At 34.5% G+C, this 72,089-nt stretch overlaps 3 protein-coding genes and 1 long non-coding RNA gene across 7 annotated transcripts; 2 read left to right on the top strand and 2 right to left on the bottom strand.

The window, feature by feature from the left end:
• The first annotated feature begins 879 nt into the window (after positions 1 to 879).
• On the top strand, positions 880 to 3,937 carry LOC131640705 (protein neprosin-like). The gene is made up of 7 exons (XM_058911091.1): positions 880 to 1,292; positions 1,411 to 1,497; positions 1,593 to 1,805; positions 2,306 to 2,470; positions 2,774 to 2,827; positions 2,911 to 3,057; positions 3,442 to 3,937. The coding sequence occupies exons 1-7, from the start codon at positions 963 to 965 to the stop codon at positions 3,817 to 3,819; spliced, it is 1,374 nt and encodes a 457-aa protein (XP_058767074.1). The 5' UTR covers positions 880 to 962; the 3' UTR covers positions 3,820 to 3,937.
• Positions 3,938 to 31,261: 27,324 nt separating this feature from the next.
• LOC131640704 (uncharacterized) lies at positions 31,262 to 32,263 on the top strand. The gene is made up of 3 exons (XR_009295317.1): positions 31,262 to 31,542; positions 31,617 to 31,719; positions 31,830 to 32,263. It is a non-coding gene; the product is annotated as an uncharacterized LOC131640704 (long non-coding RNA).
• Positions 32,264 to 41,642: 9,379 nt separating this feature from the next.
• On the bottom strand, positions 41,643 to 49,323 carry LOC131640703 (arginine-specific demethylase JMJ20-like). Of its 3 annotated transcripts, none has more exons than XM_058911089.1 (9): positions 48,988 to 49,125; positions 48,641 to 48,846; positions 47,443 to 47,605; positions 47,206 to 47,323; positions 46,813 to 46,882; positions 46,642 to 46,722; positions 43,794 to 43,850; positions 43,578 to 43,689; positions 41,643 to 43,287 (listed from the first exon to the last, which is right to left on the bottom strand). In XM_058911089.1, the coding sequence occupies exons 2-9, from the start codon at positions 48,770 to 48,772 to the stop codon at positions 42,812 to 42,814; spliced, it is 1,209 nt and encodes a 402-aa protein (XP_058767072.1). In that variant the 5' UTR covers positions 48,773 to 48,846; positions 48,988 to 49,125; the 3' UTR covers positions 41,643 to 42,811. The 3 variants fall into 3 exon arrangements, with proteins under 3 accessions (XP_058767072.1, XP_058767073.1, XP_058767071.1); XM_058911090.1 differs by having other exon boundaries at positions 48,641 to 48,813; positions 48,988 to 49,119; XM_058911088.1 differs by having other exon boundaries at positions 41,648 to 43,287; positions 48,641 to 48,820; positions 48,988 to 49,323.
• Positions 49,324 to 64,491: 15,168 nt separating this feature from the next.
• LOC131640706 (short-chain dehydrogenase TIC 32 B, chloroplastic-like) lies at positions 64,492 to 66,581 on the bottom strand. Of its 2 annotated transcripts, none has more exons than XM_058911093.1 (7): positions 66,150 to 66,581; positions 65,787 to 66,018; positions 65,616 to 65,695; positions 65,359 to 65,518; positions 65,195 to 65,273; positions 64,950 to 65,031; positions 64,492 to 64,860 (listed from the first exon to the last, which is right to left on the bottom strand). In XM_058911093.1, exons 1-7 carry the CDS (start codon positions 66,277 to 66,279, stop codon positions 64,631 to 64,633), a joined length of 993 nt encoding a protein of 330 aa, XP_058767076.1. In that variant the 5' UTR covers positions 66,280 to 66,581; the 3' UTR covers positions 64,492 to 64,630. The 2 variants fall into 2 exon arrangements, with proteins under 2 accessions (XP_058767076.1, XP_058767077.1); XM_058911094.1 differs by having other exon boundaries at positions 65,365 to 65,518; positions 66,150 to 66,578.
• Positions 66,582 to 72,089: the final 5,508 nt, after the last annotated feature.

Raw genomic sequence — 72,089 nt, 5'->3', positions numbered from 1 at the left:
AATCATGCAAGAAAAACATACAAAACAAATTGAAATTGATTAAACTACAAGATATTTACAAGAATAAGCTAAAAGTTAAATATCCATACTAAAGTTAGGGTTGTCATAAAACTTCACTAAAACCAAGTGAAAAGGACCACAAAATATTATTAAATATAAACACAATTTGGCCCTTAACACGTGTGACATACATGTAGAGGCGCGGATGGGCTCACACGTTGGATTAAAAGCGACTTGTGAAGGCGCATGCAATGATTTGTGGTGGTGAAGTTTTTGAGTGTGGCCGATCTAGGGCGCCAATCACTTATGTGAGGGAATAGACATTGATAAAGGTTAAACGATGACTAGAAACAAAATAAAGAATGTCAAATAGTGATGATTTGAGATTGATTGTTGAAAAAAGTAACAATAAACAAGTCTAAAAAAAACAAGAGCTTTATAATACTATGTTGTAAAACAAGATTTTGATATATTAAAAATTGTCATCTAAGAGATTTAACACTACTGCGTGTCCCTGACTGAATTCGAACCCATAACCTCTACTGCGTGCCTAAGGCCTCTATTGCGTGCCTAGGGCTGGATTCAAACCTAGAATCTCTGGTCAAGCTGAAAAAGACCCCACCATGTTATCCAAATGGTCTTGGGTAAATGCTTGGTTTTTGTAGTTGGAAGAATAGTCATTTTAGACTTCAATTAGAAACATATGTGCTTAATCCATAAAGTTTATTTACAGCGATACTATTTATTAACATTTAACTTTATTTATGTTTAATCTATAATATTGACATGTAAAAGTAAAACACAAGTTAAAGACAGCAAGAAACAAGAAAGTACAATCCCACACTTTACTCTATTTTATATATGTTGAGTAGGATCATAAAATTCAAACCACTATTCTTTCTTTCTCTCTCAATCACTCACTTCTTTTCTTGGTAATTGTTCTGTTTAGAATCATAATCGACATGAAGGAATACTCAGTTTCCTGCAAAAGACATAGCAAACACCACACTAAAAGACAACACCATGTTGTCTCAAAACAACCATCTGCACAAAACCATTCTCTCATATTGTCCACTTCCCAAAACATTCCACCTATGCTACCTGCTTTTGTTTCTTTGCTACTTCTTCTTACTTCAATTACACCATCACTTTCTCATCACACCATTGTCTCACATTCTACTCACCACTCAAAGACTAACCAAACTTTCAAACCAGGTCAAGAGTTTCTCAAGTTAAGCAGAATCAGAACTCACCTCAAGAAAATCAATAAGCCTCCTGTCAAAACAATTCAGGCATGCATTTTTCTTTTATGTATATACCGATATACCGATATAAGTACAACGACTTATGATATGTCTGTAAGTTGTTTTCAGCCTATTTCTATAAACTTGCTTTCTCATTTTGCTGCAGAGTCCAGATGGTGATTTGATAGATTGTGTTTTATCTCATCAACAACTAGCTTTTGATCATCCTAAGCTTAAAGGGCATAGACCATTGGTAATAGTTTAATAACTATGTACTTAGAAAAACACAAAATGAACTTGCATTAGTTTGAGATAACATGAAGTAATTGAGAGGTTTAAGGTTTACAGAATCCACCAGAAAGGCCAAAGGGATACACCAACAATGGAGAAAATGTTAGTGAGATGTTTCAGCTTTGGGCTGATTCCGGTGAAGCGTGTCCCGAAGGAACGGTTCCGATCAGAAGAACAACAGAAGAGGATATTCTTAGAGCAAGTTCTATCCAAAGATTTGGAAGAAAGCCAAAACCTGTAAAGAAAGATTCAACTAGTAGTGATCATGAGGTAATTCATTTTCAAAGTTTAAGGCATTTAGAAAATAATATTAGAGAACCGTTGAGGCGAGGCCCTGTGCTGTAGCCCATGTTGTACGTCTGCAAAGATGACCCTGAACGCAGTTTAAATATATGGTTAATTACGTTTTAATTGTGTTTAGATGATTAATAATTTGCAAAACCTACATTAATCATCCACAAAATGTAATTAACCATATAGTCTATCTTTATTTCATTCCCCACCTACATTTTCCTTGACAGAAAGAAAAGAACAGCACTGGCTTAAGAGACAGTGAAAGGACACCACCACTTGTGTTTGTTTGTACCAAAAAGTAATATCAAAGATTTAAAATCATGATTTTGATGAGAAAGCTCTTCTTGTACCTACATTGGTTATTAGATGCCAATCATTTAGAATTTTTCAAGCAAAACTCCTAAAAAAAGGCCTATGTATGTTTATTGCAAATTTGCAACATATCTATTGTTGACAAGTTGTTTATCTTATTGCAGCATGCAATTCTTTTTGTAAATGGAAACCAATACTTTGGAGCAAAGGCAAACATAAATGTGTGGACACCACAAGTAACAAGTGAATATGAATTTAGTTTGTCACAAATATGGGTTATTGCTGGCTCTTTTGGTAATGATCTCAATACCATAGAAGCTGGTTGGCAGGCATGTCCTTACACTTTTTTTCCTAAATTATTCCTTTTCATGTTCATTTAATAAGTCTCACATTCAAATCCCCCCAGATGCCAACAATTTCTGTGTTGGACCAGTCCATACAAAACTTTACTCTGACTTGCAATTGGGCCTCATATTAGTTGATCTTTAGGTCAGATACCGAGTTTTCAAAAACAAACACTTAATTAAGTGCTCATAGCATATATATACTTATCATATAAGTGCTTATACTAGATAATCTAGTTGCTAGGAATGAATTTTTTCATTCTCATTATAGGTTATATCTTTCTTCAGGTAAGTCCAGAACTATATGGAGACAAATATCCAAGGTTCTTCACTTATTGGACTGTAAGTATTAGTAATAGTAATTAACTTATGCAACTTTTTTTTCTTGTGCATTGATTTGAAAGACATGTGCTATTTAACAACAGACAGATGCATATCAAACAACTGGATGCTACAACTTACTATGTTCAGGTTTTATCCAAACAAACAACAAAATAGCAATAGGAGCAGCAATCTCTCCCATTTCAGCTTATAACAATAAGCAGTTTGATATTGGCATAATGATTTGGAAGGTGAGCATTAAGATTATATGAACTAATGTATTTTCTTATGTTATATCAATGTTATTGCTTTATTTTTTGTATGACTTTATTGAATTTCTCAGTAGTGGACCTTAATGGAGTCTACTTTAATTATGTTCTTTTCTATTACTTTATTAAAGCAATAATTCACGCTTTACTTTTATTCTGGTCTTACTGTAAACAGCTTCTAAATACTCAAAAGCTGAATTTTTCACCTATAGATCTATGATGTTCAATAATCAAAATATTCAAAATAATCTCTTTTGGTCAATGTGTCACTAGTGGTCCTTTCTATGACCAAATTGAATAGTACTATAAGTGTTTATATTATAACTTACAATGGAAAGCATGCTGAGAAATGATTGTGAACAACAGGATCCAAAGCATGGACACTGGTGGTTGGAATATGGTTCAGGACTGTTAGTTGGATATTGGCCAGCAAGCATGTTTAGTCACTTGAGGAATCATGCAAGCATGGTACAATTTGGTGGAGAGATTGTGAATACACGTTCTAAGGGTTATCACACTGGGACTCAAATGGGGAGTGGACACTTTGCAGAAGAAGGGTTTAGAAAAGCTGCTTATTTTAGAAACTTGCAAGTGATTGATTGGGATAATAACTTGCTTCCTCTAGCTAATATTCATGAGTTGGCTGATCATTCAAGTTGTTATGATATTAGGCAGGGGAATAGTAATGCTTGGGGGACTTATTTTTATTATGGAGGTCCTGGAAGGAATGTAAAATGCCCATGAAAAAAAGTCACACTTGTTGTATGATATATTATAGCCTTCTTTGTTACATATTGTATTCCTCATCATTGTACTCCTTCTAATTATAATTACATGAGCATTAACAATAATTAATTTCAAATATTCTCTATTTGATTTTTTAGTCTATTTTAGGAATATAAGAATATACAATTAAGAGAATCAAACCATATGAAATCATTCCATATTAACGTCCCCTCAAATTGATGCGGGTAGTCAATGAACATCAATTTGTTAACAAGAAACTGATGACGTGGACGAGGAATCGCCTTTGTAAAAATATCTGCAACATGAAATTGAGTGCTAACACGAGGAAGTGATATTAGTTGATCATCATAGGCATCACATATTGAATGACAATCGATTTCGATATGTTTGGTGCGTTCGTGAAAAAACTGGATTTGCAACAATTTGGATGACACTTGTATTGTCAGGATAACGTGAAGTTAGCCTTGCTTGAAGAAATCCAAGTTTATTTAAAAGACCACGAAGCCAAAGTATTTCTGAACAAGCAGCAGACATGGCTCAAATATTCAGATTTAATAGAAGATTTAGAAACTTTTGCTTGCTTCTTACTTTTCCAAGAGATCAATGAAAAAATAAGAAACAAGCATCAACTAGTGATATATCGAGGAGTATCGTGACACCCTGCTCAAGTAGCAACACTATAAGCACTCAATTGAAGAGAAATTTTGACGTGAAAGAATAATTTGTGGTGAGAGGTTTCATTCAAGTAGAGAATTATACGTTGAACCCCATGCAAATGAAGATGACGAGGAGAATGCATGAATTGACTTACTTGCTTAACATAAAAATAAGTCAAAGCGAGAAATAGTTAAGTAATTAAGGCTACCCACAAGTTGTCGATACAATAAGGGATCAAGCAAAAGATCACCATCGTCACTATGATATTTAATACTAACCTCAAGGGGAGTATCTACCGGATTAGTTGATTGGAGACCAACCATAGAAATCAAATTTGTAGAATACTTGTGTTGATGGAGAGAGATACTCTTGGATGTAGAATAAACTTCAAGACGAAGAAAATAATGCAGTTTACCAATATCTTTCATATGAAATGACACTTGTAACTCCTGTTGAAGCTTCTGAATGGAAGCATTATCAAAACCAATAATAACCATATCATCAACATACAAAATAAGTAAGACAATTCTCATAGATGTGCTATGAATAAATAGATAAGAATCATACTGACTCTGAGTAGAGGAGACATTTAAGTTTGTAGGTGCATGAAATGTCCGCATCGAACATTGTGTTTGTCGTGGAGGACGTATGCGACAATTATATATAATATGACCTTGTTGCTTGCAATAATTACAGAACTTTTTTGCTGCAATAACGAGAAATATGTCCAAATTATTTGCAAGAGAAACGTTGAATTTATCTCATATCACGATCTTTACCTCTACTCTGAGCAGCATATGCAACCGCAACAGACTTAGAAACGATAGCTTCAGTAGACATGTCTCCTTGAGTAATGAGACATTGTTCCTCCCTTAAGAGTTCTCCAACACATATATCCAACGAAGGAACAATATTTCTATTAAGCAAAGCACCTCTGACAACTTCGAATTATGGGCGAAGTTTCATGAAAACTGATCTTGGCTACTTGTTTTGTAGACCTCTTGGACAGTCGCGAGAAAAATCTTGGGAACATCAGCATGAATAATACCATAGTCTTCTTTCTACAGATTCAAAAAACCAGAATGATATTCTTAAATAGATAAGTTACCTTGTTTGTAATTGGCTATCTCTAGCACCTATTGAAAATGTTTGGGTGCATTGTCTTAGTTGTAAATACGCTTCAAATAATTCCACATTTCTTGAGTAGTTGAAAATGATCACAAATTAATGATCATTTGAGGATTAATAGTGCTGAGGATCCAAGTGATTATTTGAGCATCTTTGGTTTCCCACACATCTAATGAAACTTTCTCTGTAGGTACCTTTGACACATCGTCTAGGTGACTCCATAAGCCCTTTTGCTTCACATAATTTTTGAATTGAAATTTTCAAGTAGAATATTTCTTATCGGTAAAACGGACACAAAAATAATTTCTTTCGCTTTCCATAGTCAAGATACAAATAACAACATGTTTTAACTAAAGCTCTTGATCACGTGCAACAATATCTCTCTCTTTAAAATAAAGGGTCAAATATGTTTGTGGTCCTCCTAAATTTTTCAAATTTCATTTTTAGTCCCTTAAAATATTTCCTTCAAATAATGGCCCTCCTAAAAATTTTCATCCACACTTTTGGTCCATAATACTAAAATCGTCGCTAATTCAGTCGCTAAGTAATATATTGTCGCTAAAATCGTCACTAATTCTATCGCTAAGTTGCAGGAGAGACCAAAAGTGTGGACGGAATTTTTTAGGAGGACTATTCTTTAAAGGAAATATTTTGAGCGACTATAGGATATTTAGGAGGACCATAAACATAATTAACCCAAAAAAACATGTAACAAATATATAATTCCAGTAATACCTCACCAAACCATTTGCCGAATCACGAGCAATTGCTGAACACAATTACGCACAAAACAGTTGCTAAACCAATCCACAAACTTTATTGAGAAATCACCAAGCAAAAAGAAACCCCAAAACAAACTGCAAAGCACAAGCAAACACGGAATGCGATCGCAAAGCAAAATCAATCGCAAAACCAAAGCATGATTACAAAGCAACATCGAATCACAAATCAAAGAATGATCATAAAGCAACACTAGATCACGAATCAACAAAGAATTCTCGATCACAAATCAACGAAGAAATCACGATCACAAGGCAACATCAAAAATAAAATGGCACGAAACCGCAAACAGCTACAATCAAGGTTTTAAAAATATTTTTGGGGAACATATGAAGATAAAAAGCTTACTTGGTTGGTAGAGAATTTCTCTAGAGGGAGAATAGTGAAAACTAAGAGAGAAACCTGGGAAAAACTATAACGGAGAAAACCCAATTTGAGGTGGAGTTTCCTATTATGGATACTAGTAGTAGTGAGGGAACACTTACAGAGATCTCTGATTATTGACTCATGATAAGGTAAGGAGGGTTATTGTAGCATATCAAAGGAACGGTTATGCTAACCTTGGATATTATGTTTTAATGTGGCTGAAGAACTGCAAAATAAAAGAAGAAAACCCTTCAGGGAGGCATTTGAAAACAGGTGGAGTCAAGGGTGGTTGAAAAATCATACTTGGAGGCTTGTTAAATTACCTAGGCACAACAAGGTAATTAGAAACAAGTGGATGCAACACGGTTCAAAGTCAAGGTGGAGATTATTGTAAATGTGCCTTACAACCTTTGTTGATGAAAAGCAGGAAAACATGTTTCGAGATTGCCAAAATCAAGAAGCCAAAAAACAACAAGAATGTCCGGTTTGGACAGTTCCCGGATTTCGAGTTTGACCAGTTCGAATTTCGGATCCGTTATTTAATGTTAAAATATTTGATATATATATATTAATTTAGAAATAGTCTAAATTAATATAAAATATATTATAAGATATTTATAATATTTTATTCTAATAATTAATGAGTTATGTTTTTGGGCTTGGGTTTTTGCTATTATAAATATGTATCTCCTTGTTATGTTTAAAGGGTGACAATCTTAGAGCTTATAACAACAAGGGAGAGCAAATGTTTAAATACATAGCATATGATTTTGGCTATTCTCATGGGAAACCTTAGAAAGACAAGGATTTTCTGGGAAAGCTTTGGAGTTATCTAAGAGAATTAGGGAATTGGGAAACACTTGTTTACACCTTGGGTTTGGGTTATTCATATATTGAAGGTTGAAGAGGTTGGGAAATACTTGGGGTAGAAATAAGGTTAATTTTTAGGGTTGTTCTTGGGAACATGAAGGCAAATGTTATTTTCTTGTAACTCATCTGTAATCTCTTGTAACAACTTTTTGAGTATAGTGAATTGGAGAGCTGCTCTCTCCCCTAGAGTAGATCGTTTGATTGAACTAGGTAAATAAACTTTGGTCTTTTAATTTGGTCTTTTTCTCTCCTTGTTATGTTATATTGTCTGTGTACGAATTATTATTGTTATAGACTATTTATTTTGGTTGCTACTATTTTTTGCCTCACAAATTGATATTGAATTTTGTCGTAATTCACAACAAGATAACAAACACATGAATGGAAGGAAAAATTCCAAGAGAGACCCAGCGTGGGTTCGTTTAACAAGATCAAGCTAACACAGTTTCACATGTTTAATTTGATTGAACCTTCTGATACCATGTTACGAATTCTGACTTCTTGTCATTCCTCATTGTATTCCTTCAATTTATAATTGCATGAGCATTTACAACAATTAATTATAAATATTCTCTATTTGATTTTCTAGTCTATTTTAGAAATATCAGAATATACAATTAAGAGAATCAAATCATATGAAATCATTCTATATGGAGAAATGATAAAAACAAAATTAACTAAAACGGGTCACACATATTACAATGGTCCACATTATAGAGAATTATCATAGTGAATCCTAACTACTGTTATAAACCCATTATAGAGAATTATCATAGTGAATCCTAACTACTGTTATAAACCCATTGTGTCTCTTCCCGCCATTTCACAAAGAAGAGTGTATTTTTTTGGTGTGTGGATCATCTCCTATTTTTTTTCCCGAAAGAAGAGTGTGTTATTTTTTGGTGTGTGGATCATCTCTTATTTTCTCTCATCGACTTTCAATGCCTCCAAATCCAATGTCCAATAAAAGATTATTAATCTAGCATTTAAATAGATATAAAATATAGTCTAAAGGTTAACAATAGTGCCACATCTGAACCGAAGCAGTAGACAAAGAGCTGTAACAACCCTTCCCGACGACGTGACCGTCGTTGTAGTGTAAATTAACCCTAATTTATTCTTAACATAAAAACGTTGTCGCGGTATCTTTGGTTTTGGTTACATGATTATAAGTAATTTTGCCATATTGATTTTAGTGTAGTTTTGCCTTATTGGTATTATTTTTAATTTTGGGTCATGTACCATATATATATATATATATATATATATATATATATATATATATATATATATATATATATATATATATATATATATATATATGAGGGGGGATATTCTTACTCCAGGAGTAAGTTATCAAGACTTACTCCTCATCATGACCATTGATTATTTTCAATCTTATGGTTAAAATTAATAAGTAATTAAATGTGGAGAGAGAAAAATAATACTCATTATGCTTACTCCTGGAGTAAGAATATCCCTCCTCTATATATATATATATATATATATATATATATATATATATATATATATATATATATATGAGGAGGGATCAAATTACACCCGAAGAGTTACACCACGAGTTACACTCGTTCAATAACTACATCTCGAATTAATATTTTTTAAATTCAACCGTTGGATTGAAACATAATATCATATAGATCATACCTATAAAGTTTGAGCTTAATCTATAATGATTTACTATATCGTCAAGATATCCAAAGATTAACGTCAAAATAAGCTTTCATATAACGTTAATTTTGATGTAATTCAATGACATAGTAAATCATTATAGATTAAGCTCAAACTTTATAGATATGATCTATATGATATTATGTTTCAATCCAACGGTTGAATTTAAAAAATATTAATTCGAGATGTAGTTATTGAACGAGTGTAACTCGTGGTGTAACTCTTCGGGTGTAATTTGATCCCTCCTCTATATATATATATATATATATATATATATATATATATATATATATATATATAGTAGGGAGGTGTTGTTTCTTTCTATTTATTTATTGAGAACTTAATTACTATTTCATGCACTCAATAATGGTTGAGATTTTAAGTTATTAATTTTTTATTTTTAATGAAATTAAAATTTATATTAAATTTAAATTATTTTGATTTGGATACAATAAATACAATTAACCCAGATACATCAAACTTTTCCTAGGAGTGAATGAATTAATATTGCTTTATCTTATCACAACCTTTTTTTAATACAAATCTATCCAACAGATATGCAAATGTTTTAATTTAAAACTCCAACAAATATGCAAAATGTTTTAATATAAAACTAAAACAACTTAATTTTTTTTAGAAAGTCAGAGAATCTTGGTTTTTCTGTCAGCATCATTTCATTTAAGGATGTGATGGTTTGATTTTTAATATTAAACATTTATTTAATTGAATATAGAAATCAAATCACATTTATCTTTTAAATTTAGCTACAGTTTTAAAATTATATTTGGTCCAAATTCAAATTAAATTTTTTTATAAAAAAACTTCCTAAAATAGATATTTATCTCACAAATTTCCATTATCATAAATCTATATTATATCATAAAATATTTTAAATTAAAAATCAAAACAAATAGAATATTTATTTTTTCACTAATATTTTATTGTTGGAGTAATTTGCATGAATTTGGATATTCAAGTTTGTTTTATTTTTCAATTGAAGTTGTTAGAGTTGAATATTCTTTTGTTTAATCTTAATTATATTATGACTATTTCACTTAAGGTAAATAATACAATTAATTTTTTTGTAAAAAAATTATAAATATTTTTTTATCAATAATATATATAAAGTTTTCCAAATTATAAAATAACTATTATATTTTAACTATTTCACATAAAGTAAAGAATTTAATTATATTGTCGATAATAAAACAAATGTTAATATTTTATTCAAATTATAAAGTAATTTATAATTAAAATAAGTTATTTTTTAGAAATTAAATAGCATAAAAAGTCGTATTCTTCTTCACAACTAAACTAAATTATTATAATGAAAATAAATTTTTAAGTTTTGATTGCGAGTTTCGAATGGAGGGAAAATGAGGACTTTAATGAAGGAGATTCTTACATTTATTTATTTATTTTTTAATTTTTATAAAAATTGCGTTTTTGTTTAAAATGATAAATGAATGTATATTATTATTATATTTTAATTTTTAGAATATTATAACAACATAAAATATATTAGAAGAATTGATTCAAGACTCCAAAATCCAATTCCAATATAATTTCTTTTTTTTTTGAAAAGATTCCAATATAAAATTTGATTACTCCCATATTAAAAGGATTTTGTATTATGAATAGAAACAAACCTTCATTTGGGTTTGGCCCTCTTCTCTACAAAATAAAAAACAAATTTTCCAAAATTCTCCAAATCAAAATTTTTCAATTCTTTTCAATATATCATTTCCTATTTTTTTTTCTTCAAAGTCTTTCCCCCCTTCTCTTATAAACTCCTAAACAAAACTTTTATATTTATGATTAAAATTAGTTGTTGAGTATAAAAATGAAAACATTATGCATAAAGATTGTAGATAATGATTATAGGGTGACTCACCTATAACATTATCTACCTTATTTATGGTTCACCCATAATATTTTTATTTTTTTACTCAACTACTCTTTTTAGTCATTTAATTTTTTAGATTTTTTTTAAACCAATTAATAAGTTTGATTATAGAGTTTTAATCATATTAATGATTTATTTACAAATATGTGTCTATATATATATATATATATATATATATATATATATATTAAAAGAAGTTGAATTATTTATTAAAATCCAAATTAAACATGAATATTATGCTTTTTATTTTTAAATTATGAAATTGTTTAGTATTCATGAAGTTGTGTCAAACATTTGGAATATTTTGTATTTTTAACTAATAATTAGATTATAAATGAATCCCAAAATAAAATATGAATTGATAACCAATCATTTTTTAAAATATTCAAATATTTTAAATAAATTTGAATTTGATTATGAATTTGAACCTTATATCAGATATTTTACACACTCATACTCTATTCTAAGATCATCCCAAATTCCCAACCCAGACACAAATAAAAGGAGACATAATTATTTTTTGACTCATTCATTAACCTATAATTGACACTTGGTATTTGCCTGCCATGTGCAACACAAAATTAACCAGTCAATTATTATAAGGGATTGTTTTTCCTACCTTTAGTGTTGCTCATCCAATACAGTGAAATTTCATTAATGCCCTTAAAATTTGGATTTTAAATTCCGAACACACTCAAAAATGAAAAAATACACTAAATGGAAGATGTGAAGGCCAACAAATATCTGGAGATTGGACTATGGACCCTCCCGTCACCATACCACACCCATTTCTCAGAGTGAGACCAATGTAACATTTAATTAATTCGGATTCCAATATCTAAATTTTTACGAATTCCAATCTTTGGACGCATTTGATTAATAACCTCACGCTACAACTTTTCCTCTTCATTCTTCAATTCACAGACTTCCTTAGAAACAAAAATATAGCTCGTGAGCTAACTTCATTTCCATCATTTCAAGTTTTCTTGTTATTTCTATTGCATTATATTCAAGTCTAAAACATAAATCAACCTATACTCAACTCCATTTAATAGAGGTTTCTCATTTTTCTCCCAATTTAGTAAAATTTTCATGTTCATTTTTTGTTATTGTATTTTTTATGAATGCATTATCTATGTAGGTTGGTTATTGTAACACCCCTCTAATAACCCGCGGCAATTAACAAAATTAAATCAGAGTAACATGCAGAAAGGATGTCACAATTCATAATAAAATAAACCTCGTTTGATCATATGTCATGCATTCACCAAGAACATTTAAACATAACTCATAATTCAAATTATCATGTTTACACAGCAAAAATAAATCATCGAATCAACATCACATCATTAATGTATCAGACTTCAAAATAAATTAAACAAATAGAGTTATCATCTAGAACTCAAAACATCGCGTTCCCAATGTTACATCTACCAGAGCATGACACCTGACACAACTACTAAACCGACTTATGAGCTAATCCTCACCAAGTCAAGCCGATGTCCTTAATCTGAAAAATGACAACAAGTAAGGGTGAGTCTCATCACAGTTAACCAATGTTATTGCATCATAAATAACAATATATCCAAGTTATATTATTCACCCAATCGTTTCATATTCATACATTCCGTTATACACATCATCAATTATCAAGTCATAACGCAGAATACATCATTCAAGTTATAAAAGTTATGCATATGTATGAAACTGACACTATGCATGTGGTACCAAACATCATCAATGTGAATCACCCACCGACCGATCTAACATCATCCAGATACGACCCTGCCAGCACAGATTCCACACAGTGGGAATCTTGCCCTTCACTGAATCCTCTCATCATTAGGATTCAGCCCTCATCAAATGGTTATGAATGCATGCAAACATATAAACGACATACTTTCATCATCATCATACTATGAGTAACATCATCTTATACTCGCTTCATCATCATCATCATTAACAAGCATGTTCATATATATATATATATACATTAACATCATTCAATAAAGCATATATCACTAATTCATACAGATTTATTAGTTCAAAAGTTACACGTCGTCAAACTTTCAAAATTCACAAAACAGCAAAAATCTGCATTTCACGCTGGCCATACGCGTACTAACAGGGACAAAAAATCCACAACACACGCACCATACGCGTATGAGCAGAACCTGTTTTCCACACAAAGCACACACGTACGTGTACCAGCTAGCCATACGCGTACCAGCCAGTCACCATACGCGTATCATACGCGTACCAGCAGGAGGTGCATTCTGATGCACAATTGGGGAGCGTGCCATACGCGTACCACCCCCATACGCGTACCACCCCCCATACGCGTACCATACGCGAATGGACAACAGTTATAAAAACCTACAACTTAACCATTCGTCTTCTTCGTGAATCCATTCGTTTCAGCCTGCGATTTGAGTCTAAAACCATAAATTCCACATTCTAAACAACATAGGATTCATCCAACATCAATAGTATATGACTTTATATTCGATTTTACTCATCACAACCTAAATCTACTCAGTTTTCAAGGATTAACAGTCATAGATTTCAACCCAAATGATGAACACAAACAGTAAAATCATAACAAAGAACCTATTGATCTAAACAATACTCCTAATCAACATCATCATCCACAAGACAATAATAGAGATTAAATGGAGAGTCCCCCTTACCTTAGTCAAGAATTCTTGATTGGTCTCTCCCTCTTCAATTCTCTTTCGGTTCTTCGTGTTCCAACCTTCAGACTCTCTTTTCCATGTTCTGTCCTTTCTTTCCCCAATTCTTATTATTTTATGAAAAATAATAATAAAATTAGTAAAGACTTTACTACAACACACCCCTTTCTTTTACTAATCTCCCACATGGCCCAAATGCCACAAACCATCCTCTTTTCTATTATTTTCATAAAATCCATAATAATTCCAATTATTAATCCAATATCCAAATTAAATTAAAATTAAAATTATACGGGTGTTACAACTCTCCTCCACTAAACGAGTTTTCGTCCTCGAAAACATACCTCAGGTAAAGAGTTCCGGATAAGAATCCTTCATCTGGCTCTGTAGCTCCCAGGTAACATTTCCCTTAGCCGGTCCTCCCCAAGCTACCCTGACCAAAGCTATTTCCTTGCCACGCAATTGCTTCAGTCTTCGGTCTTCAATCCTCACAGGTAGAGTCTCAACTGTTAAGTTGTCTTTCACCTGCACATCATCTACTTGGATCACGTGGGACGGATCCGAAATGTATTTTCTCAACTGAGACACATGAAATACATCATGCAAGTTTGCAAGCATCGGCGGTAAAGCAATACGATATGCCACTTCTCCCACTCTTTCAGAAATTTGGAATGGTCCAATAAAACGCAGAGTCAACTTCTTTGACTTCAAAGCTCGACCAATACCCGTCATAGGAGTAACTCTCATAAACACACGATCTCCCTCTTGAAACTCAAGTGTTTTCCTCCTCTTGTCATGATAACTCTTCTGACGACTATGAGAAGCTTTCATCTTCTCTTGAATCATCTTAATTTTCTCTGTAGTCTGTTGTACCATTTCTGGTCCGATCACCGCACTCTCACCAGATTCGTACCAACACAACGACGTCCTATCTCCTACCATACAGAGCCTCAAACGGAGCCAAACCGATACTCGAATGATAACTGTTGTTGTAGGTAAACTCAATCAAAGGCAGATAACTATACTAAGCACCTCCTTTTTCCAACACACAAGCCCGTAACAAATCTTTCAACGACTGAATTGTCCTCTCAGTCTGTCCATCCGTCTGCGAATGATAAGCAGAACTCAATCTCAGCTTAGTACCCAAGGCCTTCTGCAAACCTTCCCAGAACTTCGACGTAAACCTCGAATCTCTGTCTGACACGATACTTGAAGGAATACCATGTAGACTAACTATCTTCTCAATATACAAATGAGCCAGCTTCTCCATTGGATAATCCATTCTTACCGGTATAAAATGTGCAGACTTCGTCAACCTGTCCACCACGACCCAGATAGCTTCACAATTCTCGACAGTTCTCGGTAAACCAGAAACAAAATCCATTGATATGCTATCCCACTTCCACTAAGGAATAAACATCGGTTGCATAAACCCAGATGGCTTCTGATGCTCAATCTTTGACTTCTAACACATCAAACAAGAATACACAAAATCAGCAATTTCTTTCTTCATTCCAGGCCACCAAAACAGCTTTTTCAAATTATGATACATCTTGGTAGCACCAGGATGAATACTTAATCCACTACAGTGTCCTTCTTCCAGGATACTTTTTCGAAGCTCGACAACATCAAGAACACAAACTCGATCACCAAACCTCAGTATACCATTCTCGTCGATTCTAAATTCACAACCCTTGTCTTGGTTAATCAAAGTTATCTTATCAATTAACTCAACATCAGCTTTCTGACCCTCTCCGATCTCTGCAAGAATACCGCTAGTCAGCTTTAGCATACCCAATTTAACACTAGTAGGAGTACCTTCACATACCAAACTCAAGTCTCTGAATTGTTCGATCAAATCCAATTCCTTCACCATTAGCATAGACATATGCAAAGTCTTCCTACTCAATGCATCAGCAACTACGTTTGCCTTACCAAGATGGTAATTCAAACCAAAATCATAGTCTTTGAGGAATTCTAACCACTTTCTCTGCCCCATATTCAGCTCCTTCTGATCGAAGAGATACTTCAGACTCTTATGATCACTGAACACCTCGATTCTTGAACCATACAAATAATGTCGCCACAGCTTCCAAAAAAAAAACACAACTTCCAATTCTAAATCATGAGTCGGATAATTCCTTTCATGCAATTTGAGTTGTCTTGACGCATACGTGACTACTTGTTGATTTTGCATCAGCACACCTTCCAAACCCATCAGCGAAGCATCACAATATACTACGAACGATTCTGTCGGGTTCGGCAAAATCAAGATCGGAGCACTTGTCAGCCTCTTCTTAAACTCTTGGAATCCTTCTTCGCATTTTGCATCCCAAATAAAGGCTTGACCCTTCCTGGTCAATTTAGTTAACGACAATGCTAACTTCGAAAACCCTTCAATGAACTTCCTGTAGTAACCTGCAAGACCAAGAAAACTACGAATTTCCGATACTGACTTCGGAGCTTCCCACTGAGATATTGCTTCTATCTTCGTAGGATCAACAACAATACCATTCTTAGAAATCACATGTCCTAGAAAACTGACTTCTTCCAACCAAAATTCACACTTTGATAACTTGGCACAAAGTTGCTTCTCTTTTAACAGTTCTAACATAGTTCTGAGATGTTACGTATGCTCCTCTTCACTCTTAGGATATATCAGGATATCATCTATAAACACCACCACGAACTTATCGAGATAAGGATGAAAGATCCAGTTCATATACTCCATAAAAACACAAGGTGCATTAGTAACTCCAAACGGCATTACCGAATACTCATAATGTCCATACCTCGTCCTAAAAGCGGTCTTCTGAATATCATCATCTTTCACACGAATTTGGTGATACCCAGATCTCAGATCAATTTTACTAAATACACACGCTCCAACCAGCTGATCCATCAAATCATCAATCCTCGGCAGTGGATACCGATTCTTGATGGTAACTTTGTTCAATTGTCTGTAATCCACACACAGTCTCATCGAACCCTCTTTCTTCTTTACTAGCAACACAGGCGCACCCCACGGAGAAACACTCGGACGAATGAATTTCTTCTCAAGCAATTCTTCCAATTGTTTCTTCAGTTCAGCCAACTCAGACGACGACATACGATACGGTGTCGTCGACACTGGACTAGTTCCCGGAACCAAGTCAATAGCAAATTCTACTTCTCTTTCTGGTGGTAATTCATTCACATCTTCCAGAAAAACTTCTGGAAATTCACATACCATCGGTAGTTCGCTACTCGCTACTTTCTATTTCAAATCCATCAATGAAAACAACATAAATACAGTTGCACCGTCTCCGATAGCTTCATTCACTTGCCTAGCTGTCATGTTCATATCATCGGCACTGACAGCTTTAGGAAAAATTACCGTCTTCGCAAAACCGTTGATATGAACACGGTTGAATTCCAACCAGTTCATTCCCAGGATTACATCAAGTTGTTTCAAAGGAAGACACGCTAAGTCCATCCCGAATTCTCTACCAAAAATGTCAATCGGACAATTCAAACAGGCAGATGAAGTAGTTACTGAACCCGACGCAGGAGTGTCAATAATCATACTTCCATTTATGTCAGATATCTCTAAATTCAACCTCTTAGCACAATCCAAAGAAATAAAGGAATGAGTTGCCCCAGTATCAATAATCACAACTAAAGGTGTGCCATGAATGAAACACGTACCTTTAATCAATCTATTCTCTGGAGTAGTCTCTAACCCGGTCAAATGTGACCCTCTTCACCACAGTTGTAACAAGTCGGACCCTCTAACTAAAGGTGTGCCATGAATGAAACACGTACCTTTAAGCAAAAACCTTTCCTCTCGATTGGTTCTTCTTTGGCTTGGTACAATTCGGACTAATGTGACCCTCTTCACCACAGTTGTAACAAGTCACAACCTTCTTCTTACAGTCAACAGCAATATGGCCCACTTGATCACACTTGAAACACTTCTTCTGTTCCAGCTTACATTCGTTCCTACGATGTCTCATCTCACCACAATTATAACATCTGATACGAGCACCAGAATCTCCTCCACTAGGTTTCTTCCAATCAGCAGATTTACCTCTACCATATGGCTTACCTCTATCCATATGTTTCTTCCCCTTTCTGTCAACCAACTCGCGAGAGTGAGACGACCTCAGCTTGATGTTATCCTCTTCAAAAATCCTGCTGCAGTCCACTAAGTCAACAAATCTCCGAATCCTCTGATATCTAATGCCTTGCTTGATCTCGTCACGAAGGCCATTCTCAAATTTGACACACTTTGAGAACTCGTCAGCTTCATCATTGTTGTAGTGAACATAGTACTTTTCCAACTCAACAAACTTCGCAGCATACTCTGGTACCGTCATATTACCTTGAACCAGCTCCAAAAATTCAATTTCTTTTCTGCCCCTAACATCCTCAGGGAAATACCTTCTCAAAAATTCTCTTTTGAATACAACCCAAGTAATTTCTATACCATCAATATCCAGTTCAGCTCTGGTTGCCATCCACCAGTCATCAGCTTCTTCAGACAGCATATGTGTGCCATACCTCACCTTGAGATTCTCAGCACAATCGATGACTCTGAAAATCCTCTCAATCTCTTTAAGCCATTTCTGAGCACCCTTGGGATCATGCGTACCCTTGAACAATGGAGGATTAATCCTCTGAAAATTTCCCAATTGCCTATCAGCACCAATCCCTGCTCCTACAACATTTCCTCCCAGCACACCAACAATCATGCCAAGAGCCTCAGCGATAGCATCATCATTCCTTCCTCCTCTTCCAGCCATTGTTCTGCTTAATCACAAACAATTCAGTCAGAACAAAAGTATCGACAAATAACTCGTATTAGTCGCATACACGGGAAAGACTGACACTAAGACTCTGGTCACAACGACCGACTATGCTCTGATACCACTATTGTAACACCCCTCTAATAACCCGCGGCAATTAACAAAATTAAATCAGAATAACATGCAGAAAGGGTGTCACAATTCATAATAAAATAAACCTCGTTTGGTCATATGTCATGCATTCACCAAGAACATCTAAACATAACTCATAATTCAAATTATCATGTTTACACAACAGAAATAAATCATCGAATCAACATCACATCATTAATGTATCAGACTTCAAAATAAATTAAACAACTAGAGTTATCATCTAGAACTCAAAACATCACGTTCCCAGTGTTACATCTACCAGAGCATGACACCTGACACAACTACTAAACCGACTTATGAGCTAATCCTCACCAAGTCAAGCCGATATCCTTAATCTGAAAAATGACAACAAGTAAGGGCGAGTCTCATCACAGTTAACCAATGTTATTGCATCATAAATAACAATATATCCTAGTTATATTATTCACCCAATCGTTTCATATTCAGACATTCCGTTATACACATCTCCATCAATTATCAAGTCATAACGCATAATACATCATTCAAGTTATAAAAGTTATGCATATGTATGAAACTGAAACTATGCATGTGGTACCAAACATCATCAATGGGAATCACCCACCGACCGATCTAACATCATCCAGATACGACCCTGCCAGCACAGATTCCACACAGTGGGAATCTTGCCCTTCACTGAATCCTCTCATCATTAGGATTCATCCCTCATCAAATGGTTATGAATTCATGCAAACATATATACGACATACTTTCATCATCATCATACTATGAGTAACATGATCTTATACTCACTTCATCATCATCATCATCATCATCATTATCATTAACAAGCATGTTCATATATATACATTAGCATCATTCAATAAAGCATATATCACTAATTCATACAGATTTATTAGTTCAAAAGTTACACGTCGTCAAACTTTCAAAATTCACAAAACAGCAAAAATCTGCATTTCACGCTGGCCATACGCGTACTAACAGGGACAAAAAATCCACAACACACGCACCATACGCGTATGAGCAGAACCTATTTTCCACACAAAGCACACACGTACGTGTACCAGCTAGCCATACGCGTACCAGCCAGTCACCATACGCGTATCATACGCGTACCAGCAGGAGGTGCATTCTAATGCACAATTGGGGAGAGTGCCATACGTGTACCACCCCCCATACGCGTATCATACGCGTACCATACGCGAATGGACAACAGTTCCAAAAACCTGAACTTACCCATTCGTCTTCTTCGCGAATCCATTCGTTTCAGCCTGCGATTTGGGTCTAAAACCAGAAATTCCACATTCTAAACATCATAGGATTCATCCAACATCACTAGTATATGACTCTATATTCGATTTTACTCATCACAACCTAAATCTACTCAGTTTTTAGGGATTAACAGTCATAGATTTCAACCCAAATGATGAACACAAACAGTAAAATCAGAACATAGAACCTATTGATCTAAACAATACTCTTAATCAACATCATCACCCACAAGACAATAATAGAGATTAAATGGAGAGTCCCCCCTTACCTTGGTCAAGAATTCTTGATTGGTCTCTCCCTCTTCAGTTCTCTTTTAGTTCTTCGTGTTCCAACCTTCAGACTCTCTTTTCCACGTTCTGTCCTTTCTTTCCCCAATTCTAATTATTTTATGAAAAATAATAATAAAATTAGTAAAGATTTTACTACAACACACCCCTTTCTTTTACTAATCTCCCACATGGCCCAAATGCCACAAACCATCCTCTTTTCTATTATTTTCATAAAATCCATAACAATTCCAATTATTAATCCAATATCCAAATTAAATTAAAATTAAAATTATACGGGTGTTACAGTTATGATATGTAACACCCCACTATAAGACATGTCTAGAATAATATTATATAAGCGTTAAATGGTATTGAATACATCTATAAGTGTCTTAACTGGAAAATTGAAATCTTGTACAATACACAAAATACAAAAAAAAAGGTACATCATATACATCATATGTCTAAACGAAATGCTACAAAAGAACTACATAACATAAACAAGATAATGAAATATTTACATCTTCGGCCTACATGCTACCTTTCATTTATGTTTTTCATGCCTCGAGCTACCTGGAATATACAACATGAGTAGGGTGAGATACTAAATCTCAAAGAATTCTAAACTACACCTTGAGTCCACTCGGCTTTACCAGGTTAACTATCCTTAATTCTCTCCTTACTAGCACTACATTCATATACTATTTCACAAAACTAAGGAACAAAACATATATCAACTTCATACAACACGTGAAAGGTGATATGCTAGGTACACTTTCCATGTAAAACAACAAAAGCTCGGATTTCCAATGTCAAAATCTTGATGAACTACTAGTCCATCTAGTGTTTTGAATGTCCTTAACAAATGATGATTTGTTACCCATTAAGGAAAGGTCTTTCGATTTTCCCTGCATTCCTTCTCTTAAGGAATTACTCTCCTACGTTTTGAACTACACTCCTGACAAGACATAGGAATAAAGGCTTTCACATAATTGATTCGCATTTCTCATAATCTTCCTACCGGTTTGTACTGAAGGTCGAAATGTTATGACACACCCAAAATTTTCTCACCATAAGATTCTTTATCGATCATAAGGTTTTCTCACTTACTGGATATTATCCTTTAGGTAAGCATACACATACATACATATCATTAGGATTTTTCCTTTCAATCCTAATGACTTAACCTAGAGGCTTGCACTAATACCATTGTCAATCTAGTGATCGAATTTCATTCAATTCTTCTTAGCGATTCATATCACTTAATTTTTAGGCATAGGGTGTAATCAATTACACTGACTATATCCCCAAAATTATACAAATTTTTAGGCATGTAATCAATTATACTTTTGGTGTATCAGTTACACCAACTCGTTGCCTCAGAAAAACCCCACATTTTAGGGTGAAACCAATTAAACTAACGGTGTAACCAATTACATATGCGATTTCCTTAAGAAATTCATGCTTGAACCCAGATTTTTCAACAATCAACCACGCATAACATACCCTAATGCATTCTATCATTTTAAAGGAATCAACACTAAACAAAAACAACATATGCAATTGGATTTACTTAGCATATATTCAAACATTCATGAATGTCATGAACTCGTGTCAACAATCACAAGAAGATCATGTATTGCAACATAATTTCTTGTGAAGCTCATAAAATTACAACATGCAATGATACAAGCATAAAATTAATGAATGCAACACATTTTCAACAAGCATTTCATTCAAATAGCGTAAACTATACACATTATGAAAGAATAAGGTGTTGATCACAAAATCAAACCCTTATCCTCATTGATTTCATAATGTGGTTCTAATTCCCCAAATTAAAAGCCTACTAGAACCAACATTGAGGTTTAAAACCTGGGCTTTCTTGAAGGATGGAGATAAAGTTGATGATCACGGATTCGATTCTTGAACTTTGAAGCTTCTTCTTCAATGAATCGCCTAAACTTCCAACATTCAATTATAATGGAGCTTTGATCTTTAAATTACATCCTATCTTCTTCTTTTTGTATCTTTTACTCTCTACCTCTAAAATCTCTTCCTTATTCAAATTCTCAAGGTTAGAGTGGAAAATGAAGAAAATGAGTAAAAGTTTCTCACAATGAACTTATATAATGTTCATGATAATTTACAAAAAGTACACTTGGTACTTAAATCATTTTGCTAATCGATGTCGTCTCTTGCTAATCGAAAAAATTATGGTCCCTAATATTTATTGTTCTAATGACACTCATTCTTTAATGACTTAGAATAAGATTAGAAAAAATGAGGGTGTTACATGATACAAGTCATATTTAAAATCATAATAGATTGGTTTCTGATGCATGTATATAGATTTTCTCAAGTTTATAGCATAAGGGTTATGTCTGTTTGTGCTATGTAGTTCTGGTTTTTTTCTGGAGATTGGAATCCTGACCATGAGTCTGTAGAAATAAATCTGGATTTTCCTTTTCAGCATTGTTTGTTTGATTTTTCATGTCATGTCCTTTACATTTGGATTCTTTGACTATGATATTAACAAGTGAAAACCGCAAGTGCGCGATTGTGTCAAGTAGTAAAAAGACCAAACCCACATAGAGATGTATGGTTACCGAATTCTTATTCTAACTTTGTTGATCTAAAGCGATCACAAAAGTGTTTGTTTTGTGCAGATTGAAATTGAAATTAGCAAATAATAAAGATAGCACGCGGGGTTTGTGAGTGTCTATCTAAACTCACCTCGACGACCATCCAGGTTTAATTACTAGAATATTTAAGAATTTTTACAGAAAAGTAGATAAAAGTGTGTCACCCACTTTCATGGCGTGCGCAATCTAGACGTTGTTCTCAGTAAGACTAAATATCTTTCTCAATAGAAAACGAGTTGACTTGTCACAGTGGGTGCCTTTCTACTATACTATTTAGTAATCTGCGTACAGACATCAATGCACATCCTTTCAGATCATGATCGTGTTTAGTTGTCTTTGCTTTCGCAAGCGACATAGAAGTGGTTTTTGAAATCTGGGTTCTTAAATAAAAACAAACTCAAAATTTTCTCGTAATAAAATATGGATGAATCAATGGGGGTTGTCATGAGATAAGATTTCACAATACCTTGTCCTTATGGGAATACTCACACTTGGTGAGACAGACAACAATCATGAAGTTATAAGACATTGCAAGTAAATTGAAATGTAAATAAAGTAAAGCAATCAAAAGTAAATTGAATAAAAACTTACAAATAAAGATTCCAAGATTAATATAACAAAGTGTAGAATGATTACAAGGGAAAGCTAGAATCTAAGGATTCAAAGTGGAAGAAAACAACTTAAAGAAAAGTAGCAAGTGTAATGGATGATAGGTGATAAGTGATGCCTTCTCTCCAAGCATAAGCCTTTATTTATACTAAACTAAACCATAAATCATCACTAATTTTCATTTATTTTGAGCTTAATAATCATAACTCAATAACATAAAGCCTAAGGAGGTCATGGAAGCCTAAAAGTCACAAAACGTCCAAAAAGCTAAGAATTTGTAACTGCCTAAGGAGATGACATGGCATGTGTCATAGGACACAGTCAGACTGTGTTAGTCTCAACAATTTTGTATGGGAAGAGCCCCTTCTCACAGACACCTCACTGAGGAGGTGGGAAGCGCAACAGAAGGGATGCAAAACAGAAAGAACATGAAAAAAAGAAATAAAACAAAAAGGCATACACAATTAAAAGTGTGATTTGTCTCCCACGAAACGCTTTGTTTAACATTGTTTTAGCTCAAAGGACCATGAGTACAAGTGCTCATGGTGGTTCTTTAATAATAAAGTGTATTTCTTCCTCTACTACATCATTAATGACTTAATGCTTTAATCTCTGTTCATTCACAGTGAATGATCCTGTAGACTCGATCCAAATATTTATTGCTCCATATGGTATCACCCTCTTCACCATAAAGGATCCAAACCACTGAGATCAAATTTTTCCAAGAAACAGTTTAAGTCTCTAATTAAATAATAAGACTAGATAAACTTCTTTGAACTCTCTTTTAAGGATTCTTTTATCATGTCATCTCTCAGTTCACTCTTTATACAGTTTCGTGTTTTTCATACGCAAAAAATTGTAATTCTTCCAACTCACTTAATTACGATTTTCTTTTTTTCTCCTGCTGCCTGATATTCTAAATTTTGGTTGCCCAATATGCCTTATGTTTTAATTCCATTGGCAGGTGGCATGATTTCCCATATATTAGCTTGAATAGGGTCATACCGGGAGGTGGTATGCCCAAAGTGAGTCATTTCCTACAAAGGGAGACTATTTTCTCTAAAATTTCTTTTATTTATCTATTAGAAACCTCGACTTGATGAATTTTTTGGGGATGGTAGAGTGTAGTAACCCTAAGCCTTACACCATATTTCTTAAGAAGGCTCTCAAATTTCCTGATGATGAAGTGCAATCCTCAATCGCTTATCACCATCCTAAGGACCCTAAACCTTGGGAAAAATATTTTTTTGAACATTTTTATCACGAATCGGGCATCATATTTTGAAGAGTCGATGATCTCAATCCATTCTGATACATAATCCATAATCACGAGTATGTACTCATTTCCCATAGATGAGGGAAATGGTCCCATAAAACCGACCCCCAAACATAAAAAATCTGGATCTCTAAGATATTCTTTATATTCATTTAATTCCTCTTTGAAATGTTTCTGGTGCGCTGGCACTGGTCACACTTTTATATAAAAGCATGGACATCTTTGAAGAGACTAGGCCAATAAAGGCCAACTTGCAAGATCTTTGACACAATTTTGTCAGTATTAGCATGTCCTCTATAGGAGGAAGCATGACAATGAGCCCTACCACTCTCAATTTCCTCTTTTAGGACACACCTCCAGAAAACTCTATTGGTGCCTCTCATAAAAAGTAGAGGCTCGCCCCAATAGTAGTGCTTAAGATTAAAATAGAATTTATTTTTATGCTAGTAGCTCATACCCGAAGATAAGAATTTGACGACAAGGTAGTTGACATAGTCAACATGCCAAGGCATTTTTTTTTGAACCAACACAAATAGCTTGTCATTCGGGAAAGAGTCATCAAGAGGTAAATCTTCCATTTTTTGTTCAATCAAGATGGACAAATGACCAACAACCATATACTTTGTCCTTTTCTTATCTCTTATCTCAATATCAAATTCTTGAAGCAGTAAAACCCATATGATAGGTTTAGCATCTTTTTTACTTAGGAGACATCTAATGGCTGCATGGTATGCATAGACAATTATCTTGGAACCCACTAGGTAGGGACAAAATTTGTCGATAGCAAAGACCACAACCAACACTTCTTTCTTTGTGATCTCATAATTAATACGCGCCTCGTCTAGAGTCCTACTAGCATAGTAAATGACATGCATCTTCCTATCTTTTTCTGACGCAACACTGCGCCTACTGCATAGTCGCTAGCGTGACACATGATCTCACATGGAGCACTCTAATCAAGAGGCTAAATTATGGCAGCAAAGATCAGTGCCCTTTTTAAGGTTCGAAAGGATTCAAGGCATTCATTATTGAATTCAAATTCAACATCTTTCATCAACAGCCTAGTCAGGGGCTTAGGAATTCTAGAGAAGTCCTTGATGAGCTGACGGTAATAGCCGGCATACCCATGGAAATTCCTTGCTTCCATCATGGTAACAGGAGGAGTCAACTTCTATATCAGTTTAATTATTTCCTGGTCAATATCAATTACTCTTGAAAACACTAAGTGTCTGAGGGCTATGCCATCCTTCACCATGAAGTGGCATTTTTCCTAATTTAGCACTAGGTTGGACTTAACACACCTATCTAAGACTTTTTCTAAATTTATCAAACAATCACTAAAATTGGATCCATAAATTGAGAAGACATCCATGAATACTTCCATAATATCTTCTAGTAAATCAGAGTAAATAGACATCATATAGGGCTGAAAAGTGGCAGGTGCATTGCATAGCCCAAAGCACATTCACTGGTAAGCAAATGTACCATTAGGGCAAGTAAATTTTGTTTTCTCTTGATCTCCAAGGTGAACATGGATTTGGAAAAAATCCGAGTAGCCATCTAGGTAGCAAAAATAAGAGCGTTTGGTTAGGCGCTCAAGCATTTGGTCATTAAATGGGAGTGGAAAATGGTCTTTCCTAGTAGCTTTGTTAAGCTTCCTTTAGTAAATACAAATTCTTCATCTCATAATTTTCCTAGTAGTTGCTTGCTCTCCTTGCTCATTCTTAATCACTATTACCCCATTTCTTAGGTACCACGTGAACAGGGCTAGCCCACTTACTATCAGAGATAGGATAAATTACCTCAGCCTCTAGGAGATTCAACCCCTCCCTTTTAACCACTTCTTTCATGTTGAGATTTAGCCTCCTATGATGTTCTCTATAGGGCTTATTACCGTCCTCTAACAAAATCTTATGCATATCAATATATGGGCTAATCCCTTTCTCATCGTCAATGGTGTATCCTATGGCTTTTGGGTACTTTTTAAAAACAATTAGTAATTGCGCAGTTTTGGACTCTCCTAAACTCGCATTTACTATTAAAGGCTTGTTCGACCCGTCATCTAGAAATTCATACCTAAGGGTCTAGAATAACTATTTCAATTCTATTTATGGCTCTTGTTGCTTGGATTTATTGCTTTCTGTCATGAGAACTTCAAAGTGTTGATCAGAGGAAATGGGACTTTTGTCTAATACTTCCTCATAAAATTTCACCTGGGTGATTTTATTATTTTTATTTCCATAGAGCAAACATACTTCCAATTCATCGATCGAAATGTGCTTAGATGCAATTTCTTTGACACAATTGTCAATAATATCGACCAAATTTCAAGAATCTCTTACCGACCCTGTGCCTGTGCAACATGAGCCACAACACAGGGCCTCACATTGCTAGGGGCCTCTAAATATTTATACATGTTGAATAAAATATACTACATGATATGTGCAAATGGTATTTATGTTTAGTGCAAATTGTCTCCCCCACTACTAAGCGTGTAAGCCATTTGTTTTTATTAACTTAATGTAGTATTATCTTATACCTTTTTTTTTATTATTAATTTAGCACTTAAATGTATCACCTTCTAATAAAATTTATATGTATTTTTTTTAAAGAAATATTTAATGTTTTATAGTAAAAAAGGTGAACACTCCGCTACCCTTGAATTTAGTTAGGTACCGGTACCCTCAACCAATCAAATACTATGATTCATTGATATGTCAAATTTTTATTTTATTTTACTTTAAATTAAATTAAAATTTTAATATAATTTACACTAAAGGTACCGGTACCCAACTTAACTTCATTAATACTAAAGAATTTATCTTAAAAAATATATATTAGTAGATCAAAAAATTAAAATTTACCATGTAAAGTGTAATCAATTGGTTTCATACTCGTATGACTTAGTAGCAATTCTAAAAAATAGAGAAAATTTACTGACAGAAAAGGTACAAAAGTTATAGTTACATTTGTCAAAATATTTTAAAATAATTTTCTAAATTTTTATGCTATTAATAATTTAAATAATTTTTTATACTTTAATTTATTATGGACCCTATTGTTAAAATAGAACAGGGCCACTAAACAGTTTGGGCCGGCCCTGCCAACATGAACTCAACTTTTTCTTCCCCTACCTCAAAAGTCAATTTTCCTCTTTTAACATCAACATGGGATACTTAACAATTCTATCAACAAGCTGCCATGATATATCATTAGGTCTTATTTCACCCATATATAGCTTTTTGCAATCTGAGAGAAGCACAGGGCTAACACACGCTCCTAAGTCACAAAGTGCCCTTTCAAAATTCATGTTGCATGGGAATAAAAAAATCCCTGGATCTTTAAGCTTAATAGGGTGCATGTTTTTGATCACCGTCTACTATCACCAATCATGGATATGGTTTCATTTCCTTATAATATTCTTTTGTTAGCCAAAATATCTTTTAGAAAATTGGCGTATGTGGGTATTTGGGTCAAAGATTCGTTAAAAGGCTCATCGAGATGGATCTTCTCAAAAGTTCTAAAAAACTTTTTAAATTGCGCTTCTACCTTATCCTTCGCAAACTTCTGCGGAAAAGTGATAGGTGTCTTGTAAGGAGGAGGGGCAACATATGGTGCTTCCCCATCTACCTTCTCGACTACCTCCTTTTTAAGTGGTGCCCATGTTTCTTCCTTAATTCCAACATTTTACTCACCATTACTATTCTCTACTTCCCTAGAATTCTCAATTTCTTTCTCTCTTCCGACTACTATAGTGTTCATATATTCCTTAGGATCAAGTCCTAGATGGGTACATGCCAATTGGGAGATTCGAGTCTCCAAAGCTTTGCTTTGAATGGCGAGGGACTCAATCATAAACATTAGATGCTTAAGGGCTTCACTAGCACAAATATTTTGCTCTATAAGGTCTTTATTTTGGCGTAATTGTGTCATAACAAAGTTCTCCATTAACATCTCAAGGTTGTAATCCCCAAAGGTAGTAATTTTACCGTATTGGGGACTATGCGGTCCCACAGCGTGCTGGGAGTAGTTAATGTAAAGAAAGTTTGAGTGATTTCCCCATTTAGGATTATAGGTTTCAGAGTACGGGTTACTAAGTCGCTATTTATGTAATTTCATGTATCTTGAATAGATCCCTCGGTGAGAATCATTCTAAAAAACGGGATTTTTTTGCGAAAAATAAAACAACAGAAATAATAAAAGTGTTTTAGTCTAGATGGTGTTAGAATAAAATTTTGATATCCAAACTATCTCCCCAACAAAGACACCAACAACTTGACGTGTGAAAACTGCAAGTGCACGGTTGTTTCATGTAGTAAAAAGATTGAACCCATAGAAAGATGTATGATTATCGAATTGCAATTCTAACTTTGTTTATCTAAAGCGATCGCTAAAAGTGTTTGTTTGGTGTAGATTGATATTATCAAATAATAAAGATAGGACATGAGGTTTGTGATTGTTTATCTAGACTCACCTTCAACGATCATCCAAATTTGATTACGAGAATGTTTAAGAGTTTTTATCAAAAAATAGTTAAAAGTGTGTGTCACCGACTTTCGTGGCGTGCGCAATCTTGACCATACTGTAGTATATGATATTTGCTTCGTGCCATATGTCGATTACCATCAAACACAATCCTTGGATGTGATAGCCTTATACTTTGACCACCTGGCTTGTGGGTCACGACCGATGTGTCCACATTTACTTGAGCAAGTCACGTGATAGTTCGAGTATATGCATGGTATTCCTAGAACCCCTATTGTCTTTACTCCTCCCACTGTCACCCGCAGAGATGTTGATGTTATATTTAAATTTTTTTATGATCCTCTGGTCCCTGCAAATGTATGTCGTGTTCTAGCTCCTCAGCCACTGAGTGCGATATACAGTTACATCCATTGATTTTATATAGTGTCAAATCCTTACATGACATCGAATGCAAAGGAACAACTACCTAGGTCAGCTCATCAAAATGTATTAGAATATGAGCAGACTAGGGTGAACCTTGTTGTTGATGTGTTGTCAATGTGTCAGCATATTGTGGCAATTGGGAGAGCGGACATAGAGAAAGGACTGTTTCAAAAAGGTACTCTTGGGATGGACACTATAAAGATCATGATAGTTGAGACACAACATGTCTTGCAACACAGGAGACAGAGGCGGAACCGAGGTGTCAGATATACCCATTAGTTGAATTTTTCTTTGTATTTTTTATATTATAATTTGTATTTTATAAACAATGATATTTGATTTTAAATAACAAATTACGTATGGTAGTATCCATCATTTTGACTTAATATATAGTATGTTAATCGTCTGACAAATTTTATAACTTAAATTAGTTACATTTATGTTTACTTTGTATATAATGTTTAATAAAAAATGTCAAAATTAAAAAAAAAATTACTCCCTCCATTTCACAATAGGTGTCCTCTTTCCAATTTTTATTTGTCTCGAATTATTTGTCCATTTAGAATATCAATGTAATATTTATTATTTCTTTCCACTAACTTACCCTTATTTATTGTATTTTAGTTCATTTAAGTACTCCACTATCTATTATTAATAAGGTTATTTTAGTAAATGAGACTCATTTTATCATTGAAATCAACATAATTAATCATTTTCTTAAAAAGTGTGAAAATCTCAAAAATGACACCTATTGTGAGACGGATGGATTACCAAATAACTTAGTGTGGCCTGGTCCAAAAATTGTTTTCCAGACTCACTCTTAAATTAATCCAAAGATTAATCCTTAGATTAGTTTTTGAGAGAATGGAGTGTCTAAAATATTTTTGTTAAATAGATGTGTCAGAATTCCAATCTTCGGACACGGGGAGAGCATTTTTAGATTTCATAAGGGGAGCCATAGGGTTGGATAACCATGGTGTAAATTAAGATGAAAATGGAAAGACAATCACATAATTGGGTTTATAAAGTGAGAGAGGAAATTTTCTTTTGAGATGTAACAAATTGTAAGAACAACAAGCAAAAGCTCCCTTTGAATACTTTTTTCGTTGAAAAACACTACCAATGTAGTCTTGAAGTAATATGTGGCCCTCCCTTATCTAAAAAATAGTTTAATGAAGTTTGTCGAATATTTGAGATACAAAATTATGTTGATACATCTATCATATAAGAAAATAAGATGTTCTAGAATATACTAAAATGTCCTTCCTACTTTCTCAATCTGCCACGTCATTTTTCCTCACATATGAATCTGCCATGTCATTTTTCCTCAGATATGACTATTTACTGCTTGATGTTACTATGCTGACAAATAAACTTTCTCATTTACCTTAGTCAAAAAAAAAAACTTTCTCATTTACCACTTATGTTTCTCTCTCTCCATTACCCCTTTCTTCTACATTCTTTCTCTGCCTTCCTTCTCTCTTTCTCCATTTTCTAATTCTTTTTTCATACAACTTCATTGAAAATAAATGTTCTTTTACACCATTTCAGACACATTTTATGAAAATGTTATTTTTTTTAAATGCAATATTTATCCTATTCGTATTTTGGACATATTTTTTGTGCTTTTCATTAATATTAATTTGATAATTTTTACAGATCTGTACTATATTGATGTGGAATGAAAACCTCCAGATCTGTTTCACGATGTTTTAATTTATCTTCTTCAGGTAACTTCCAGATCTGTTTTAATTTTGAACTTTTTTTTTGCTTTTCATTAATATTTATTTGCTAATTTTTGCAGATCTGTATTATAATGAGGTGCTTTGGAGAAGTAGGAATAATGTGGTTTGGCAGGGTACTCGGGATGATGCTATGAGGATTGGTTTACAGGCCTACCATAATTGGTATGATTGGTTCACAGTTAGAGAAGAGAACACCTCAAGTGTTGTTAATAATATCTCTACCGTGTGGAGTCCGCCGTTGAATAATTATTTGAAATGTAATGTTGACGCAGGTTTCAATAAAGTGCATGGTACTACAAATAAGGGGTGGTGCTTTAGGGATCACTTGGGGAGATTTGTTTCAGCTGGTGTGTCCTGGGATGTGGGCTTTTATCCGTTATTGAAGCGGAAGCCATCGCCTTGAAGGAAGCTATCCAGAATGCGATCTCCCTTCATCTTTCTCATATTAGTTTTGAAAGTGATTGTCAACTTGTCATTCAGTCTATTCAGGCTTCAACTGTGTGTAGTTCTGAATTTAGTTTTATTATTAATGCCATTAGGCAGTTATTAGCTTTATTTCCGAACTTTGAGGTAAAGTTCATTAGGCGCCAAGCGAATTCGGTTGCCCATGCTTTAGCTAAGGCGGCCAATTCTTGGGCTAGGCGTAGTTTCATTAACAGTGTACCTCCTTGTATTGAACCTTATTTGTTGAATGATATCAGTTAAGTTTGCTTTTGTCAAAAAAAAAAAATTTATCTTCTGCAAGTAACTTTTAGATTTGTTTTAATTTATCTAAAATTTAAATGAGATACTACTTTTGCTTCATTTTTTATATCATCTGCTATTTATATGTTTTTATTTTTTTATTCTTAGATTGATATTGGTTTTTTAATATAAATTATTTGTTTATTTTTTATCGATTAACTATTTATTTTTTATCGATTAACTATTTATGTTTTCTTAAATTAAGGTATTTCTAATCTTTCTATTTTATTTTATCAATTAAATTCAATAATATGCAGATAAGGTATTTCTAATCTTTCTATTTTATTTTATTTTTAAATTATTATATTTTATTTCGATTTTTTTCTTATAACCATCCTTCAAAGTTTATTTTATTTTTTGGTTTTATATTTATGACGAATTAATTTTTATTTTATTTTTGTTGGAGTTTTAGGCTTGCTATTAACATGAATGAAATAATTTCAGGTACATTGATTCTCTTCTTTTTTGGGCTAAGGTTGATTAATGAATTTAATTAATACTAATTAAATGCATATTGATATTTAAGATAATTGCAATTTTAACTTACAACATATGTTGTTCTTTTAATACCATCAATATTTGGTTGAGCTCAATTGGCAAGGAGCCCCGTCCAAGGACATATTCGGGGAATACCGAGTTCGATTTCCAGGCGGAACAATCTTGCTTGGCCAGTGCGCATGCCTCTACGCACGAGCCGGATTAGTGGCCCACCTGCGGTGGGTCAAAACCGGTGCGAATAGCAAAAAAAAAAAGTTTATTTAATTTTTTTTTCGTAAAATCAAAATTTTAATTTTGTTTTCACACATCTATTTGTAGTCTCACAACTATAACGTTTCTTCTTTTTTTTCTTCCAAATCCGTATCATATTCTTTCCTTTATTATCCTTTTATAATATCATCTTCATGTCATATTCTTAATTTTCTAAATCTTTTTTCCCGGTAATATTATCAACTAATCCTAAACAATCCAAACACAAGATAAAATTTTTTGCATACAAAATTTTATCCTCCAACTATCTTTAAAATTAATTGTGATCCAAAGAGGCAATTAGTCAATGACTCACTTTACTATTTTTGTTTTTTGAATTGGTTGTTTCTACAAACCAATAAATAGATCTTATGTGTTTTTAATTTTTTTTTACTCAATTGCAACATACTTCTAAGATAGTTGTAATAGTTAAAAACAAGAAACATTCAACTATATCTATTATTGTTTGAAGAAATCACATTGGATGGTAACACCACTCCACAACCATCAAAAATGATATTCCTCCTTTAATTTATTATGTGATTGGAGAATAAGATAGGCGAAGTGTGGTGGTTGGGATGAAGGTAAAAGAATTTTTTGTTCTCACAGAATGTGGTGGTGGAGATGGTACAACAGGTGAGAGAAAACATAGTATTTGGTTGGTGAAGAAAGAGAAATAAAAAAGAAAATGAGAACATGATTTTAGGTGAGATTCTCGTAAAATTAAAGAGATAAGGGTAATCTAAGAGAGCTACTAAGAAGATGGTACGTAGAAATTATGTTGTAGTGGTGAAGCAATCTCATCTTGAAAAAAGATATAGCATTCTAACAAAAATTTGGATTAAAAAATTATTAAACTTGCACTTGATCCCTATATATATATATATATATATATATATATATATATATATATATATATATATATATATATATATATATATATATATATATATATATAGAGGGCATATCATATGAGAATGACATATTTATATGAGAATATGAGAATGAATCCGAACCATTTGGATTTTAAAATAAATGGTGGAGATTATGAGTGAATCTTTTTTTTCTCTCTCCTACTTCATTTATTTCAAGATACAGGAGAGAGAAAAAAAAGATTCACTCATAATCTCCACCATTTATTTTAAAATCCAATGGTTTAGATTCATTCTCACATTCTCATATAAATATGTCATTCTCATATGATATGCCCTATATATATATATATATATATATATATATATATATATATATATATATATATATATATATATATATATATATATATATATATATATATATATATATATATATATATATAATTTGACATACTTTGATTGAGTTATAATTTGCATTTAAGATAATGATTCACAATAAATAACAAAAAAATAAGTCATAAGTTTTTTAAATGATATAAATGGTAGAATTATAATTTTAATTAGATGATGAATGTTTATATTAAATAGTAAAAGATTAAGTTTTCAAAATTTTAAATATGCACTAATTAGAATTAGAAGTTGAATTATATATAATTATTGATATTAAATAACAAGTAATGGTGTTTTTATCATTTCATAATAAAAATATAATTATTTTTTAATTAAAAAACTTGTATTCTTAATTTTTTTTAAAAATTCACTACTTTTTAAAATAAAAATTTATTTGATCCACAGCTAAATTATTATGTTCTAATTATTTATTATTTAGTTTTTTGTATTTTTTATACATATTTTGAGAATTATTTTGCATTGTATTTAAAAATAAAACAGTTTTATTAGTTACATTAATCGAAAATAATATTATTTTTTCTTTAAAATAAATCATAAATTTTATACCAATTTTTTCTTAGTAGCAAAAATTATTTTTCATCAAATAATATATTTTAAAATAAGAAATTTTTTTTTTTACAAAGAATCTTGATTTTTTAAGAAATATTTAGAATCACGTTTTTCATAAAATTGAAGTTTGATTTAATTGTTACAAAATTGGGAGAGATTTTATTAACTTTATGAGAAAAAAAATTATAATTTGATAAAATCAAAATTATCGATTACCAAAAATAGAATAAACTATTTTAATTAAGAACCATGAGTCACTAATTAAACATTTCTAACCATTGGATTAAAATAAAATCAAAGGTTATTAATGAGTGTAACTTTAAGTGTAACATATATATATATATATATATATATATATATATATATATATATATATATATATATATATATATATATATATATATATATATATATATATATATATATATGTGGAGGGTTATATTTACTCCAGGAGTAAGTTATTATAACTTACTCCAAATCTTAACCATTGATTATTCTCAATCTAATGGTTAGGGCAGCAAACCTTTGAGACCTAAGCACCCTCCCACTAGACCAACCCTCTCGTGTTAAAAGTCATTTTCATATGATATGCCCTCATATATATATATATATATATATATATATATATATATATATATATATATATATATATATATATATATATATATATATATATATATATATATATATATATATATATATATATATATATATATATATATATATATATATATATATATATATATATATATATATATATATATATATATATATAATAAAGAAAATTTATGTTTCTAAAAATGAAATTAATAATATCTTTTAAGTTAGTTTTAGTGTATAAAATGTGATGCAAAAATAAGATTATGTTTCACTAAACCTTTTGTACACGGAACATGAAGTTATAGATCAAAATATTGATTATTAATGGGACATGAAGTTACCGATCAAAATATTGCTTATTAACGGGACATGAAATTACTGATCGAAATATCTTTTAAGGTACACAGGGACATGAACTTATTGATCAAACTAATATTTGTAAAAAAAATTGATTATTAACGGGACATGAAGATGATTGGAAACTTTGTAAAAGGTGATATGAGAGAGAAAGCTAGAGAGAGAAGCAGCGTTTTCATCTGATTTCCTTACATCAAATTTGCAATGAATCCTGCCGGTGGAGGTTGGACTAAGATCAACAGGAGGGGGAATTTAGCAGCTTCTAGGAGAAAATGGGATATCATGAAAAATTCGTCGGAGGGAGACAGAGGCGTTATCACTTCTTTTTTCATTACCAACTTTGATCACAAATGGGGAGCCAGGGATCTTTTCTTTGAACTCAAAAGCTTCGGAGTGGTGGATGAAATTGTTATACCACCAAAGAGAGACTGGAGGGGGGAGAAATACGGCTTCGTGCGGTTCGTTAACGTCGAAGACATAAGGCTGCTAGAGATCAAATTGGACAACCTTTGGCTAGATGGGAGGAAGCTGAAGGCTAATGTTTCTAAATTCAAAAGGAAGGCGCAGGGTGGTCCTAACAATGCTGATGTTCAGGCTCCAGCTAGAAAGAGTATATCAGCGTCTACTGGGCAGAATCACAAGGACGCAAGGAAGACGGAAGGGGTTTTAGGGGGTGGAAACACTAACGCCCCTAGGATGAAATTTGTATCTTACGCTGAATCGGTGAAAGCCAGGGAATTGCCTAGGTCTTGTTCTGTTCAAGGGAATGCCACCAAATTGTCGAACCTGCAATGCAACAATCAAGAGGAAGCAAGTAATAAGGAAACAATCAGCAAGTCTTTCTTTTACAGTTCTAATGAGGAAGAGTTGGAGCGCTTTAGTAAGGCAAGGGTGGGAGTGGTGAAGGTACCTGGAATGGCATACGGGGTGAGCAGAAGCTTGCTTGAGGAGGGCATTTTCTCTGTCGTTGCGACCCCTTTGGGGCCAAATCTGTGTCTTTTGGAAGAGAAGTCGAAAGGGGATATTGATATTTTGCTGAGGGACGCAGGAGAATGGAAAGAGCGTTGGTTCAAGGAGGTCAGGGATTGGTCGAAGCAGGATGTCGAATGCTATAGATCTGTGTGGGTGTCCATCTATGGTATACCTTGCTTTGTGAGAAACAAACGTTTTTGCGAAACACTCCTCTCCGATATTGGGGTGGTTGTCAACGGCGAGGGGCTTGAGGGTAACCAGGTGCGAATGGATGTCACCAACGTGATGCTATTCACCAACCTCCTTGAAACAATAAATAGAAAGATGGCGGTTTCGATTGACGGCGAGTGGTACGATTTACTCGTGAAGGAGGACGCGATGGTGAGGGTTGGAGATCTGGAAGATGCTTACTCCGAGCCGGCGTCCTCATCGGATGATTCGGTGGGATCGGAATCTCTGGTGGGAAGTGAATCGGAAGATGAAGCGACGGAGGAGAACGGCAGCGCGTGGGTTAGAGACTCAGGCTCGAATTCCAAGTTTGTTGTCAGTAAAGCAGAAAAGGATATAGCAGCTGAAAAGGTGGGCAGAAAATCCGGCGATAGGGCTAAGGATGTTGGCTGTAACAAGTATCTTCCCTTGTCATTGATGGATTCTCAGGGTACTACAGATAGCTTTTCTAGTGTTAGTCAACCTAGTGGGGAGCGCTTAGGAAAGGATGTGTTGGAGGAGAAGGTGGATGTGGGTACTGTAACGCTGCAGAAGGGAAAGGAGGATGACAAAGTTCCTTTACCTAGTTATGTGGATTTGGGCTCTGGGGGTTTTATTCGTAGTGGGCCTAAAGATTTTTTGGTGGAGGCCCATACTAATGCTTTTATTCCGGAAAAGGATGGAACATGTGTTTTTGCCGCTTCTGACCCAGACTTGTCTTTTAGCGATAATATTTTATGCAATAATAATATTTCTACCCTTCCACCGGTGGGACCCAATTTGTTTGGTAAAAAGTGTGTTTCATTGAATGAAGGTATTACTGCCATGCACGTAGGCAGCGATAATGGTGCGGGTGGTCTTTTGTCATTTGATGACCACTGTTTAAAAATTAAAAATTCAAAAAAAGTGAGAAAACATATGAGGGAGATTATTAACTTGGGAGATAGGGTGGACAACTTCTCTTATCCCCCTGAACTGATGTTCCCCGTGCAAATCGAAGGAGGCCGCGGTCATGCATCGAGTGACTTATCAGAGACCCAGTCTTCTTCAAACAATTCTTTAACGCACTCGGATGTTAGAAACTGTAATGCAAGAGTGATTAAAAGGGGGTTAGGATCGTCGGCGGAGGGCTTGTGGAAATCCATCAACTTGTTAGGTATCACCAAATCTACGGAATTTTGTTTTCCAATCAAGAAATTGGAGGAGATGGAGCATCGTGGTTTCAAAGGGAATGAGGATTCCAAGGTGACAAACAATGGTTCGACATGATTATTTTTTCTCTAAATATTAGAGGAGGCGGGAAGAGGGTTAAGAGAAAAAGAATTAGTTACAATATTCAACGGGGCAAAGTTGATGTTGCTTTTTTACAGGAAACTAAGTTGAGTAGTTTATTGCATCAGGCTGTTAGAGAATTGTGGGGTGATGAGTGGGTGGAGTGGTCCCATGTAGAGGCGGTAGGGGCGGCGGGTGGCATCCTCACTATGTGGAGGAAAGACTTGTTTACTCTTTTGTACAGCTTTCGCGGGGAGGGATTCTTAGGCGTGTGTGTGGAGAAAAATAATAAAAGAATATACTTTGTCAACATGTATGCCTCTTGCGATCATAATACTAGATTGAGCTCTTGGAGGAGGATTGTGGATTTGAAGAGGAGGAGTGCTATTGGTTCTTGGTGCTTTGGCGGGGACTTCAACATTGTTTCCCATCCGGATGAGAGAATTGGTAAGTCGTCTAAGTGTTACAAAAAGGAGATGGAGGATTTTATTGATTTCATTAGGGACATGGACTTGGTGGACCCTCCAACGGTAGGAGGAAAATTTACTTGGTCTAATAGGAGTGGAAGTGCTATGAGTAGATTGGATAGATTTCTTTTATCTTCTTCCTTCATTGACGATTGGAAGGTCGAAGGGCAATTCATATGAGCAAGGGACGTATCGGATCATGCCCCCATTTGGATTCGTGACAACAAGAAGAATTGGGGTCCTAAGCCTTTTAGATTCAATAATCTTTGGCTTAACCACAAGGACTTCTTCCCATTCGTTGAGAAGGTGTGGAAGGAGATGGAGGTGAAGGGGAGAGGGGATTTTTGTCTTGTTGAAAAATTGAAGACTCTTAAAAATAAGTTGTCTTTGTGGAATAAGAAAGTGTTTGGGTGGATAGATCTTAATATAGAGGAGGCGGGAAAAGAGATGCATTTTTTAGATAACAAGTTTGCTCTTTTTGCAGGTAATGTTCCGGAGGAGGATGTGATAAAAAGAACTAAGGCGGCCACCGAGTTTTGGGATAATCTTTACAAAAAAGAGGGCTTTCTTCGTCTAAAATCTAGACAATTGTGGTTAGCCGAAGGAGATGGCAATACGAGGTTTTTCCATAACTCCCTTAGAGATAGAAGAAGGAGGAATTCGTTGTGTTCTCTAATATCTAGAAGCGGAGTGCTTGAGGATGTTAATAAGCTCAAAGAATTCACGTTCAATCATTTCAAATTGTTTTTTGAGGAGATGGAGGAAGAGAGGCCGAAGGCAAATGGTGTGGTTTTAAAGAAGCTTCAAAGCTCGGAATCTTCGAGTATTGAGCGACCATTCTCGGAATTGGAAATCAAGGAGGCAATTTGGTCGTGTGACGGTAACAAGAGTGCGGGGCCGGATGGTTATTCATTAGAATTTTTCAAGAGGTTTTGGTTGGTCATTCGGGAAGATGTTTTGAAGATGTGTAATGATTTTCACTCTAAAGGATCTCTCGTGAAATCCATCACTTCTTCTTTCCTTGCTTTGATCCCTAAATCAAACAATCCGCAATCCCTTGGTGAGTTTAGACCCATTTGCTTGGTGGGTAGTATCTACAAAATTATTGCAAAATTGTTGGCGGCTAGAATGAAGGAGGTTATAGGGAAGCTAGTTTCTACCAATCAAACGGCTTTCGTCCCGGGTAGAAACATGATGGATGGTGTTCTTTTGGTTAATGAAATCCTCGATTGGACAAGGAGGAAGAAAAGAAGTTGTCTTTTGCTTAAGGTGGACTTTGAGAAGGCGTATGATTCCGTTTCTTGGAGTTATCTTAGAGACACTTTGTTGAGAATGGGGTTTGGAGATAGGTGGATGCGGTGGATGGAAACTTGCATTTTTAACAACCATATGTCCGTTTTAGTTAACGGAAGCGCAACTAAGGAGTTTAAGGTTCAAAAAGGCCTAAGGCAAGGAGACCCGCTATCTCCTTTTCTTTTTGTTCTCGCTATGGAAGGTTTGACCGCTATTGTGAGGAAATCGGTGGAGATGGGGAATTTCAAGCCTTTTTTGTTTGGTGCGGAGGAAGGTGTAGACATCCTTCAATTTGCGGACGACACTATTCTTCTAGGTGAAGCTTCTTGTGAAAACTTGTGGCATATGAAGGTGATTTTGAGAGGTTTCGAATTGGTCTCCGGATTGAGGATTAATTTCGCTAAAAGTAGTATTATCGGAGTGAACGTGGGCGAGTGGATTATGAACGCCGGTGCTACCCCTTTCAAGTTCCTTGGCATAATGGTGGGGGATAATCCAAGAAGGAAGAAAGTGTGGATAGAAGTGACCAACAAATTAAAGAGGCGTCTCTCCGCGTGGAAAGGAAGGAACATTTCAATGGGAGGTAGAGTGACGCTTATCAATTCGGTTTTAAACTCTATTCCTATTTTCACTCTTTCCTTCTTCAAAGTTCCCGGAAATATTGTCAAGGAAATTAGGAAAATCCAAAGTGATTTTTTATGGAGCGGCAAGCTTGATAAAAGGAGTATCCATTGGGTTAAGTGGGATGTGGTTTGCTTGCCTAAGGCGAAGGGTGGTTTGGGCATTAGGGATGTTAAAGAAATGAACAATGCTCTTCTCTTAAAATGGAAGTGGAGAATCTTGCATGACGATGAGGCTATATGGAATAGTTTTATAAAAGCTAGGTATTTTTGTCCTAAAATTAGAATTCAAGTTGACGGGGGAATGTGGCAAAGAAAGGGTGAATCTATTTGGTGGAGAGATTTATACAAGATTAATTTGTTGGAGGATAGGGTCGCAAACGATTTTTCCGGGAGTTTCAAGTGTAGTTGCAAGAATGGCAAAGATGTTCTTTTTTGGCATAATAGGCGGATGGGTGACCAACCTCTACGCATGGTTTTTCCAGATTTATATGCTCTTTCTAGCAAGAAACATAGCACGGTGGCGGATACTTTAGTGTGGACGGATGGGATACATAGTTGGAGGTGGGAAGCTTTGTTCTCGGCCGATTCCATTCCCGACAGCAGCATAACAGCCGCGGCTGCTGCCAGCCAGAACTGGCCTCGGTTTGTCGACATGCTCCACGGATTTATTCCTTGCGATTCTAGTCGAGACACTTTCTCTTGGTCCTTCAATGGAGACAAAATCTTTTCCGTCTCAAGTTTGGCTCACGCGGTTGATAATGCCAAATCTTTAGCTTGGGATCCTATAGTTATCGATTCTTTGAAAGTGTTGTGGGATCTTAAGCTCCCGCCAAAAATTAAGGTTTTTGCTTGGAAAGTCCTCATTGATCGGATACCAACTAGAGACCAATTGTTGCTTAGAGGTGTTGCTAACGTTACTTGTCCGGATTGTGTGATGTGTGGCTCTTGCCTAGAATCCTCTTCCCATCTTTTTTTCAATTGCCAAGAGGTGAAAGGTATTTGGAAGCATGTTTTCTTATGGCTTGGCACACCGATCGATTTCACCGAAGAGGAGATGCTTCGTTTTGACGTCATTCAAGAGAAGGTGGTTTGTAGTAAACGTCGTATTTTGATCAACCACGTTTGGTTTGCAACTATTTGGAGTATTTGGCTAATGAGGAATGCCATTATTTTTAAGGGGGAGGTTTTTTGTTTTGATGTCATTTGTTCTAACATTGTCTTTCTTTCTTGGAGGTGGTTATGTAGTGGATATACTAAGTTTAGACCAATTTACTATGAATGGTTTAAACTTCCATTATCCGCTCCTTTTTCCCTCTAGGGCCTTCGGCTTTTTTTGTAAGGGTTGCACCCCTAGTGCGAGCTTTCAATCAATCAATTGCTTATTAAAAAAAAAAAACGGGACATGAAGTTACTAATCAAAATAATAACTTATTAATTATAAATTCAATTATTATTTTTTCACAGGTCAGACATTTTTTATTAAAAAATATATAGTTGAAACAAATGCGCGTCCCGTAACCCGTGCGAATGCACGGGTTCGTTACTAGTTACATAACAACATAAATAACAAGTTATCCAACCAATCCGCATCCAACTAGTGCACGGTAGCAATAAAAAGGGACCTGGTGAAGTCTTGGGATAAGAAACTCAGTGGACCAGCTTCAGCCATTCACATAACTACCATTCAGACCCAGTTGTTGCAAAAGGAGAATTGACCATGAATGTCACCAAACCCCTCTCACTAGTGCACTTCAAGTTTATATATGCTATTGCTCTTGAAAAAATTTGGTCAGACAAAAGTATAACTCAATTTGTGGGCACAGAAAATGAAGATCCAATTGAAAGTAGGTATTGGTTTCTTAACAGCTGGATGAACCAGAAGAATCAAGAAACTCATTAGCATGGAGATATGTTATTAAAAATTATCTTGAGCAAAGAATGCACCATAACAAGGAGAGGTTGATTAAAGACAGTGTAACGAGGAAGGCTTACTTAGACAAAGGCAAGTGCAAAATGGGAGGTAATATTCTTGTTTGAGAAGATCATATGTAAGAGTTGAAAATTGTCATTGCAGTAACTGGTCCCAACTTCAAGTGCAATCGAAATCAGTTGTGAAACATGAATTTCAATAGGGCAATCAAGCAACACGCTGTACAGATGACTCGATGTAAGAGTCACCCTGTTTTGCAAAGGCGTTGTCTATAAACTTGATGAGGTCTTCAGGTGCATAAACCTTAGAAGAAGTGCGTGCTTTCAAAATACCGAGATCCACCAAATCAACCATGGAAGCACCCACAAAATCAGAGAACAAATCCGATTGCCCGTGTATCATTAAATATGTTTTTCCCACCTGCATGCAGAATTTGGAAAACCTAGGATCTTCAAATGTTTTTATCATATCCACTACGCAATCATGATTCCCTTCTAGACCACCACTGTGTTTCATCTCTGATGCAATCTTCCTAATAGACCCAATATTCATGGATGCATGCTGAGCTACTCTTGATGAGTTCCCAGCTGTACTTCCATCTCTTCTATTTATGTAGCAAAGCAACACCAAGTTGGCCAAGGTGAAGTATGAAATGAAAGTAAAGAAGTCATAAAAATTCATCCCTGTTTTAAGAGTTAAGTCAGTGAAAGAATCATCAATCTTACATAGTATGATATTAAAATGTAGTTTCTATTAAACTTGCTACAGAACTTGTCTTTTATGGTAAGGTAAATTGCTCTAGCAAGTACTAATATTGAGAAAAATGTAGTTCAAGTGCACAAATTAGCAACATCAGTATTATAAAAATATACCAGAACCCTCCCTATGTTATTACATATTTAGATCTTTTGTTCAAGACATCCAAATTAGTTTGTCCCAACAACATACGAAAATGTAATACATGGTACTGCACCTGTGTTAGCAGCAAGATTGCGCTGGCAGAGACCTTCAAAATCATCACATATATCCTTGATGTCTTCTATGTATTCCTTGGCCTCATTGTAGTCCCTTAAAAGTAAATTCCACTGTCATAGCATGAAAAGTCATGAGATAAACTTAGTTCAATTATATTTATCCTTTGAGGCTGATTGAAATGCAAATATATACTTGATCGCATTGCTCAATTTACCACCCAAGAAAGGTTATAGGCATTGAACCAATTGTGGTTTATAGATATTGTATCCTCCTGAAAGAATAAAAGAGATACAAAATGATCAAATCATATCAAATTTCCTCGACAGAACAATTTGATAACAAAGTTGCTCACAATCTGATTACAAAGCTGCTATAGACTCAGAACTTTAGGCCCCATTTCTAGAAGCAAAATCTTTTTAATATTTTGAAGATAACAAACACTTATGTGAATATGATTAAAATTATTATCTTATTTGGTATTTGATGTGTGCTCCTGAGTGGAAATGGAAATCACTAAGATAGTATGTATGAAGTTTACCATCAAGCATGATGAGAGAATCAATGCTCCTCAATTTTAATATCAAGTCCACTACAAGAAAAGGAAAACGTATGCTTGAAATGAACACTAAGCATCACATGAAATGAAGAGATAAGACAAATCCTTTGTTAAAATATATTTTCCCAAGGGTGAGGACTGATGATAAAGATCCGAGGACGGGCAATTACTTGGAGGCCAAGTACAAAAGTTGATTAGACTTGACATGACCATTTCATGTTAAAATAAAATGGATTTGACATTATCATTTCAAGTTAAAATAAATGAAGAGGAAATCATTTTATATGTGAAGACTGAGGATAGAGATGAGAGGATGAATAACTTCTTGGGCACCAAGGAAAACAAGTGTCTTAAATGGTATTAAAGGTGAAGGGATCATTCACTCTTCACTTTAAGTTTATGCTTAAAATCAATAAATTAAATAGTAAAAGTAACTTTTGGTATCTCAACTTCCAAGAAGAAATTTTTGTTATCCTCACAACTGAGGACCAGAAATATGCCTTGCTAGTGAAACATAAAATTAAGGCATGAATGGAATTTTTGCAATTACATGGAAGACTAAGGGTTTCTCATTTATTCTAGTTCTGCAAAGAAGCCTCAAAAGATCAAGACCTCTATAAAAGCATTCCCTATCCAACCTTTCAAGGCATGAGATTTGAAATAGAAACAAAGTTCATCGTTCATATCAATTTACTCTTGTAAGCTTACTTAGATTTATAGGGAGCATGAAGAATGCTCCTGCTTCATCGTCGTCCTGTAAAAACAAAAGGAAATCCACCTTTGAAAATACTTCCGTCTCCAAAGAGAAAAAGATTAAAACTACCAAAACTCTAACAGATGATCCGACCAAAATCCACAATAATGCCATGCCTAACCCTGTTCCTTCCTTTTCATCTCCCCTGGCGTCTCCCAGACCTGACATCAATCTAGAGGCTATCCCGACCCCTAGTCCAGGAAACAACATGTTGGATGAACACCTTGATGAAATGCTACAGTCAGCCACTATGAGAGGGCAACACTACTATTATCCTCTATCTGGTGGTTTTGATCCTGAGGATGAGCAGCAAGTTGCTCCTTCTCCTCAGCCTGACATCATTCCTTCCCATCATCCTCCAACAAGCCCTATAAAGCAATTGGTTAGCTCATTTTCCATAATGTCTCCCATTTGTGCATCATCGCCCAAAAGCAGCAAACATCCTTCTTTTGATGCTGCCTTGCATTCCTTTTTATCTCCACCACAGTTTGATTCGTCGTCCAAACATGAACCCAGGGCTGTCTACTCCTCAAAGCTTCGTGAACCTGACAACTTCGAGTTCTTTGACTCATCTTTCGCAAATTCCTCTCATAACAAAGGTGGTGAGGCCCCCATGAAGGAACCGGTGATTGAAAATTTAAGTAAAAACTGTTTCATATGGTGCAAAACGACCGATTAAAGCAGCGTTTGTTCATAAAACATTAGATTAGGCTTCCAAGATGAAGGGGGTTTGTGTTTAGCAGATGATCAATGACAACAATGTCCATTTCAAAGACTTTTTCGAAACTTCCAGCCCTCGGAATGATGGGTGGACACTCATATTGGGAATAATGTGACTTGTTTGTTGAAGATTTGTGGAGACTGAAATTTTGGCAGGAACAATTTGATTTTGGCCAAGAACATCACTTCTCTTTTGACCATAGAGTTGGTACCAGTTATGAGATTAGATGAGTGGACCATTGTTGCTTATTTCAAGAATTGTTTACTTTGTGAAAACATTTTCTATTTTCATTTTCTAAAAATTGTGTTAGTTTTACTAGTTAACAAAGAGATCATAGACTCTTGAAGTGAACGACAATGTGCATTTTTTTTGGAAACATTGAAAATGCCATAAATATTACTTTCATTACTTATCATCCCTAGCTAGCATTTCACCAAAATGATAACCTTCAGGAGTCTCAAATCTTATTGACAAATTAAAGTGAAAACAGAAAATGTTTTCACAAACTAAGTAAACAAGGCCTAAATTTGCTGTTGGAAATCCATGTTAATCTATATTGGTTTCTATCCTAATTGTATTGTCATTCTGCTTATAACATATTGATCCAATCAATCAACTAGTTATTATCTTTTTACATATTCAGAAAAAAGTAACCATTATATGCCAATGAACCTCCAATAAAAAGCATTATATGTCAATGATACTAACTGCAAACTCCTGGAAACCACACAGTTTTTCATTACTGGTGGCACTGAGTTTTCTACCTTGACAATCTTTATTTATATGTTGCGATGCAGTGCTCATAACAAGTAGTAGCAACTAGCATAATGTTAGCTTCCTTAAGAACATCTTATTTAACAGATGCAACAAGTTAAATACGAGTTTCATTTGAAACACAACAAAAATACAAACAGCTTCTGCAGTTTGCACAATCGAAGAAGCTAAAATCGTTATTTTATTTGGTATGTAACAATATTCCTTCCAAAATAAAGCAGAATATAACGGCAATGAATATTGGAACCAGAACATACCAAATTATGAACTTGGTGATACCATCCGCTGGGAACAAATATGATTTCCCCTGCTTCTTGTGTGCATTCTAACCAGATAGCCTGCATATGTGACAAGTTCACTTAAGGCTGAAGCAGAAAAATGATAATGGTACCATAGAGTTTATCAGAAGAAGGAAACTATAGATTTACCTTTTTAAAACTAGGATATTTTGAGTCAGATACTTCATCAAAGATATTATATACACAGTTTTTCACATTCCTGAATCAAAACTTAAAGATAATTAGCTCTGATAAACAAACAAAAATACTATACATCAAAGCACCTCCATCCTCATCCTTTACCACAAAAGAAGAACACATCCAAAATTATAGAGATAGAACCAAAACAAAGAACGAAAATGAGAGATACAAGGGAATATAATCCATAAAATTCTTGGTCAAGGTGGACTTCAATAGTAATGAGTTCATAGATAATTTGAATAAAGAATATGTATTGATAATCTAGTAGATTTGTTTTTGTAACACAATGCCCAACTTCTATTAAAAAACCCATGAATTTTGATTAGGAAAATGTATTCATACCTGTCAAACACAAGATGACACTGGGAAGGATCTAGGAAAAACCATCTCTTCTTTCCACAGACATTTGCTGACCAGCTATACGATCTGAAAACATCAGCGTGTAGAGGAGTCCAAGATCCTGCCAGGAGAAGTGAAAATAAGAAGTTACTGTTGGATTGCTCGTCTCTTGGCATAGAAAAGTGCAGAATCATCTGAGATTCATGGTCATTTCAAGATTCCGTCCCACTAAAATCACACCTTTAACTCCCATGTAAACAAAACGATAATCAGAGCAACATATTTCCTTATTTTGCTGATCTCTGTCAGAGTAAGTATTCATTCTGAAGTTATCGAGATACAAGTTGAGCCAATCATCACAAAAGAACATCGGAGTGATGTATGGTACGTAATCAGGATACTCCTGCAATAGTTACAAAAAGAAATTACTTAGTAAACCATCATCTAGGTTGACATAGGGGTGGCAATAAAATCCATTAAGAGAATATCCATCCAATCCATCCAATAATTTATCCATCCAATCCATCCATTAACCAAAAAACAAATTTAATGGATTGGTCCAATCCATCCATCAAACTACATGGATGGATTCAATCCATCCATCTCATTTTATAAATCCAATGGATTTTAGTTTATTACTTAATAAATTACTTTTTTATTAAAAAACATGAAAAATTTAAAATTAAACAATTTTTTAACATTTTTGTTTCTCATAATATTCACACCCATAAATTTTCTTTCCTGTATCATATTGTAAAAAAGTATGAATATTAACGTTAGTATTAACATTAAAATTGATGATGCAGGATTAATGATACAATATGTACAACATCTCCTTGAAAAAAATTAATGATGCTCAGATACTTTGTCTATATTTAATTTAATATTAACGCTAAAATTGCTTAATTGGTACGCATTGAATTTATTTAATTTAACATTCATGTTAAAATAGTTTAATTGCGACACAATGAATTTTAATTTTCTTAGAATTAGAAAGTTAATGATAAAAAAAAGTAAAGTTAATCAAGACGTTAGTTGATTAGAGTTACTATAGAGACAAATATTTATAATTAAAATTCTTTTAAAAAGTTTCATAAAAAAATTGTTTTTGTAAAATTAATAAAAAAAGAAAAGAATTTAAGTTAATTTTATGGATGGATGGATATCCATCCATTAGAAATACCTTAATGGATGGATTGGATGGATTATATCTCTTAGTGGATGGATTGGATTGGATTTTTCAAAAGAAAATTTAATGGATTGTTAACGGATTAATGGATCGCTTTGATCCATCCATTAACAATCCAATCCAAATCCATCCAATCCATCCATTTTGCCACCCCTAGGTTGACAGGGACAAACTTCAAAGCAAATTATGAAAAGGTAGTACAAATCTACAACAATCAACGATAACGCGATGAAAAGCCAAAAATGATACCTTCACAAAATGCCAATCCTTCAAATACGGAACAGATGCAGAGTCACCATTACTCACACCATTTTGATTACTGCACTGAACTGCAGAACCCTCATCTTTAAAGCAAAGTCGTACGAAATCGGTGACCAACATCTCCTCCCTTTTTTGATCAGTAAAATCTCTAGTATCACAGTCTGCAACCTTTCCATTGCCAAAATTTCAATCAGCTGATAGCATCAACATTTCAAATTTTCAAACTGAGTTAAAGGAATCTCAAATTGAATAATTCTGCAGCTCTAATTAATGTTATTAGACCTTAAATATAGATTTTATGGAAATTAAGTAACAAGTAGTAACAATTTTGATACCTGAACTTTGGAGGAACCAAAATGAGTTGAGAAAAATTGGAGATTAGGTTTTCCATTAGGGCTAACCCAATCAGTGCAAGCCTTCCAATGATCGTCCATTAATCCAGTTAGCACCACTGGCTTGTTTTTCTCCATATATCTTTCAACAAAATCATTATAACTTAGTTCTTTCCCATTCACCTTTTCTATTTCTCCCTTTATTTTGATTTTGATATCCATTGATACTATTTCCTCTCAAAAATTCACCATTCACAACCTTGCTCTTTCTAACAAGCTCTTCTGCTACTAAGAAGAAAGAAGGACGAGAACATAGTTTCTGGAGTTTCAGGAAATATTGGGCCTCATTTGTTAATGGGCTTATCTCAAGAGTAAGTCCACTAAATGGAAGAAATTAACTTGCCACCCCCTTTTTTATACTTGTCACCCCCTAATTTTATGTTATTTTCAAAATGCCTCCGACACTATTTATTCAAAAATGTTACCTTTTTTTGAAAAAAAAATTCCTGTTGCCAAAATCATCAAAAAGTAAATATCCGAGAATTTAACTTGCCACCCCACATTTTATACCTGCCACCCCCTCAAATAGGGCATTTTTACCAAATTATCCCCGTAAAATACCGGATTTTTTGAAATTTCCGGTACCGTACTGGAAATTTCATATAAATACCAGAAATTTTGTTGATTTTACCAATTTTACGTGTCTGATGCTACATACCGGAAAGTTAAAATTTCCGATACCTGATTTTTCAAATTTACGGTATATGGAGAAGTACCGGAAATTTGAAATTTCCGGTACATGAAAGTGCATCACCACCACATATTAAGAGTGCTATGAAATGTCCGGATCTTTTAAGAGTGCACATATTTCCGGTATATGAAAAATCCTTTAAACATTTGTCATTAGTCGTTAATAACTTCTCCAACTTTATAAGACATATTTCTCAACACTTTCTCAATGATTTGTAGTTACGTTAAGTCATAAAAAACACAAATGAATTTAAACTTATGCAATTTAAAATTTGTATAATGATAACATGTAAAATGTAGTATTTTATTAGCTCGATTGACAATTGTTTTAGAGTAAGCATTTTTGTGGTTTTATGTTGGTATTATGTATGTATTTCAGGTATTTGGTAGCTAGAGGTCTCTACGCGATAAAACGGTGAAAACGAAAAATAAATTCTAAGATTCCTATGGCCTTGACGGGCACAGCCTAGTCATGACGGGCGTCATGCACACCACACCGTCACCATAAAGTCAACAAATAAGAGGATTCAAGTAAAAGAACCATGATGGACAGGCCATCATCCCAGTTGACACCCGTCATGGCCCACAATCTAGCAATTTCTTGAAAGAGTCATGATGGGCAGGCCGTCAGCCTAGCTCACGCCCGTCACGACGTTAGTGCCCAGAAAAATAGCACTAGTATTAGCCGTTTTGCCCCCATTTTCTTTCACTCCCACTCAAATTGTGTGATTTCAGTAGTTCATGTACGAGTTTTTCACTATATAAAGGATTGTAGTTCACTAATTTCATCATCCAAGCTTTGTTAGAGTCAAAAACTACACTTTGTAAAAGCACTTATATCTCACTTTGACGTGTACTTGCAAATTAAATTTCTTACATCTTGGAGGTTTGCTTACTTAGTTGCTTCTAGTTTTATTCTACCATTGTTGTTGTTTTATTTTCAAGTTATTGCCACATTTACTTCAAGCAAATTGTGCCAGATCAAAAGTCTCCCTTAAGAGCATTTAATCAATTCAAGTTTCTACCTTTATGCTATTTCGAGGTTCTTTTTACTTACTATTTTTTAATATGAATGTCATGAAAATAAGTTGTTTATTTATTGCTTTTAACATGTCAGCGTAAGTCTGATGAGTCCGGAATATGAAGATCGTCATGCTGGCGGTATTATGACGAATTGCATGTTAAATTTTATAACGAGAATTATTTTTAGATCTGAAAAATTCAGTTTTTACTGTTGAATATTTACTTCGAAAGTAGAAATACCATGATACTGCTTTCAGCTCGAAAGAGTGAAAACGGTATTCGACTCAAGAAAACTCAAAAATTAATTTTTAAATACAGTAAAAGCGCTTTTTAAATTAATTTAGAAAATACTAATTTTCAAAAAGGGATTTAAAAAATCTTGAGTTTAGGAAGACCATTGATAGTTTTTTCATAGATAATCTTCATCATGCTTCTGAGATTTATATGACCTAGTTTCTAGTGCCACAACTTGATTTCATCTTCTTTAGAGATCAAGCTTGCTAGAGATTGATCATTTACTTGACAACTCTGCGTGTAGAAATTGTGTGATGATCTGTTCCAGATGTTTATTGGTGACAATATATTCAGAACGATTGAAATTTACACATAATTCTTGATCATACAACTGGCTGATAATGATGAGATTTGCAGTCACACTTTCAACTAGAAGGACCTCCATCTAGACTAGAGAGGCCTGGATAATCCAATTTCCCTTTTCCAATGATCTTGCCTTTAGCACCATCACCAAAAGTAACATAGTTATTTGAATAAGATTTTACATCTTTCAAATAATTCTTCTTACCAGTCATGTGTCTGGAGTAGCCACTATCAAAATATCAATCTTTATGAGAGGAATCCCTTAGGAAGGTATGAACAATGTGACTTGTAGTTGTCTCTTTGACTTTCCATACCTATTGAGGACGACCATTCCTTGTAGTATTTTTGACATGATATTTTGATATTGGTAGTAAGGTTTTTCATACAGTTTGTAGCAAAAGGGTCGTATATGCCCCTGTTGCCCAAAATTGTGACATACCCATGAAACTCTATGGTATACTCTTATGTGCTAGTAATGATGTCGAGCAAATGTTGTGACATGTAATTTTACATCAGGAATTCAGTCTTTTGTTCAGGAGGAACTAACTTATTTTTTTGTATTCGTGGATATGTAGTCAAACCCAAAATTTCCCAGGATTTCATCAAGAGTATATGAACTAAAATTTATTATGTGAACTTACTTGGTCATACCTTAGAGCTCGAAGTTCAGGTGCTTGACATATTTTTAAGATTTGTGATTGTTATGATAAGATTAAATTTATCTTGCAGTATAACATTTATCTTTACCTTTTGTTTCTCGCCAGTGATACACTCCTCTTTCCACTTGAGATACAAAAGTTTGTATGCTTCAGGAACATATCCATCTAAAATATCTTCATCACTAGATTCATCATTATCATCCTGATCATTTGGCTTGAATCTCACACAAGTTGTGAAGGCAACCACGATGTTTGCCTTTTTCCTTCACTATCTTCTTATGATTCTTCATTTGACAATGTGGCAGTGTATCCTTTTTCTCTTAAGAAAATTGGTATATTCTTCTTGAATGTGTACAAATCCTTTGCATTCATGGTATTATACTCCTTTTCCTTTGTTTAATTTGTCTCATTCTCTGCCTCTGCGCCAAAACCTTTAGAGTTGGGAGGTATACTATATTTGACATTGGTTGTGACATTTTTTCTTAATCTTCTGTCAAGTCTTCTTGTAACCTTACCAAATTTTCTTGCAAATAAGGAAATAGAATTAAATAGGTTATCATCAGTGTCTTCTTCTACATGTTCGTCATATTTTTCAATGTTAACTTTGAAGGCAACACCTTTGTTTCTTTTCTCTGATTTGTCATTGATGTACATCTCAAAGGTGAGCAATGAGCCTATGAGTTCATCCACTTTGATAGTGACAATGTTGTGAGCTTCTTTAATAGTTGTAACTTTCATGTCAAACCTCTTTGAAAGTGATCTAAGAATCTTTCTGACCAACTTTTCTTCAAAAAGTTTTTCACCAGGAGCAAATGAGCTATTGGATATGTTACAGTCAAATATTGAAATAAGTGATTATTTCATCTTATTTCATCATCATGTTTTAAAAATTTAGTAGCGAGGAGTTGAAGTCTTGAGAATCTCCCAAGCTTTTAGCAACAGAACATGTATTGATGAGTTTAAAGATGTTTTTGTCAACTCCATTAAAAATAGAATTGAGAACACGTGAGTTTCCATAAGCTTCTTCATCTTCCTCTTTAGATCATTCTTCTTATAGCTTTAGAAATCACGTGTCATCTTGTGCAATGATCATTAGGGGTGTCCATCCTTTGATGGCTTCTTTCCATATTTTGTTATCCATTGACTTGAGGAAAGCAATCATGCGGGCTTTAAAAAAAATCATAGTTCGTACCATCTAGAATAGGTGGCTGGATTACAAATTATCATTCTTTAGCATTTCCCATTTTGAACAGAATGTATAGATCCCCTAGAGCTCACCCAACCAGAACAGGGTGTCTGCTTTGATGCCAATTGAAATTCTGCTCTTCGTATGCAAAAATGTCAAACACAGTGTTGCAACAATGTATATGACAAGATTCTTGTGTAAATAGAAAATTAATAGCAACAAAAATAATGACACAAGGAATTGTTCACCCAGTTCAGCGCAAAGTCACCTACGTCTGGAGGGCGTTAACCCAAGAAAGAAAATTCACTTTTAATAGTCAAAAGTACAAATTGGTCTTAGTTGAACTCTCCACGTTCAATGCCTCTTTTCCTAGTACAACCCATGAATTCCTATTTAGGACTCCCCCTGAATATGAGACCCCTCTTACTTTCTCTCAAACACTCTCCCAAGTGTTTAGACAATTGCAATAGCTTATGAATGATGAAATGAATTACACCTCAAAACTACTCTGTTCCTTAACATATGAATATGACTAGCGAATATAGCTCAACAACACAAAATGAATACAAAACAAAAGACTCAATACAACTAAACACGCCTTGCTTGTTTCTCAAGGTCTAAGTCTTTTACAATAGATAGTTCCTCCTTAAATAGCAACAGAGTCCAGGTGTAAAGCCCATTAGGGTTTGAATCTTTAGACGCGGTTGGACCAATCTCACAAGTGCACAATAACAAATACGCATTAATTTGATTTGTAATAATTGATTTGATAAATCTTCATCAAATCAGATTTGTTCTTTTTCAATACCGGTGAATGATCTTTTGTGAAAACTTCTATATTTCAAATGCGCATAAAACAAAATTAGACAAATATAGAAACAAATCTTCAAAAGGCGCGAGATTCACTCAGCGCAACCTGACTTCTGGGCGAGACGAGATGTCTCACAATCTATGAAAAATCTTGCTTCACATGTTGATTCCTGGTTTGAACACATAGAAATAAAATGTCTCACACGATGTCGTGACATCTTACTTACTTTACATGTTGCTTACTAAAATGACGTCAACCAAATGTAAAAACACTATTCACTAATGATCCCTCAGTGAAAATAATAACTGCTTGAAACACATTAGTGTCCAACCACTACATAAATAAGAGACTTCAAGTATAATCCAATAATCAATTAGCTTACTTTCTACCTCGTAACACCTTGTTTTACTTTAGTATAGAGTATCTTTTGCAAGTACATTCCCTTCATCCAAACAACAAGGCTTCAAAGAGTATGTGAAAAGAACGCAGCAGTACAACCAATAATGTGAAGACCCCATCACCAGCTAAGATAATCTATCACCTAAATCCACACATGAACAATATGTCATTTATATGCTTTTACCAACAACAACAAAAATGTTGGCATGTACATATCAGTTGAGACTTGTATATATGCTAATAGTAATCACTACAACGCGCAAGGCTTACTAAAGCGCTTTTTTTGGCCTTTAATAGCGCTTTAAAGCGCTGCCAAAGCCAGCGCTGGCATAGGCTACGAAAGCGCTTTTAAAAGCGCTCTGGTAGGCCCCCCTATAAGAGCGCTTTTCTGGAAAAAACGCTCTTGTAGGCCCCCTTTTAAGAGCGCTTTTCAGGAAAAAGCGCTCTGGTAGGCCCCCCTTTAAGTGCGCTTTTTCCAGAAAAGCGCTGTGATAGGCCCACCTGTGAGAGTAAAAAAAAAAAAAAAACGCAACATACTAAAGCGCTTTTGTAAAAGCGCTCTTATAGGGTTGGCTTTAAGAGCGCTTTTTCCATAAAAAGCGCTCTGATAGCCCCCCCTATAAGAGCGCTTTTACAAAAGCGCTTTAGTATGTTGTTTTTTTTTTTTTTTTTGCTTTTTTAGTAATCTTTGGCAGCGCTTTTAGAAAGAAGCGCTTTAGTATGTGGGCCTTTAAGAGCGCTTTTTTAAAAAGCGCTTTAGTAGCTAAATGAGGTATTTTAATGTGCAGCCTGTAATTTAATCCTCCCAGTCGACCTGTAATATTTTCGACCTGTAATATGTTTTCAGCCTGTAATATTTTCGACCTGTAATTTATTTTCGACGATATTATTTCAGCCATCAGTAAGACAATATATATATATATACTAATATAATACCATTATAATATCCAAAATTATATATATACATCATTACAACATCAATAATATTATAGTACTTCAATTCGACACAAATCCTACATGAAAAAGCGCTTAATATAAAAATGACACAAATCCTCTTTTATTTCTTCCAACTTAAGTCTCGGGTATCCAGCGGCACGGAATTCGTCAAGGTACTACAAAACAAAAACAAAATATGAATGATACATTTAGTTAAATGTAATAAATTATATGAAATTATCTTAAGTTATAAATTCATACCGTGAGCGGAATCTCTAATTGATTTGCCTGAAGGATTTCTTTCATAGACCTCAATACAAAGTATCCGCAATCGTAACTGTTTTTCTGTTGCGGACACTACATAGAAAAACAAATAAGATTCTATAGTTGTGCATTGTTTTATCAAGTAGCATAAATATATTATAAGCAACATTGTGAAAAATAATGTACCTGCACTTGGATCCAAGTAATGTTGCTAGATTTAGTTCGGGATACCTGTGCGTCCCGTTGACTTCGGAACACTTGTATTGATCTAATTAACAAATATATAAAAGCATATGTTTAGATCAATCCCACAAATAAGTAAATATATATATAAATATACACGAATATATATTTAGAACGATCCCACTTACAAATCAACGATGTCCTTCATGGCCGGATAATTGGTCCATTCACCATTTACCGAATTCAGATAATACACGACTTCCCTTATAGGGTTGATAGCAAGCAGCAACCAGTGTGCTCTATAAATAAAAACAATAGGTTATATGAAAATTTTGCTATACACAAAAGAAACAGAGATTAGATGAACAAAGAATGAGAAACTAACCCTACTGGCCGGGTATTATACGCCCAAAGATGCAGACATTCTGTATTGCCGGTGGACATGAATCTATCTACTAAGCGCTGTCTAACTGATTCCGGTTCCGAATCAATTGCCATTCCGCTGCAGTGGGCGGAAGACACGAAACGGAATCTGTTAGACAACGGAGTCCCGCGCAACACTCTGTCATACAACAACCTTAAATAAAAACATAATAAACATTAGATTATTTTCATTGAAATGTGTAAATAAATTATATTGTGGGACTAATTAAATAATATATCGGATGAGGGAATATTACCGAATGTATGAGTGCATGTTATTGACGCCTAGTTGATCATGCTTAAAAATCTCCTCCAAGTCATCAAGTGTAATAAGTGACTTGAATTCAATACCGAAGACACTCTCATCCATAACGATTTCACGTAAAGCACCATCCTTCAAATCGGACATATCAACCATTGTTGCGAGCGTCGACCGGTACCGAGGCACAAAAGCACCGCCTTTTTTTCCCGCTGGCTTCGGAGGACCAGTGGGTGGTACGGTACGAACTTGCTGCGTCACTTGTTGTGACTCTCGAGCGGATGCCTAAAAATCATATAAGTTATGTAAAATATAAAATCATGCAGATTTAGATTCAGATTAATTATTAACACTTTAAATGTACCTCTTTTAGTGATGCAACGGACTCCTCCTCCTGTAAAATCCCTTTACCCTTAACTGTGGGTTTTATAGGAGCAGTCTAAAATTAAAATGTAAAAAATAATTAATAAACGGTTTAGAATTGACATTCGAAAACTAAATGATTCATAATCGTTTTCAATATACCTCATCACTAATGGTAATGAGCTCCGAGGGCCATGCAACAAATGATCCTATTGCATCTCGCAGCAATGTCGTCTCTGAGACCATGTCAGGTACCGGTAGCATCGCATCATGATCTACTACAACATCCACCGATACTTTCAGGTGTCCATCCGGGAGCAGTCTATGGTGAAGTAAATCTCCCAAAGTGTTGTGCACTTTTCCCTTGCCAACTAGTCGATAACTCGGTTCCGATAAGTATAGTTGGCAAGATGAAATGCCCTAAATCAATAGTAAATATAAAGTCATTATCATTAATAAAATAGAACAATTTAAAAGGAAAAAAAATTATAATTACCTCGGGAAATTTCCTTTGATAGTTGATACTAGCCTTATCACTAGTTTCTTTCACCGATATTGAAGTGTTGCACTTTTCTCTCATATACGCCTCTTTATCTCTTTGCAATTCAGAGACTTGTGCTTGCAATTCCGCCAACTTTTGCAACACTTCTTCATTTGAAGGATTTCTTCTCCTAGGACTCTTGTAAAAAGAGGTTGGAGTCACACCATGACCCTTACCCCTCACCCGACCGGGATACTCAGGAGCATCTAGTGCTCTACTAAGTACGCTCCCCTCACCGGTGGATGCCGATTGCGACAAGGTCTCCTGTAATTCATTTACATTAAAAAATCATTTATATATTAAAAAACATTTGATTTAATTAAAGACACAGTATTATACTTACACATTCAGTAAAAACTCTCTGAACTTCGGGATCGACAGCATGATCCTTGCCCACACGAGCTTCCCTCCACAACACATGTTCAGGAAGTGAGGTTTCCTCACTTTTAGTCTCCTCTAACTATGCATTGACACAAATGATAAAATCGTCAAATAAAACACATTTAGACAATTAATTAAAACGCATTTCTATTTACTTACAATTTTATCCTCCAAGCGTGCATATCCCAAACGCCCTTTTTTGTATGGATATGCGGGTTTGGATGCTCTAGCACTATTCTTGGCACTCCTTTTCCGAAAATCTTCATCTCTTTGCTCTACAAACTTAGCCCAATCTTCTTCACCAATGAAGATCTCATACTTTTTTGGCCGTCCCGGTGCCTCTTCAAGAAAGTTTCCATCTTTATCCTTAAGATAAGTGTTTGTCAAAAAAGCTTTCCACCCTCTATATCTTTTGCCGGCCAAACCAAGTATGTAGCGTCTACGATCATCTGGTATCTCAAAAGTCCTCTGCAAAAAAACATACTCATAGTGTGTTAGTATAAGTAATTTAAACAATTTATCATCAAGATAATAACAACAATTAACCATATATGATATATACCTGAAGCTCGTCCCAAATCGCTTTTTTTTTTCGCATCCAAGTCTTCGCTTTTCAGATTCCATCTAGCTACGGAGACCGGAATATGCATACGAACAAGTGTACCAATATAACTTATCAACTTTGCAGAATTAGGACCAATTGCTTGTTTATCAGAATTCCATTCCAATCGGTATACTAATCCTTGGTCTCTATGTCGAACGATTCCCTTCATGATAGTGATGCCTCGTGCAACTTCTTTTGCTTCAGTATCAGGTGGAGCATTTGTATCCGTGGCATCTCTTTCTTGAGCATCTCTTTCTTGTGAGTTTTTAGGTGGAGCATCTCTATCCGGAGCCATTTAACCTGTATCAAACAAACTAAAGCACATTAGTACACTATTAATAAGCTAACAATCTATACAAGTAAAATGGAAGTCAAACCATGCATGTACAAGTAAATCGGAAACGAAATCGGTACAAATCAAAATAAGCGTCAAAAAATAAAGTTGTCGGAATTGAACGAAATTTACATGGCTATGGTAAAACGTCCCCACGGACTCAAAAATAAAGTCGGTTTTCCGAAATTCAGACCCTAAGCCCGACTTTTGATTACGGGCAGAAGCAAAACCGATAAAAAAACAGTCCCGAAATGAACATATAAGTGCATGAGCAGCTCCGGAATCGTCAAAATAGTATAGTTACATGTAAAGAAGTCGACAAACGGATACATGGTTCAAAAGTTATGTACAAAACGAGAATATGCACCAAAATTGAATAAGTACTATACTATTGATTAAAACAATCGGTACAAATTGAATAAAACAAATTAGTCGGAATATGTATACTATTACCTTTATCACTAACGTCTCTTTCTTTTCTTAGCAGGATTGTGTTCTACGCGTCTCTTAACAACGCGGACGGTTGGATTGATCCAAATACCCTCATTATGATCATTTCTAGTACAAGATTCATTCTCATTTTGATCGTTTCTTGTACAAGATTCAATGCCAACACCAATATCACCTTGATCTTCAATGTTTTCATCTACTATTTTGTTAGATAAAAGCACTATAGACCATTTCGTACTTGTCGGATCATTGACATAGAACACTTGTTTAGCTTGAGAGGCTAAAATGAAAGGCTCATCTTTGTACCCTACCCTATTGAGATCCACTTGCAAAAATCCTGACTTATCCATTCGTGCCACTATTATTTTCAACCCACTTGCAACCAAATACAGGAATCTGAAACTTCGCGTAATCAAACACCAAAATGCGCTCGATAACCCCAAAATATGACAAATTTGCAAATTTCGGATTTAAGTCATTCGCACTTGATATGTGCATTGCTTCAGCTACCAGGGTAACACCACTATTTTGCATAGTACTTTTATCATCCTGTTCTTTGGTATAAAATGTGTATCCATTAATTGCGTATGCGCTATAAGAAAGCACAATTACACTTGGACCATAGACTAAACATCTCAACCTTTCTGTTACTGAAGCAGGATCTGAACGATACTTTGAATAAATATGATCCCTAAACCACGGTATGAAACTTCGATTGTGCTCTCGTACTATCCAGTTCTCATTTCTATTTGGATTTAAATCTCGGAGAACAACCTTGTGCATTTCAACATACGGCTCAACCTCAATCTCATTGTGCAGAACATATAAGTGCGCTTGATCCCGTTCGACCATTGATACTGTCACAACTTTATTTCCAATTAGCCTTTTTCCTTCTTTTTTTTCGACAATATGAGATTTGGGGAGTCCAATTGATTGAACATTTGACAGATATTCAGTACAAAACTCAACCGCTTCTTCAACAACGTATCGTTCGGCAATACAACCCTCCGGTCGACTTCTGTTTTTCACGTACCCTTTTAATATTTTCATATAACGTTCAGCAGGGTACATCCATCTCATATAAGCTGGTCCGCACAATTGTGTCTCTTTCACAAGATGAACGACTAGATGAACCATTATGTCAAAAAACGAGGGAGGAAAATACATTTCAAGATCACATAAAGTAACAACTATCTCTTTTTGCAATGTTGGTAAGATCGCGGGATCGACCACCTTACTGCAAATTGACCTGAAGAAGAAACACATCTTAGTTATTGCGCTTCTTACTTTTTCTGGAAGAATAGAACGTATACCTATTGGTAAAAAATGTTCCATTATAACATGACAATCATGCGTCTTCAAACTCTTTAACTTGAGGTCTTTCATGGACACAAGTCTTCTAATATCTGAAGAGTAGCCTTCTGGAACTTTAACTTCACTGAGGAACTTACACAATGTTTTCTTCTCCTTTCTAGATAGAGTGTAAACAGCAGGTGGCAGATATGTTCGTCTTCCTTTCGTCACGGGTCTCAATTCAGTTCTCATCCCCATGTTTACCATGTCATTCCTTATGTTAACGCCATCCTTAGACTTTCCTGGTATATTGAGTAACGTACCTATAACGCTGTCAAATACATTTTTTTCAATATGCATAACATCCAGGAAATGTCTTACGTACAACGACTTCCAATATGGAAGTTAAAAAAAAATGGACTTCTTCTTCCACCCACCCTTGACAAGTGAATGTGCAAAAGGCTTGCCAAACTGAGTGCTCACATCTTTCACCTTTTCAAAAATTTGATCACCTGACAAAAAAGGCGGGGCTGTACCATGTTCGGCCTTTCCGTTGAATGCTTTTCTCCACCCACGGTAGTGATGATTAGAATTTAAGAATCTACGATGACCGAGAAAGACATTCTTCTGACAAAGATCCAATCGTGTCGTATCGGTTTCATCTTCACAAACGGGACACGCCTTTTGACCTTTATTGCTGTACCCGGATAAATTTCCGTATGCTGGAAAATCATTAATTGTTCCAAACAACATCGCCCTCAAGTTGAAACTTTCCTTCCTATACCCATCGTAAACCTCCACACCGTTGTCCCACAAAAACTTTAAATCTTCGATTAACGGTGCCAAGTATACGTCTATGTCATTCCCTGGTTGTTTAGGCCCAGAAATTAGCATTGATAACATCATGTACTTACGCTTCATACATAGCCACGGAGGTAGGTTATAGATCATAAGAATCACAGGCCATGTGCTATGCGAGATACTTTGAATACCATGCGGGTTCATTCCATCAGTAGACAATGACAACCGAAGGTTTCTTGCTTCTTTTCCAAATTCAGGATAATCAATATCAACTTTCATCCATTGTGGTGAGTCTGCCGAATGTCGCAACTTTCCATCAATAATTCTTTCATCTGCATGCCAAGTCAAGTGTCTTGAATCGGTCTCACTATGATACATGCGTCTAAATCTCGGAATTATAGGAAAATACCATAAGACTTTAGCAGGAGACAACTTTTTCTTATATCGAGGGGCACCACATTTAGGACACTCATTCAACGCTGCATACTCGTTTCGAAACAAAACGCAATCGTTTGGACATGCATGTATCTTATCATAGCTCATGCCAATAGAGGACAACATCTTTTTGGCTTCATACGTTCGATTGGGAAGAACATTATCCTCTGGTAGCATATCTTTCATAAGGGCTAATAACTCTGTGAAACTTTTATCCGACCATCCATTGTCCGCCTTTAAGTTGTACAACTTTAACACCGCAGACAATCTTGTGAATTTTGAACAACCATCATACAACGGTTTCTCTGCATCGCTTACCAACCTCTCAAACATTTTGGGACAATCCGCAAGATCTTCTTCAAGCGCTTCTGCAATCTCTTCGACTCGATCGCAATCGTATGTGTCTGTGCAATCGTCGATTGAGGCATACTTCCTATTACAACTCAACCCAGCATTCCCGTTACTTTTCTCACCATGCATTGTCCAACATGTATAACTTCTACCAATTCCAAACCGTAGTAAATGGGATCCCAACTGTTTCCCGTCAACCTTACCCCCATAACAGCAACCCAAGCAAGGACACGGCATTCGAAGCGGGTCTTCGGAGTGCTTAACCGCAAACTCAACGAATTCCCATACCCCTTTCTCGTACTCTTTCGACAATCGGTTTGATCTCATCCATGTCTTATCCATGACTTAATTAAGCTAAACAAATGCTTCTTGGTTTCTCTATCAGGTACTAAGGAATTCTGTCAAGATATATAATAAATAGCTATCATCATAATAGAATACCTAATCAGAATACCCGATTTCTTAAAGAAGACATTACCTTATTTCAAGGTAATATAAGTCCACAAACCAAAAAACTGGTTGAAAATGAAATCACTAGTAAAAATTTGAAAGAGAATAATGTAAAATTTGAAAGAGAATAATGTGAATGTTTCCCATCTCATTTCATTTCAGAAACAAATATAGATATTTCCTTCTTATCTCTTAAAGTCAATTTAATATATGAGCATGTTTTAATATAGTTCAATCCATTTCAAAACTTGTAGAATTCCATAAACCAAGTTGCAAAATAGCAAGAGGAAGAGTTGAAATGTTTGTATTACATTCAAACATGCTCATAGTGCACAACGATCATGGTTTAGAATAAAGATAGCATTTTCATTCTCAATCCCACAAATAAGTAAATATATAAATATACCTCACGAAATAGTATGCCAAAGTTTTCATGTAATCAAAATAACAGTAGAACTTCAAAACTTATACTTTTATATAAAACCTCACGAAACATTGTTCCAATAAGTCAACAAAACCTGAAGCATAACAACCTAACTTAAGTATACTTAAGTATAGTTAAGAGCACAAACCTGAACTAAGGAGAAAGAAGAGTGGTGATATATTGGGAACAAGGTTAAGCAATTTTCTTTTAGAGATTCAGATTCTGCAGATACAAAGAGGCAATCATAAGTCATCGTATAATAGAATACATTACTACTACCTTAGATACTTAATACAATTGAATAATATATGAATCTTGCTAATATGACCAATTCAAAGATTCAAAGATTCATGAATCAACAAGTCCTTAATTCAGAAGCAAACACAAGAAAAATAATTAGCACATATACATAGCAATCTGAACAAAATAATTACAAAACATTTCTAATTACCAGCAATCTGAACATTTTCTAATTACCAGCAATCTGAACATTTTCTAATTGTTCCATCAACTTGTTCCATCATATATTTCCATTAAAGATTAAATCCATTTTGCATAAACTTGTTCCATCAAATATTTCCTTCTAATTACCAGCAATCTAAACATATTCTAATTGTTATTCTACAGCAACCAAATTTAATACTGGTACTACAAACATACTTTGAGCAAAACTTCCACCTATGTTCAGATTCTCGCCCTTCATGCCCTATCTCTCAAGTCCCAAGTCAGTGTGGATGAAATATATGCATTCCAAAACTCCTAAATAGTCTAAACCACAGAGTAGGTAAATTGAATGTATCTCAGAGAAAGAACCTTTACCTGTATGTGTCTCTCGAATAATCTGAACAAAAGCCCAGAGTTGAACAAGCGACGAGCTGTGCCGTTGAGAAGAAGATGATGAGAACAAGCAAAGATGGAAACGATTGAGAACAGAGAGAAGACGATGAGAAGACGATGAGAAGAAGACGAACGAGTTATTATGGATTTTATGAGATGGTGAGTTTTCTGAGTTGAAATGGAAACGATTTTCAGATGGAAACGATGGAAACAATTTTCAGATGAAACGATTTTCTGGGTTTTCTGAGTTCAAAGATTTTGTGAATTTCTGTGGGCAGCGAAGAAATTAGGGATTTGGAAACGAGCGCATTTAGTATAATTTGTTTTTAAAAATTTTAATTTTAAAAAGGGTATGACAGCGCTTTTGAAAAGCGCTTTCGTAACTAAGGCTATACCAGCGCTTTTTAGGATAAAAGCGCTCTTGTACCCCACCCCCTATAGCAGCGCTTTTGAAAGCGCTTTCATAAACCCCCTATAAGAGCGCTTTCAGAAAGCGCTTTCGTACCCCCCCACTATAAGAGCGCTTTTGGAAAGCGCTTTCGTACCCCCCCCCCCCCCCCCCCCCCCCCCCCCCCCACTATAAGAGCGCTTTTGGAAAGCGCTTTCGTTCCCCCCCACTATAAGAGCGCTTTTTTAGCGTGTTTTTTTATTTTGTTTTTAGCGCAACCTATACCAGCGCTTTTTACTAAAAGCGCTTTAGTAGGGGTGCTGCTAAAAGACAAATTTGGTATAGTGAATAGAAATTGATTACAATTGGCTCTCATATTTGCTTCATAGAGAATAACCACCAATCACTTTATTATAGTAATGATTATATGCTTTATTTATACATGTTGATCTCTTATTTGTACAGCAAAACCAATGTGGCCAACTATACATATGAAGAAGTACTTCAAATTGTTGCTTGATGCAGTCGTTTTTGAAGCAATGCATGAGTGTTGTTCCATAACTTCTGAGCTTCCAATTCATCGTTCGCTAAGCGAGAACACTTACTCTCATTACAATCTGTAAAGTATTTTCCACTCACCCCTTCTATTTTTGGACTCAAAGCCACATAACATGTTGTTGATGCACCCTGTGGTGTAGATTTCAGCAACTTTGATGCAATGAAAAATAAGGAATCTGCATGGAAGTTTCAAATGTCACCATATTCAACTTTTGCTGAAATGAAACTAATGTGATTAACTTTATATACTTAATTATATATTTACCTGTTATTAAACCCTTGTTAATAATTCTTGTCTTCACAATACCAGGATGAACTGCATTCATAGTCACTCTTGCATTCCTTGCCTATAATCATATGTTACACTTTTTAACAATTTTTTAGTGGGACCAAAATGCACTAATGCATAGAAAAGTTTTGTTTTCACTTTCTTATAGCATCATGATGATTATATACATTCACAAATGAGACAATAAAGTTTCCAGTTTCCTTCTAATTAATCTATCTAACCTTGAGTTGTCTGGCTATTTCTTTGGCATGCAAAATATTCGCCAATTTCGATTGCGCGTAAGCTCGAGTTCCATTATAGCTGCAATTTATTGCATTGAAAATGATAAATAAAATGATAAATATTTAAACTTAATGCAATTGTTTGAAAGTGTTTGTACTAGTACTTGTACTTTTTTCCACTGAGTATGTGTGTGAAACAAAAACCATTTCTCTTCACCCAGCTATGTATGACAGAAGAAACGTTTATTATTCTTCCTTCAAAACTTGTTTTTTCTGCTGTTTCAATCATTTTGTCTAGTAAGATTTCTGTTAACAAAAAATGTCCTGCAAGGAAATTCAATAAAATATGAACATCATTTCATTTTTAGCTACCAATTAGCTAGAGTTTTAATAGTAATAGTAAATAGTAATTAAATTGTACCTAAGTAATTTGTAGCAAATGTCATCTCAATTTTGTCTTCTGAGAATTCCAAATCTTGAGAGAATATGCCAGCATTGTTTCTGTATAATAAAATATCATAAAACATGATTATACTTTTTCACTTTTTCTTTCACAATGATAATTAATAATTAATATGATAAGAGAACTTACATTAGAATATTAAGTGGAAGATTTAAAGCTAAAAACTCTGAACAAAATCTTTGTACAGAACAAAAAGAGCTAAGATCAATCTCCAACAGAATAACCTCAGCATTTGGACTCTCTTTTTGAATATTCTCTCTCACTTCTCTTCCTTTCCTCAAATCTCTTGCACCAATCACAACTCTCACTCCTCTTTTTGCTAACACTCTAGCTGTTTCTGCTCCAATACCAGAAGTGCCACCTTCATTAAAAATTCAACTTCATTAATTATATCATATGAACACATACACTAACACAGATACACTTTTTTTCAGAGGTGTCGGTGCTACAGAGATTATATCTATCCTACAATCATGGTTATTTGAGACTTACCAGTGATGAGAGCAGTTAGATTGGAAGGAAGAAACTGAGAGCAGTTTTGAGTAACATGTTCAGCAGTTGAATTTGAGCCAAAACCACTAGGTCCTGCAATTCCTGCTAAGTATCTCAATGTTGCCTTCATTGGATTATATTATTATTGCAAAGACAAGAAATAGCATTTAAAGTTGGGTGGGACTCAAAAATTCATGTATCATATATATACTGTGTGTAAAACTATATATGATGATATCTTATATTTACTGTGTGAAATTATTGTTTAATCCTAGGACCAATCTACCTAGGTGATATGTACCTAACAAGTGAAACTTGTTTCTTTCAGAAGCTTAGAACATAATGACAATGTTTTAGCAACATCATTGGTAAAGAGACAACTAGTATACCAGATGGTCCACAAACTATGTGATTAGACTAATACTACAGTGTAACCAACATATAGTGTGACATATGTTTGGTCCCTACATCATTTGGTCTTCAATTCAAGTCTTTAACAGAACTCTTTAAACTCCAAATCTATCTCAATTGGCAAAAATCGATATTGATATATTGGACGCCATCATCTAGGTTTGAACCTGAAACTTCACAGTTGAATGTGAGTTTTTAATAGTTATCACCATTTTGTCTACATGTAAAAAAACCAGAACTTTTTAAATGATGTCTATAAGATTTTCAATAGCATAATTATGTTTATGTACAAATAAAAAAATAAATAATAATGGTTAATTAAGTAACTACAAATCATTATATGAAGATAACCAGTGAAGTTAAAACTAAATGCCTTCTTTATTTGATCTTTTTTATTTAACCTTTTTTAGTGGCGTGTGTGTGGATCCAATTTGTTGCACTTCCTAATTACAATACAAAAGTGTCATCATCTTATCTCCTTTGTCATCTTTTCACAGAATTGAAGAAAAGTCCATCATCTTGTACGCTGTCAAAGTTTTACAAAGTTTGAAGCAAAGATTCCTTCTTGTTTCGGACCATGGTTGGTTGTTTGTTTGTGAGGAAACTAATGGTATATCACCATCATAAAATGGTTTGTTATCTTAATTAGTGAAAGTATGGCCACTGAAAACCATAATATTATCAGAATATATATTACCATAATTAATAATTTATAGTCAAAACTTAAAAGAGATAAAAGTAAAGAAAGAAAAGCCTCAAAATTGATAATTGACCTTGAGTAAGTTTAATATGCCAAAGAGTTACCGATTCCACGAGAGCTTTGAAAATCTTTAATTTCGAATAGTCTACTAGTTTCCCACTTCAAATCTCCATTGATATATGGTAGATGCACATATGTTGATTTGGTAAATTGTTGTAGCAACGATTTTACTCAATAAATTCTTTGGAAACCTAGCTCCGAGCAACATGCACCTTACCCTCTTCAAAATGGCCATTTTCTTTAGGTATGCCAACAACGATAATATGCCTTTTTATATTGTTTTCCGCAAAATTCATTAAACCACTCTAAAACTAACTCCAAACTATTGTGAGTTCTTCTTGTAGAACTATGTTTTACAGGTTAGTGATCAAAGAAGCTCTCCTGAAGGTGAATATGTTTTTGATGATGACAACTAGTGATGATGATAACTAAAGTGCAAGCACAATAAGCGGTTAAAGATGCAAACAGACAAAGTTAGAGTTTGGAGTCCATAGACAATCGATTGGAGCCCATAGACAATCGATTAGTACACCTATTTTAGAAGGCACACTATAAATAGGTTTGCCTCTCTCACTCTTTTTGAATCTCAAAATTTCATCTATTCTAACATCTTTCTTGTGTGAGTTCTCTTTCTTCCACCTTAAGTATCATCATTGCCTATTCAAAGAGTCAGAAATTTAGAGATGTCCCAAAAATGAGTGTTTTCACTGTTGAGTTCATAAATAGAAAGCAAGGAGAGAGGATGATGATCATGGAAAAGAAGGTGATTCAACCATGGAATATAGAGCCAAGCTTATTATGAAGTTACAAACCGTACCATCAAATTTGTCAAGCCTCTCTAAGAGATTTCTTCTCATAAGTATTCGATAGAACCTTCCCAAACCTTGGTAAGAGAATTTATTTAAACTTAAGGATCATATGAACTTCCCTAAGATCATTGGTAAGGGAAGTGGAAATAGATATCCATAAGGATAATTTTGGAAGAATTTTTTAGTTACCATTTGAGGAAAAATCTTATGCCTATGAAGGATTCGTAGGATTTAGGAACTTCAAACACTCCATAGCCCTAAACAACCTTGTTACCAATCCCATGGAGAAAAGAAAATTCCCCTTCAAATCAACTCACTTAAAATCAAATGTTTGCATCATCCACTACCATCAAACTAGAATCCTTTTTCCAAGGAATGTAAACCATAATCATGTCATTAGAAAAGATGTTGTACCCCTCTGACTTTTAACCAAGAGGTTCCAACAAATTTGGTAGAAGAAATTTTTCACCTCATGATTCGCTCCAAAGAGAATCGGTCAACATGACTTCCTTATGGAGCAATGATCATCAAACTCTTAGCAACCTTCAACGTTGATACCATGGACGAAGTTGTAGACTCAACAACCATAGGATCACATATATTACGCTCAGAGAGATAAAACTCATCAAACAAGAAGTACTCTATGGTGACCTAATAATCAAGGAAGAAAAGATCCAGAAGAAGTAGAAGACACAGAGATCAACAAGGTTCTGCAAATATGTCAAAACTTAGCCTAAGATATGGATAAGATCAAGAAAATCATCTCAAGGGATGATGACACTTATGGCAATGAATAGACTTACTTATTTTTCTTAGGATGTTTTATTTGTTGTTTTTCATAATTTCTTTCTGTACTACTTTTAATTTTGCAAATTTTCCTTGTACTTTGAATTTTAGCAATTTGAATTAATAAAAGAGTGATGGTTTCCATTTCCTAAATGTTTATTTGCAAATATGTTTGCATATTTAAATTATCACAATGTATCGTTATCCTCCGTTTTAATTTCGACAAAGAGGGGGAAGTATACTCTCAGGAGGAGTAGTAGAGTAATTACTCCAAACATATATCTATTATTTATTTTACCACCTCTCTGAAAGATGCATTGTCATCATCAAAAATGAGGAGAATGTGGAACTATATTTTGCAGGTTAGTGATCAAAGAATATGTCCTAAAGATGAATATGCTTTTGATGATGACAACTAGTGTTGATAATAACTAAAGTGCAACTATAATAAGGAGTTAAAGATACAAGCAAAGAATGCTAGGGTTTAATGATCACTGCAAAGATCATCTTGTGATGGAACTCAGATAAAACAAATCTAAAGCCTTATCTCCAAGAAGAATTTAAACAAGTCTCGATGCTTCAAAGAGTGAAATAGAGAAAGTGTGAAAGCTAATCCTATCACGTCCGAGTTAATAGTATGTTGTAAAAGCATAAGAGCTTTCTCGTAAAGATTATACGACTAATCACATACACACAAAAACAAGTTTTATAAATTATTATTTTTAAGAAAATATTTCTAAAAACATTTTAAAGCTATGCTAGTGGAATCAGGAGTTGTTAGAAAAGTTCAGAGAAATGTTTTGTACTGGTCAATCAATCGGGTTAGTGAAAAAATGTGCCCTAAACATTTAGAATAATGTATTAATGGATGGTAACACCTATATATCTTTTCTTACCTTGTAAAACCTTCTAAGCGATTGATTCTAGGTTAACCAATCGATTGGTACATGATGTCAGTCAATTGGCTCATTAATTTTGGCCACAAAGACTTTCCGTTTTTGAGCCAACCTCTAGCCCATAAATAGAGGTAATTTCCCCCATATCTTCACTTCCAAAATTATGAGCTCTCGTGTCTCACTCCTCACTCTCTCTAAAAATATTTTCTCACTTTTACTCACTTATCAATGAGCTGCAGTGTTTTCAAGAAATATCTTTTGCAAGTGAGGCATCTTTGTAATTCTAGAAGGGTGGTGTTGTAAATTCACCAAGGAACATTTTTTACCTTGGTTAAATAATTTATCAAATTAGGGATAGTTTATTTGAGTTTGAAGCTAAACCCTTTAAAAGCTTTGGTTTGGGGATTTAGTTACTAAGTCATTGGTTCGGTTCGAAGGCCCAACCCTTTCAAAAGCTTTCAATGGTTCGAGATCAGCTCGGTATAAAATCTCAAGTTAGTTCGTGGTTATCCTATATAAAACCCCACTTCAGTTCAAAGGCTCATCCCATTCAAAAGCTTTCAACGGTTCTAGATCAGCCCAGTATAAAATCTTAAGTTGGTTGATGGCTATCTTGTGTAAATCCTCGGTTCGGTTCATAAGCTCAGCTCGAGTTAAAATTTTGCTAAGGTTGGAGATAAGCTTGGTATAAAATCTCTTAGGTTCATAGTCATCCCGTAAAAACACTGGTTTGGTTCGTGAGCTCAGCCCGGTTTAAAAGCTCTCATTGGTTCGAGATAAGTCTGTGTAAAATGTTAGTTTAGCTTGGTGACTAACCGCTTTAAGTTTCTGTTTGGAAGGAAGACTAACCGCTTCTCTCCTCTATTTGTAGTTTGGTTGGAAGTTAGCCAGAAATTTTATTTTCCTTATATAAGGGGGTTCGAGAGTTCAACCTACTAAAAGCTCTTAAGATTTACTAGATACTCTCAAGAACAAATCTTAGAGAGAGGAATAGGTCTTTTCTTTTTTACTGAATCTCTATATTTCATGTTGTTATCTCTCTATCTCTTAACTTTATTTTCACATTTTATTTCCATTACTAATTTCTAAAATATTTTTAAAATAATTTTAAACTCTAGAAATAATCCTAAAAGTTTATCAAACTACCGTTTTTTTTAAACATACAACTCACCCCCTCTTGTATGTGAAGTCATATGTCCAACACTTCTTTCCCTATCATGTCTTTATCTCAAATTCCATAGTTTAGTTAAGTCGTGAAAATCATTACTAGTTAATGATGCATGACCAATAACAGTGGAATCATCTAAAATACATAGCTCACATTTTTAAACCATTATTCACGATTAATACACCATGCATTTTTAACACATCATGTTCAATTCTAGTGCAATATCTTAGATTATCAAACATGCTTATAAACAACAAATTTTGCTTAAGCTCGTAAACATACCTCACATTACGTAGAAGGAACTCGTGGTTATCAAATACTTCAAGTCTAAATGTAACAATACCATGAACTTTGTAAGTCTTATTGTTATTGAGTTGGATGGCTCCACCTTTTTTCAGTTCCAAAGCCTCAAAGTATTCTTTCTTTGGGCACGTGTGATAAGAGCATCATTAGCCCATAATCCAAATTTTCTTTGTCTCCAAAATTGTCGTCATTAGTGCATCAACACTTTCATAACCATCCTCATTTTAGGCAACTATAATCTGAACAAAATCATCTTTGCCCACATTCTCAAGACAATCCTTCTTAAAGTGATCGGCTTCATGACAAGGGTTTGAGAAATTGATTAATAGATATATCACAAACGCCGTTATTAAGAGCACATCCGAACTTAAGTGCTAGTTTGATGTTGTAGATCAGGTTGAAGTCCCGACTCCATGTGAATAGCTTTAAATAACCAAAACTAACGTTCCATGAATGCACCGATTGCACGCATTAAGATCCTCAACGAAGAAGAATAACTCATAATAACTTTTACCAAGAGAGGTGATGTTTCATTTGCCGTGAAAGTCCTGAGAGCATCTCCAACCGTGAACCCATTTTTGGGTTCCTTGTGGGACCTATTAAGCCACGTCAGCTTGAAGCAACTCAACTAATTTTTCGCTCCAATGGTGCAACTCTTAAGAACCCATATTGGGTCCCACAATTTTACTTTATTTATTAATATTTTATTCATATTAAATTTTATAGCAATTAAAATAATAATTTTAATTATTTAAATTAAAATTGATCTAAATTAAATAAAATTCAAATTAAACTTATAATTTAAAA

Source organism: Vicia villosa, unplaced genomic scaffold (genome assembly GCF_029867415.1).
Source record: "Vicia villosa cultivar HV-30 ecotype Madison, WI unplaced genomic scaffold, Vvil1.0 ctg.003279F_1_1, whole genome shotgun sequence".
Taxonomy (NCBI): Eukaryota; Viridiplantae; Streptophyta; class Magnoliopsida; order Fabales; family Fabaceae; genus Vicia; species Vicia villosa.
The sequence above is the reverse complement of the archived record's forward strand: the minus strand, read 5'-3'. Positions and strand labels throughout refer to the sequence as shown.

Excerpts from the sequence above, each read along its gene's own strand:
- LOC131640705 (XM_058911091.1), top strand. The coding sequence starts at position 963 with ATGAAGGAATACTCAGTTTCCTGCAAAAGACATAGCAAACACCACACT. Across the intron at positions 1,293-1,410 it reads CTCCTGTCAAAACAATTCAG|AGTCCAGATGGTGATTTGAT; the intron begins GCATGCATTTTT and ends ATTTTGCTGCAG. Across the intron at positions 1,498-1,592 it reads TTAAAGGGCATAGACCATTG|AATCCACCAGAAAGGCCAAA; the intron begins GTAATAGTTTAA and ends TAAGGTTTACAG.
- LOC131640703 (XM_058911088.1), bottom strand. The coding sequence starts at position 49,206 with ATGGATATCAAAATCAAAATAAAGGGAGAAATAGAAAAGGTGAATGGG. Across the intron at positions 47,324-47,442 it reads TGTTTACATGGGAGTTAAAG|GATCTTGGACTCCTCTACAC; the intron begins GTGTGATTTTAG and ends TTCTCCTGGCAG. Across the intron at positions 46,723-46,812 it reads AATATCCTAGTTTTAAAAAG|GCTATCTGGTTAGAATGCAC; the intron begins GTAAATCTATAG and ends TCACATATGCAG.
- LOC131640706 (XM_058911093.1), bottom strand. The coding sequence starts at position 66,279 with ATGAAGGCAACATTGAGATACTTAGCAGGAATTGCAGGACCTAGTGGT. Across the intron at positions 65,519-65,615 it reads ATTTGCTACAAATTACTTAG|GACATTTTTTGTTAACAGAA; the intron begins GTACAATTTAAT and ends ATTTCCTTGCAG. Across the intron at positions 64,861-64,949 it reads TAACAAGGGTTTAATAACAG|ATTCCTTATTTTTCATTGCA; the intron begins GTAAATATATAA and ends ACTTCCATGCAG.